The 71,681-nt window shown below is 34.6% G+C and overlaps 6 protein-coding genes and 2 long non-coding RNA genes across 18 annotated transcripts in view; 2 read left to right on the top strand and 6 right to left on the bottom strand.

The window, feature by feature from the left end:
• Positions 1-16,815: 16,815 nt before the first annotated feature.
• LOC103871292 lies at positions 16,816-31,104 on the bottom strand. The gene is made up of 2 exons (XR_633525.2): positions 28,100-31,104; positions 16,816-28,024 (listed from the first exon to the last, which is right to left on the bottom strand). It is a non-coding gene; the product is annotated as an uncharacterized LOC103871292 (long non-coding RNA).
• Positions 31,105-35,905: 4,801 nt separating this feature from the next.
• On the bottom strand, positions 35,906-37,318 carry LOC103871377. The gene is made up of 6 exons (XM_009149622.1): positions 37,002-37,318; positions 36,803-36,929; positions 36,606-36,708; positions 36,373-36,572; positions 36,101-36,313; positions 35,906-36,013 (listed from the first exon to the last, which is right to left on the bottom strand). Exons 1-6 carry the CDS (start codon positions 37,316-37,318, stop codon positions 35,906-35,908), a joined length of 1,068 nt encoding a protein of 355 aa, XP_009147870.1.
• Positions 37,319-38,085: 767 nt separating this feature from the next.
• LOC103871315 (choline-phosphate cytidylyltransferase 2) lies at positions 38,086-42,123 on the bottom strand. 4 transcript variants are annotated; one of them, XM_009149556.3, is made up of 9 exons: positions 41,897-42,123; positions 41,682-41,795; positions 41,503-41,598; positions 41,365-41,407; positions 41,134-41,289; positions 40,966-41,034; positions 40,671-40,781; positions 38,880-40,570; positions 38,086-38,799 (listed from the first exon to the last, which is right to left on the bottom strand). In XM_009149556.3, the coding sequence occupies exons 1-8, from the start codon at positions 42,022-42,024 to the stop codon at positions 40,367-40,369; spliced, it is 921 nt and encodes a 306-aa protein (XP_009147804.2). In that variant the 5' UTR covers positions 42,025-42,123; the 3' UTR covers positions 38,086-38,799; positions 38,880-40,366. The 4 variants fall into 4 exon arrangements, with proteins under 4 accessions (XP_009147804.2, XP_033147035.1, XP_033147037.1 ...); XM_033291144.1 differs by having other exon boundaries at positions 41,134-41,407; XM_033291146.1 differs by having other exon boundaries at positions 41,134-41,407; positions 41,682-41,808; positions 41,897-42,034.
• Positions 42,124-42,163: 40 nt separating this feature from the next.
• Positions 42,164-45,987, bottom strand: LOC103871325 (extradiol ring-cleavage dioxygenase). Its single transcript, XM_009149568.3, has 3 exons — positions 45,170-45,987; positions 44,660-45,039; positions 42,164-44,571 (listed from the first exon to the last, which is right to left on the bottom strand). The coding sequence occupies exons 1-3, from the start codon at positions 45,404-45,406 to the stop codon at positions 44,382-44,384; spliced, it is 807 nt and encodes a 268-aa protein (XP_009147816.1). The 5' UTR covers positions 45,407-45,987; the 3' UTR covers positions 42,164-44,381.
• LOC117133941 lies at positions 44,108-46,443 on the top strand. The gene is made up of 2 exons (XR_004458013.1): positions 44,108-44,241; positions 44,319-46,443. It is a non-coding gene; the product is annotated as an uncharacterized LOC117133941 (long non-coding RNA).
• On the bottom strand, positions 46,235-47,848 carry LOC103871335 (extradiol ring-cleavage dioxygenase). Its single transcript, XM_009149578.2, has 3 exons — positions 47,311-47,848; positions 46,712-47,091; positions 46,235-46,611 (listed from the first exon to the last, which is right to left on the bottom strand). The coding sequence occupies exons 1-3, from the start codon at positions 47,545-47,547 to the stop codon at positions 46,419-46,421; spliced, it is 810 nt and encodes a 269-aa protein (XP_009147826.1). The 5' UTR covers positions 47,548-47,848; the 3' UTR covers positions 46,235-46,418.
• A 2,618-nt stretch (positions 47,849-50,466) lies between these two features.
• LOC103871343 (protein FAR-RED IMPAIRED RESPONSE 1) lies at positions 50,467-55,086 on the bottom strand. Of its 2 annotated transcripts, XM_009149590.3 has the most exons (8): positions 53,964-55,078; positions 51,600-53,792; positions 51,477-51,530; positions 51,318-51,386; positions 51,174-51,236; positions 50,977-51,045; positions 50,836-50,883; positions 50,467-50,742 (listed from the first exon to the last, which is right to left on the bottom strand). In XM_009149590.3, exons 2-8 carry the CDS (start codon positions 53,724-53,726, stop codon positions 50,689-50,691), a joined length of 2,484 nt encoding a protein of 827 aa, XP_009147838.1. In that variant the 5' UTR covers positions 53,727-53,792; positions 53,964-55,078; the 3' UTR covers positions 50,467-50,688. The 2 variants fall into 2 exon arrangements, with proteins under 2 accessions (XP_009147838.1, XP_018510636.1); XM_018655120.2 differs by lacking the exon at positions 51,174-51,236 and having other exon boundaries at positions 53,964-55,086.
• A 12,173-nt stretch (positions 55,087-67,259) lies between these two features.
• LOC103871364 overlaps positions 67,260-71,681 on the top strand; it is a 16,873-nt gene continuing 12,451 nt past the window's right edge. For 2 of the 7 annotated variants that reach the window (XR_004458010.1, XM_033291102.1), the window contains exons 1-4: positions 67,274-68,743; positions 68,846-68,923; positions 69,213-69,364; positions 69,627-71,681. The exon at positions 69,627-71,681 is cut by the window's right edge. The gene's annotated coding sequence lies outside the window, so the exon portion shown is untranslated. Of the gene's footprint in view, positions 68,744-68,845; positions 68,924-69,212; positions 69,365-69,464 lie in introns of all 7 variants that reach the window. The other 5 variants (XM_033291106.1, XM_033291105.1, XM_033291107.1 and 2 more) reach the window with 5 other exon arrangements.

Genomic DNA, 71,681 nt, shown 5'->3' with positions numbered 1-71,681 from the left:
TAAGAATTAGATTTAAGTTTAATTATTTTTTATTTAGAGTTTAAATTTAAAGTTATGAGTTTAGAATAGAGGTTGAGTATATGGTTAAAGGTTTAGGGTATTGATATTTGCAATTAATTTTTAAAAAGAAATAACTTTAATTTTATATTTAATATTTTAAGTTAAATTTAAGATTTAATGTTAGAATATTAGAGTTTAAAGTTTGTGTTTAGATTTTGGGGTTTAAAAATTCGTTTTAGGGATTTAAAAAGACAAACATAGCGTTTTTAATTTTGTGCTATTAAAAATATGCTATCATAGCGTTTTTAAATATATCATCTTTTCATAGCGTTTCAAAATATATAAACGCTATCTAAAACTAAAGGGTATGTCAACCATAGCAGAAAGGCAAAAAACGCTATCCTCTACTGCTATCAAAACCCATATTTCTTGTAGTGAAAAGATGAAATCTGTAATGCGAAATAAATTCTATGTTATATAATGTAATAGTATAGGGCGATTGATGTCACTTTGCGGCATAGAACTATATTATTACATTGAAAACTATATGGCTAAAAAAACATTGTGGCTTTTTCACTTGTAAATGGATGTGACGTGAAATAACGTATTTACATTCCATGTATAGGATGGAAGAGTTGGGGTATGCCGGAGCAGTTGTATCAGAAAGGGTTCAAACTATCTATTCTATACTATATTTTTTATAGTTTAGAATGGGGTCAACAATTTCAAAACATGATGGATGCAGAGGTTTCTTATGTATCGCCAATGGAAGATTGTAATTACGTCCCTCCATGTGTGTTTATATGGTATAGTTCAATGTGTTTGCAGCTTTGCTATATTGTCTTCATTGTGTCGCACGTTCATGTACATTGTTGCATTACGCTGTATATGTATATTCCAGTTACATCTTCATGTTATGTTCTTGCACGAGGAAAACTTAAGATTCAATTACATAGTATCCATTTGTGAAATAACATCACTGTTGTCGGACCGTCACCCTCCTCCCCTCCCTCCCTCCCTCTTTCGATTGTATTTGTGTACAAATGCCGTACTAGTACCGATGATGTCACGTTGTGCTGGTGTTGTAACTTGACCAGACCATTCCATATGATAGCTTGTACATTATATAATACTTGCAGCCGTGTTTTTGAAAACGGCTGTATTATCTAGTGCATGATTCCTATTATTAAGGTTCATCTATGGCATACATCTACCTTTTATAACCTCCAAGTGTACAACTTGGGTCGAATATTTGATTTACTTGTTATTTCTTTTAGTCCATACCCAACGGATACGTCCTATACTATTTTAAATATTGTATAGTATCAGGTTTGATATTGTGTAAGCTACTGATGTCTGTGCATATACCTTTAATTGAATATATACTATATCGTTTGTAGTTTAGAATGGGGTCAACAGTCTCCAAACACGATGGATGCAAAGGTTTCTTATACATCACCAATAGAGAATGCCTAACTTTAATCCTTGCCATGGGCGAAACGCGCGGCCTCCTTTGACTATGTTATATGGTATACAGTATAGTATATTTTAATCATGTTCACTACATAATGTGACGCGTTTATACTCACGCGCACATAAGTAAAAGGAAAAAAATATCAACATTTGGCTCTAATTGTCACATCAACTATTTAATGGCTATATTTTTAATTTTTTGAGCTCTTATGAATATTGAGCAAAATCATTCTATTTTTATTGTGACAAAATTATAAATGAAAATGATGATGGATAATTTTGAGCTCTTATGAATAGATTTAAGCATTTAATGTCTTTCCAAAATTTAAATAATAGATTTCCTTTATCAAATCATAACCAAAATAAATTTCCTAATATATTCCATATTAACATATTCAATATTTTTAATATTTATAAGTAATAAATAAAAAAAATAAAAAAATCACACATCATAATTAATTTATATAACATCTAAATAAAATATAAAATAGTTTATTCATATATTAGTATAATGATTTCATAATATAAGTCTAATTAGTTATAAATATTGGATTTGTTTATATGATACATTGTGATAGGCCTGGGCATTCGGGGTCCCAATCGGATTTCGGTTTTATCCAATCGGGTTTTGGTTTTTCGGGTTTATCAAAATCAGCCTCATTCGGATTATATGAAAATTCGGTTTGGGACCGGTTCGGGTTCTATCGGGTTCGGGTCGGTGTTAGTAAATCTTCAAAGAACCGGTACAACCCAATATATTTTCGGGTTCGGGTCCCAATCGGTTTTTCGGTTTAAAAATACCTGATTTTTACCTATTTTATAACCAAAACATGAGTAAAATCGGTTCTTCTGTTTTAAAATACCTGATTTGTACCTATTTTGTAACCAAAACTTAAGTAAAATCTATTCAAAAATAAGGAACATCAACCGTGATCATTCAAAATCAAACGAAAAATAAAACATATTTACTGATCAAAAGAAAACAAAATAAATAAAAGCATAAAACGAAAACCAAGTTCTCATGAAATGAGAAACATTGTTTAACGAAAACAAAATCTAAATCTAAATACTTCAAGATTCAACGGCCATCTTCAACCATCAACCTTCATGTAATAGAACCACTAACCTTTATGTAATAGAACCACCAACCTTCATGTAATAGATAAGTATTTTAGATGTTCAATATTACTTAGTGTATTTTGGATAAATATTAGGAATTGAGATCATGTTTGGTACAAGATCTTTTCGAGGTTTTGAATGTTTCGGGTTCTATCGGATATCCATTTAGATTCGGGTTCGGTTCGGATAATACCCATAACCCGAAATACCACAAAACAAGATCCATTCGGTATTTATGTCGGGTTCGGATCGGTTCGGATTCATTTTTATCGGATCGGATTCGGTTCGGGTTTTCGGGTTCGGTTTATTTGCCCAGTCCTACATTGTGATATAATAGACGATTAAAATCACAAAATATAATTATTCAAAGTAATAAATAAAATTGTTATGTTTAAAAATGTTATATTAACAATTATGCAATATATTTTAATTTACATATATATATATATATTATACCATTAGTACAAAGAAAAAAATTAAAGTGAAAGCAAATATTTATAGGGTCACGGGTCAAGCTCTAGAAATAAATAACAACAGCAAGATTATTTTTCTTTAACAAAATTATTTTAATTGAAACAATAGTTCCAAATATGTTTATATATTTTATGTATTTATAGATTTATTTTCTTTGTCTTTAAGGAAGCTTAGATTATGAAATTGGAAAAAATATGCCACCTCTATATTATTTTAATTAGGAAATTTAAAATTTATATCAGAATGTTTTATTAAATTTTTAATTTTTATTTTTATTATAACTGCAAAGATTAATTTTCAATATAAATTTATGTTTTAATATTACAAATGCATCATTTAATATAAACAAAAAAATTAAAAACATAAAATAAATACCCGTCCGGTCAGACGGATCAAAGTCTAGTTAATATTAAAACTAAAGTCAGCTCTTACAGTCCAATCATTCACCCTCGTAATATAATGGCTAGGGTCGTGACAACTGATGAAAGAAGTTGTCTTTATTATTTGACTTACTTAGGAGACACCTCTGAATTTTATAAAACCAAAGAGTAGAGATTTATCCGCTTCTCTTGCTCAATTGGATGACTGGATCCATTTCTTTATCAGGATTTCAGGCATTGTAACTGATTTTATAAACTAGTAAGAATAACTATTTCTATGTGTTTGGCTAAATTAAGTGAAATATAATGATTTTTTTATTCAGTAAAATAATTATATGGTGTGAAAAATTAAGTGACAATAAATATAATACAATTTATTATATTGATTTAAGTTATTATTTTATTCACAAAAATATGTCTATGTGTTTCAGGCATTGTAACTGATTTTATAAACTAGTAAGAATAACTATTTCTATGTGTTTGGCTAAATTAAATGAAATATAATGATTTTTTTATTTAGTAAAATAATTATATGGAGTGAAAAATTAAGTGATAATAAATGTAATACAATTTATTATATTGATTTAAGTTATTATTTTATTCAAAAAAATATGTCTTTGAATTATGCTTTTGGTAACGTAGTTTTCCACCGATTGAAACTAAAATAAATAAATAAAATTTAGTAAAACAAACTAAATTGATCGTTTAACCATATGCAAAATCCGGTATTTAGTAATTTTTTATTTTATAAATTGCACAAAGTTAATGTTGATTAACTAATAAATATATTATTATTATTATGATAATATAAGTAATGATGTGATATATTGTTAAGATAATATAATTAATGAAATTGTTAAACTGAGTGAAATATGGAAAGACAATTAATATAATTATATTAATAAATTCTTAAACTAAAATTATCATTCATGTTTCCAAATTTTTTTTATTTATATTGCTATTCATATTTTTAAATAATACAAAAATACTTCACTTTTAATAATATAGATGTAAAAGATGAATCACAATTCACATGTATGGATATCTGCATGTGAACGCACCCTCATTAATTTGTGCTGAAACCAAGGGCCAGAGTATAAGTTTTATTAATAAAATCCGAATCCCCAAATTGTCGGGATTACTTCATTTTTAAAATTGTCAAGTCTCTTCCCATGCAAATTTCAATTAAAATAGGCGTGTTTTCCATTTTTTGACGTAAAACTTAATATTTCTCGGTGAAAATGTTGACTAATTATGAATGAGTGGCGACAAGAACCACAGTTCTTGACAGAGTAAACGTTTATATTTTAATCTTGTATGATGATCAAAGAAGCTCAAATCGTTTACCCCCATTTCATAATAAATGATGTTATTCCTTAGTGTATAAAGATTAAGAAATTTACTTTTTTTTAAAAAGTAGTTTAAAAATATAATTTAAAAATAATCTAACTAATTACAGGAAATGATTACAACATCTAATTGGTTACAAAAATTTTAATAAAGTTAAAAATAACACAAAAATATCAAAACATCATCTATTTTAAAACAACAAAAATCTTCTAAAACATCATCTATTATGAAACAGAGAGTATATTTTAACGTGACATAGGTCGTGGATGCCAGCTAGGTATTTGAGAAATGGAGAAAATGGTATATATTAGTATATACATTTCGAAACTGACAACATGAACCTTTTTTGGTGTATGCGACAAAGAGGTTTAATGCCATTAAATTCTTTTTGCTCAACTGAATATTCACGTACCAATATCATTGGATGAAGGACGACTTGAAACTATATATATCCAGCTTGGAGCAAACTGAAGTTTACATGCACACCGAATTGAACACAATAACAAATTTTTTAGTCATTTCAAAACCACCGATATTTGAATGTAAAGTTTGACGTAGTATCCTAATTTCTAATGCTCCAACATGGGCGATTAATCTAGAAGTTGATTTTACCGGGTGCAAAAATGTATTAATAGGTATAAATTTTAGTATATATACTATATAGTTAAGAACTGCATTAACTATGGGTGCATGTGCACCCTGTGTCTTGTTACTAGCTTCGCTCGTGCTCCCAAATGAACCAAATATGTTAATAGTCACATGGGTTCAAAGTGTTGCACCGACGTGCGGTGTTTCTTGTAATCATCAGATTGGTATACATAAAATAATTAATTCAATATCCATATAAGGAAAACTGGAAACGTGCGTAGAGGAAAAGTCAAATAGCTCTAAGTCTAATCGTCTTAGTCTAAATATATTATCAAAGCACCTTTAACTTACTGGTTAAAATTTAAAAACATATATACTTGTTGGGGTCAAAATCGGTCACGACGGAATCAATGTCTAAAAGTCCGTAAAAATCAGCATTAACATTTTTACGAAAAAGTAATCTTCGTAAAGATATCTTTACAAAGAGCCTTGCGGTAAAATCTTGTTCAAATCTCAATCGAACCACTAAATACCGATTGTCCGAAGGAAACAGACATGTATCCAATTCGGCCACGGACAAGCTCGAGTACGACAATCGGACCACGGACAAGCCAAGCTCGATCGATACGCGGCGACCAAGCATGCACACAGCCCGGTCGCTACGTAGCGAGCGAGCGTCCGTCCCGCTCGGTCGCTACGTAGCGACCGAGCTCGAGCCAAAGCTCGGTCGCTACGTAGCGACCGAGCGATCGTCCCGCTCGGTCGCCACGTAGCGACCGAGCTCGGCCAAGCTCGGTCGCTACGTAGCGACCGAGCCCAAGCCAATGCTCGGTCGCTACGTAGCGACCGAGCGCTCGTCCCGCTCGGTCGCTACGAAGCGACCGGGCTCGAGCCAAAATTCGGTCGCTGTGTAGCGATTTAACCTTTCCGAACATCGATACGACACCAGTTCTTGCATTCTCGTCAAACCTTCGAACGCTATCTCCCGAAGACCGTAGCAAGCTCAGTCCATGTTTCCCGCCATTCTAATTCATCGATCAAACTTAGCGGATTAGAAACCGCGGAAAACTCGTAGTAAACGTGTCGAGTCGGAAGACGGCCCAAAGGGACCTAAAACACGACTCGAGGCCCATCCTATGATTTTCCTAACCAAAAGCCCGTAATCCACAGCATGGTTTACGCTTGGCCCACAAGGAAGGATAAATGTCAAATTTCCGCGGATAAATACGGAAGTTTTGAAGATAATTGTGAAGATCGGGAAAATAGAATATCTCCATTTTTATGCTATGACGGCTTAAGGGCAGAAGAGTAAAAGCGTAAACCGACCTTGGAGCTAGTATATAAGGAGTCCTAGGCGAGGAGCAAGAAGAGAGAGAGAACTTTTTAGACTCAGAATTCTTTGCACTTAGAAACTTTAAGCTTTATTCTCGACAAGTTCGGTTTCTATGACTGGCACTCAATTACTAGACGAACTCGCCCAGGCAGTTCGATCTCTTGTCCAGCTCTATCAATTGAACTACGTTCGACTTGATCCTCGAAAGGGGTACGTAGGCAGCCTTTAACAAGGTTCAGTCCGAAATCAATCAAAAACCTTTTCTTTATCTATTTCGTCTTTCGTTATCGAGCTGCGACTCAACTAGGTTTGAGCTATTAAGCCGCTAGAACTAAGTAACTCGCTGACAGCCTTTGCGGCCAAAGCTTTCATGATCGCTTGTAACGATCGCAACGCTCTTACGCAGACTCGAAATAAGATCAGTTGTTTTCTCTAAACTCGTTTGTTATCTTTTCATAATTTACGCATATATTTGGTCACTTGCCGTTGGCTCTCGCAGAGATCCGGGACCTCTGGGAAATTAGGGTTTTCCTAGTTTCCTTATTTAAACGGAAATCGACAGTGCGAATTTTGGTTCCCACAGTTTGGCGCTAGAAGGAGGGGGGTTACGGATTACTCTTACTCATGGCCACAAAACGCTTGATCGAAATTATGTCTGGATATATGAAAGACAAACTCGCAGCACTGACTGCTCCTATGGCCAACGCTTACGCAAACGCCGTAGTTTTCAACAAAATCGAAAACTTAGTCGCGACCTTCCGCCACAGGAAGAGCACTAAAACAAGCTCGCGATTTCTCCCTGTAAACAAGAAGGGAAACGATAAATCTTATCAAAACCCCGTAAAAAAATCTCGATGCGTAAGGGTTTTACCAAAACACGTTTTCCGAAAACATTTCGGAAGGATAAAACTTGTTCTCCCAAAAAAACCGCTGAAAAACCCCTACGTTAATCGCAGAAAAAGGAAACACAACAAAACGCTGCTCGGTCGCTACGTAGCGACCGAGCACACACGCTGCTCGGTCGCTACATAGCGACCGAGCACACACGCTGCTCGGTCGCTACGTAGCGACCGAGCACACACGCTGCTCGGTCGCTATGTAGCGACCGAGCACGCACGCTGCTCGGTCGCTTTGTAGCGACCGAGCACGCACACGCTGCTCGGTCGCTACGTAGCGACCGAGCACACACGCTGCTCGGTCGCTACGTAGCGACCGAGCACACACGCTGCTCGGTCGCTACGTAGCGACCGAGCACACACGCTGCTCGGTCGCTATGTAGCGACCGAGCACGCACGCTGCTCGGTCGCTTTGTAGCGACCGAGCACACACACGCTGCTCGGTCGCTACGTAGCGACCGAGCACGCACACTGCTCGGTCGCTACGTAGTGACCGAGCTCAAGCCAACTCTCCACTCGCTACATACCGACCTGTAAGGCCTCAGAAAGGTCCTCCTTTGGGTTCTCTTTTGAATCCTCATCGAAACGCTTTTCGTTTCGTCTCAATCGGAATTTCCGTTGAGATTTTACGACGAAAACAAGTAGGACGCTTCTCGGCTTGCTTCCATTCGCTATATAGCGACCTGTCAGACTGTCAGTCGCTACGTAGCGACCTGTAAGGCCTCAGAAAGGTCCTCCTTTGGGTTCTCTTTTGAATCCTCGTCGAAACACTTTTCGTTTCGTGTCAATCGGAGTTTCCGTTGAGATTTTACGACGAAAACAAGTGGGACTCATCTCGGCTTGCTTCCACTCGCTACGTAGCGACCTGTCAGACTGTCAGTCGCTATGTAGCGACCTGTAAGGCCTCAGAAAGGTCCTCCTTTGGGTTCTCTTTTGAATCCTCGTCGAAACGCTTTTCGTTTCGTCTCAATCGGAGTTTCCGTTGAGATTTTATGACGAAAACAAGTGGGACTCGTCTCGGCTTGCTTCCACTCGCTACGTAGCGACCTGTCAGACTGTCAGTCGCTACGTAGCGACCTGTAAGGCCTCAGAAAGGTCCTCCTTTGGGTTTTCTTTTGAATCCTCGTCGAAACGCTTTTCGTTTCGTCTCAATCGGAGTTTCCGTTGAGATTTTACGACGAAAACAAGTAGGACTCTTCTCGGCTTGCTTCCACTCGCTACGTAGCGACCTGTCAGACTGTCAGTCGCTACGTAGCGACCTGTAAGGCCTCAGAAAGGTCCTTCTTTGGGTTCTTTTGAATCCTCGTCGAAACGCTTTTCGTTTCGTCTCAATCGGAGTTTCCGTTGAGATTTTACGACGAAAACAAGTGGGACTCGTCTCGGCTTGCTTCCACTCGCTACGTAGCGACCTGTCAGACTGTCAGTCGCTACGTAGCGACCTGTCAGGCCTCAGAAAGGTCCTCCTTTGGTTCTCTTTGAATCCTCATCGAAACGCTTTTCGTTTCGTCTCAATCGGAGTTTCCGTTGAGATTTTACGATAAAAATAAGTAAACCTCATCTTAAACTCCTTGGCTTGTTTCTGCTCACCCGACCTCCATCTTTGCATTCACTTTCGAATCTCGATCGAAACGTCTCTTGTTTCGCCTCGATTGAAGTTACCATTGAGACTTTACGATATAAAAAAAATCGCAAAGACCTATTTTCTCGCATGGATTCAGATTAATCGTATAAAACGGCAATGGTTAACTTAACACCTTAGCCGCCTTAACTATACGATTACGTTGAACCTTTTTACAAAAATCGACGTCTTATCTAAGGAGAAGATAACGGTCAAGTTCGGAAGATAAATGTCAAGTTTCAAAGGATAAACACCAATATCGGAAATGGCGAACATACACGAGAATAGGAAACGAAAATGAGCACGCAAACTGAGAAGGGACAAAACTGCATCTTCGAGAGAACTAAATCATTTCCGACTTGAAATTTTTGAAATCAGACTTGGAATTTTCGTAGGAAATTACTTTGAGGCTGCCATAGAACTTTAGGGAACGTAAAACCTAGGCGGATAGTCTAGCGAACTAAGTTTTAAGCGATTTTTCCTGTCTCGATATATTGTTCCATAATTGTTCATCCAGATCTTGCAAACCGATCTAAACTCTCCGAAAGTCGAGAAACGATCGCCACGCATATCAAGCTCGCTTCCTAAAGAGAGAAAAAGTTAGAGACATGAACGTCGTCTTAAAACCGATTCGTTTCTGGCAATTTTCTCGGAACCGACATATCCCAAGTCGTCAACGTGGAAACAACCAAATCACAGTCCAAGCGTCGTCTATAAATCGTCCCGAATTATCGATCATTCCAAACATCAGGAGAGGAAACGTACACAACCCTTCAAAGTATCGGTTCAACCGTTTTTCTTTCGTAAAAAAAAAGGGGAGTAGGTACGTATACTATACTCGTATACTCCCAAACTTCAAAAAACTTCTGCAAATCGTCAAGAATAGGCAAACGACAATCTTAATATTCGTCTAAACGCTAGCAACATATCCAGACGATCATGAACATAATCTCAAAAACTATACATCATTTCTTGTCGCAATCATGCGTACAGAAAACTTGTACCAATATCAAACTGAAACTCGACGATTAGCCAAAGTATTGAAGCCTTTTCCGGCTTCAGAAAGCCAGTTTCGTTTTAAAAATTTCTACGAGAAATCTTCAATCACCAAAGCATTTCTTTCAGTTTCCGTTGTACCAAGTAAGTCACGGAAAAGCATCGAAAACATTTGCGACGAAGAAAACTCGAGAATATATGTAGCATCGTGCACATTAAAAGGAGCATTTTCCTCCCGATGGTTAGCTAGAACCACTTCTGGTTGACCAATTCGTTCAAGAAACGAATGTGTCATGAGAATCCTCTCGAAAAACCTATGAAAAGCGTTCCGCGACTAGATCGTATTGAAATAAACTTCGGTAATACTCCATGGGTAACTCCAAGGAACTTTCATCTAAGATCAAAATCACAGCGGGAACGTTTCTCGTAGAACCCGCAGAAACAATGCTACTTTGACATATGTTTACATATCACTGATTTACAAACTTCGTAAAATCGGTTATATGATATGATAAATTATCGTGTACCCCACAGTCGGAAATCATATGATAAATTCTTCGTAACGAAACTAAGTCCTAACAACCAAACGGTTAACGGAAAATCTAAACTTTTCGAAAATTGACCAAGTTCAATACGCTCCACAATTCACTTTAAGCCCGCAACGTTTTAACCATAATACGCGGCATGTAAGGAAAAATTCGTAACAAAGCTTCTAGAGCTATACGAAACATCCTAAAAAATGCACGAAATACATCTCGGAAGGCCAACTCTTCACAAAGAACCATGAAGGAAAACGCTTGTTCCCATGGACAAATTTACACGACACCTCAGTCATAATTCCTCGATCGCAAATAAAGCTATTAGCATCCGAGCAGGAACAACAATTTTTGGCTGCGAACATTCATAGTCAAACCAGAACGTTTTTCAAACACATGGCTAATACTAAACCCTCGCAACATCGCGAAATATCTTCAAAGCCCGCGAACATTTCAAGCACGAAACGTGGCATACGAAAGAATAACAAATCTTCAGCATCGCGAGACGTCGCGGACGCCTGAAGATTAGTTCTTCGACGAAATTTCCTTCCTCGATAAAAACACCTTCATGGAAGACCAGACAGTCATACGCACTAACATCCTCTCAAAACATATTCTTCGCGAAGACTCAAAATAGTAATTTTTACCATTAAGTTTGTTGCTGATCACAACAAACTCTTAAACGTCCTTAACAGACTTAGCCATCTCGTAGAAGATGACTCTCTTACATCCGACACAAGGATAATAGCGCTATAAAAGAAATCCGAAATTTTGGTCTAGCACTTCCGGTTTCCGGAGAGATGCTCGATTCGTATCAAACAAGTCGTATAAGCCGAGAACCTATCGCGGACTTTAAATCGATACGAATCAGGAAGAAATCGCAACAGGAAAAACGATAGCCGGCCAGTCACAGCACAATCCTTAAACCGAAAGTAAACCTAGGTCTTGCCCTAAACCCAGCGCACTGGTCTCTAACATCTCTAGGCATAGTATCAAACACCCTGATACGAGATCCCAAAATTTGTCTCTTTGCTAATATTCGAACGTCTTCAGAAAAATTCCGCAAGTTTACACACTGCGGAAAACTCTCGAAACAGATTATGGATATGGCAATACACACAGAGTTAGATTACGAGACGACAACTCGTAGTCTTCCCTCTACACCCATACAAAATGCCATCGGCAGCAACACGCCTTATAACCGCTACATAAAAACTAGACCATAAAGGTCCTACTGGAAAACTAGTTAAAGAACCTTAAACTCCAAGACGAACTACGAAAGGCTTGATCCCTTCAACAAGGGTACGTAGGCAGCCGTCATAAGGCGCAGCCCCGATCTTATCGCGTTCTATTTTTAGAAGAGCGAGAAGACCATTTACCACTGACCTTTTCAACCATTAATTCCGCCTAACTCACTTGCCTAACTTGCCAGGCCACTCGCTAGAACCTCACGCTGTAAACTCATGGTTCTAACGAGCTGGGGGGCTAACTGTTGGGGTCAAAATCGGTCACGACGGAATCAATGTCTAAAAGTCCGTAAAAATCAGCATTAACATTTTTACGAAAAAGTAATCTTCGTAAAGATATCTTTACAAAGAGCCTTGCGGTAAAATCTTGTTCAAATCTCAATCGAACCACTAAATACCGATTGTCCGAAGGAAACAGACATGTATCCAATTCGGCCACAGACAAGCTCGAGTACGACAATCGGACCACGGACAAGCCAAGCTCGATCGATACGCGGCGACCAAGCATGCACACAGCCCGGTCACTACGTAGCGAGCGAGCGTCCGTCCCGCTCGGTCGCTACGTAGCGACCGAGCTCGAGCCAAGCTCGGTCGCTACGTAGCGACCGAGCTCGAACCAGGCCAAGCTCGGTCGCTACGTAGCGACCGAGCTCGAGCCAAAGCTCGGTCGCTACGTAGCGACCGAGCGATCGTCCCGCTCGGTCGCTACGTAGCGACCGAGCTCGAGCCAAAGCTTGGTCGCTACGTAGCGACCGAGCGATCGTCCCGCTCGGTCGCTACATAGCGACCGAGCTCGGCCAAGCTCGGTCGCTACGTAGCGACCGAGCGCTCGTCCCGCTCGGTCGCTACGTAGCGACCGAGCGCTCGTCCCGCTCGGTCGCTACGAAGTGACCGGGCTCGAGCCAAAATTCGGTCGCTGTGTAGCGATTGAACCTTTCCGAACATCGATACAACACCAGTTCTTGCATTTTCGTCAAACCTTCGAACGCTATCTCCCGAAGACCGTAGCAAGCTCAGTCCATGTTTCCCGCCATTCTAATTCATCGATCAAACTTAGCGGATTAGAAACCGCGGAAAACTCGTAGTAAACGTGTCGAGTCGGAAGACGGCCCAAAGGGACCTAAAACACGACTCGAGGCCCATCCTATGATTTTCCTAACCAAAAGCCCGTAAACCACAGCATGGTTTACGCTTGGCCCACAAGGAAGGATAAATGTCAAGTTTCCGCGGATAAATACGGAAGTTTTGAAGATAATTGTGAAGATCGGGAAAAATGGAATATCTCCATTTTTATGTTATGACGGCTTAAGGGCAGAAGAGTAAAAGCGTAAACCGACCTTGGAGCTAGTATATAAGGAGTCCTAGGCGAGGAGCAAGAAGAGAGAGAGAACTTTTTAGACTCAGAATTCTTTGCACTTAGAAACTTTAGGCTTTATTCTCGACAAGTTCGGTTTCTATGACTGGCACTCAATTACTAGACGAACTCGCCCAGGCAGTTCGATCTCTTGTCCAGCTCTATCAATTGAACTACGTTCGACTTGATCCTCGAAAGGGGTACGTAGGCAGCCTTTAACAAGGTTCAGTCCGAAATCAATCAAAAACCTTTTCTTTATCTATTTCGTCTTTCATTATCGAGCTGCGACTCAACTAGGTTTGAGCTATTAGGCCGCTAGAACTAAGTAACTCGCTGACAGCCTTTGCGGCCAAAGCTTTTATGATCGCTTGTAACGATCGCAACGCTCTTACGCAGACTCGAAATAAGATCAGCTGTTTTCTCTAAACTCGTTTGTTATCTTTTCATAATTTCCGCATATATTTGGTCACTTGCCGTTGGCTCTCGCAGAGATCCGGGACCTCTGGGAAATTAGGGTTTTCCTAGTTTCCTTATTTAAACAGAAATCGACAGTGCGAATTTCGGTTCCCACAATACTTAGATCTGGGATCTAAATTCCAACTTATACAACTTATTGCAGATTACATGATGCAAATATTATCTGAGGTTTTATAGATAAACAGAACCATTCGTTATGATTGTTTGCTGCAAAGAGAACCTATCCATAAAAAATGACATACATACATACAGAACCATCCGTTGACCCAAGTGTTTCGGAGAGAATTTTATCGTAGAATCATTATCCGTGAAATTATTAATTAATATTGCATATATTACACATAGTTGATCATCATATGTAATAGAATTAAAATTATATGGTGATGTAATGTATTTTATCCAGTCTTAAAGAAAGTCTTAACTTATTATTCGGGATTTCTCAAACTGAATTTTCACAAATATCACTATACATTATGTTAGTATTTAATTTATGAATTTCTAAAAAAAAATTAAAAATTCATGTCAAATATATTAATATAAATTATAAGAATTCTAATTTGAAAAACTTTGACGTGGAAAAACACGTGAAAAACAAAAACTATCTCTAAGAAGCGAATATAAAGGTGATTTCGTTGTTCCGAGTTCGGTCTTCGCTCCGTTATCGGACAAGTCTCTTCCTCCCTCCCTCTTTTCATCCGCTCTCCTTCCTCATCTTTCTGTTTACAGCGATATGTCTGACGCTCTGGTAGAGGCTTTTGTGCTGGAACCCTAGATCTGCTCCGAAGAGAGCTAGGTCCGGTGTTTTAAGGTCCTTTTATGTAGTTTTCAACGAGTTATCAAGGGTTGTGTGACGGAAAAAGTCGGCTTTTAGGGTTTGGACCTCGACGGATCTCATTTTCTGTTTGTAGATCTGGTTGGAGTTCTTGTGGTGACACCACATGAGGGTTGGAGATGGGCTCTCTCCTCTGTTCTTCATATGTGATGTTAGCAAAGACTGTCCTCATTGTGGAGTGGATTGTTGGCTGTCTATGTGTTGAGGCTTGGTGTCTAGTCTCGACTCAGGTTTTTGCTTGCGTTCAAAGGAGGTGTTAGATGCTTTCGATCGGCGCGTACTCAAAGGCTCCACTGGTCATGCGGCTCCGTCTTCTCTAAAGTTTGTGCGTTTATAACTCAGATGTTGCGGTTTGCTCTGTCGTGTATGGCAGTTTTGGCCATTTGTTCAGTGGTTACCCTCCTTTTCGATGTCCTCCTCGCTATCTAGCTCAAGTGTCGCTAATGACGGTTCATGTGTGGTCTCTATGTTCCTTCTTCTCTGATTTCTCAGGTCCTCGTTGTGTCTACATCATCGTTTGATCTTGCGCAAGCGCAGAGTAAACGGATCGGGTTCTCTGATTTGGACCAAGACGTCGTTTGTAGCTTTAATTGATTCAGTCGGGTTGCATTCGGCGAGGAGACATGGTTGGGATTTGTCATCCCAATGCTGCGAGGGCTCCTCGGTTGTCTCGGCATATTTATCTTCTTTTTTTTTGCAGGAACAGAAAAACTTTATTCTAGTTTCTATCTTCACCACAGTTCGATTACACCTCAAGGTATTTGTTCCTCAGGTTTGGTTCTCGATCCCTTGCTGATGCCATTGAAAGCTTCAATGTACGTGGTATTTTCTTGGTGGAGGAGAAAGTGAATGCTTCGGCTTTGCAACCGGATTAACCGAACTTGGCGTTGAGGAATCTACCAGAGACTGAATGGCATGTAAGTTCCATGTTCTCAAAGTTGCATTGATGAGAGAGTCCATTGTATGGTCATGGTAAAGATATGTTGATTTTTGTTTGCTGGTCCCAGGTGGGTGGGTGGGAGTCAATGATCATTCCATACTTAGATAGATAATCTTGATCTCATCCTTTTGATTAGTCCTTGCTAACCAAATATCTAGCAGAAACAATACTATGCCAACCATATGACGGTGAGTACGATCTTATCGGTTCTAGGGGTGATGTATTCCTGAAATACCGTCTTTTGAAAACTCGGGAAAATAAGGTTGTCGGTTTCTCTATCAACCGCCATAACTGCTTGCCCAATATAGTTGTATTAAAGTCTATGAGATCTTTAAAACCTAAGCCTCCTTCGTCCTAAGGAGTACATATTTTATCCCATGATTTTCGGTGCATTCCTTTAGTATTACCCCTTGAGCTCGACCAAAATTGTGCCATTGCGCTCGTTAGCTTCTTCGTTACCGTTTTTGGTATGCAAAAACAAGACATCACATGATTTGGCATAGCCGTCACCATAGTTTTATAATCACTTGGTTGAGCTGATAAGACCACAGCTAAGAAAGACTCAAGAGCGTCTGTGGCTAGCATTCCTCGGGGGCGAATTAAACGTCAACGTTTTTAGAATTCTTTCTCCTACACACCTTTGCCCTCTTTCACCGAAGAGGAAAGAAGACTCTTTCAAGCCATTCTGACTGAAACTAGGGGTGGGTCTTTACCAACTCAAAAATATTCGAATTTTGGGAAGACAAAAAACACTTTCCTCCCTTGGTGAAAAAGTTAAAAATCCATCCATTTTACTCTGTTACTAGGATAAGACCTGCGCCTTGCGCAGGGTAAATTTATATGAAAATTGTTTAAAAAATATTGTATAGAAAAATAAAATTTATATTCTTGATCGAATAAATATTTTTGGCTTTTAAGCAATTTTTTAAAGAAATTTTTTGTTAATTACATAATTTATATTTTGATGAGTTGATCCAATTTTTTAAAATATTTTAGGTCAAAAAAATCACTTATCGCATAAGAACCTAACGTTTAGGCCGAAAAATCTCAGGCCTACTATTTGGTTACAATGAAACTATGGTAGCTCGATTTTGTATCATGATTTAAAAATATAAAAGTTAATTATGGTTATAAGAAGTTTACGTTCACATGCCAATCTTATCTATCTTTAATATTTTTCTCATTTTTATATCACTTTTTTCATTTTGGTTATTACTCGATATAAATATTGATTTTTGAGTTTATTCTAATTTTGTTATTTTGTTTTGATCTGAGATTTCGAAAATATTTAAGATTTAAAATTATTAAAGAGATACATACTTAAGTTAAGATCAGCGCCTTGATCAGAATAAATATTTTATATTTATTAATTATTTTATTTTTTTCTGCATATTATGAAATAATAAAATAATAATTATATATTAAATAACTAAAAAATCAGTTACAATTAGGTATTAAATTGGCGTACGCATATAAATCAAACGACCGCTATTGTTTATTCGCAATCATTTTATGGTAAATAAATCAAATTAATCAATCTTATTTATCGTTTATGATATATAATTAAATTTAAATGATATTAACATAGATATATATAGTATACTTTTTAATATGGATATTAATGAGGTTTCTACTCATATTATTTTATGATTATTTGCATATTTGTGTAACAAAATTTTACACCAACGATTTTTTTTTTAATGTAGAATGTTTAATGGTTTCAATAGTTTATAATTATTAAAGAACAATTTATATTTCAAAATTAAAATATTATCTTTTCACTTGATTAGCAACTAAAAAATTCAATTCTTCTAGTAATCGTCATTAACTGCAACTAAAGGGATTAATTGTATTTTTCCTTAACTACCGAAAATATCATATCAACTTATGGCTTGGTCCCAAAGTTTATAATGTAGTAAATACAATATTTCTAAACTTAATTAAGCCGAACTTGTGTATCAAGCAATTATATTCGATATATAAGCACTTATATTAGGTTACCTTAACTAACTAAAATATCATATCAACCTATGCCTTGCTCCCAAATTTTTCAAAGTAGTAAATACTATATTTCCATATTAATTAGTCGACCTACAGAAGTTATTCGATGCGCGCCTAAGATAACTTTGGTCTTATACCAATTTTATTATTTAATTGTTTATAGTACGGTTCAATTGAAATCAAAATGCAAAATGGAACTATGATTTACAATAAAAAGAAGTTAAACTTTTTCGGTTTTTCAGTTAAGTTCAATATGACCAGCTTGTGATTTGGTTACGTTTGGCTGTCAATTGATACAGAAGCTATAAGACCATTGCTACACATTGTAATGCTATACGACTAAATACACAATTTCTAAAAAATTTCATAGAAATTAACATGTTCAGCAATAGTCTTTGTATAATTTACTCACATTCGTCAATACTCATACTACAAATATATGATGCTATGTATGATGATGTTGAATTTTAAAAAATTGCTGCTAATACTAAGATAACCAAGGAGAAGTAGAACAAACTATTAGTTTTGCATACAGAGTAACTTGATGGAATAATTGACTGACACAATGCGTTACTTTTTTGACATATTGTAAGACACTATGTTTAGTACAATTTAATTTATCTCCAGGTCCTGGTTGTTCTTATTGTTAGAGGTCCCCAACAGCAAACAAAGCTCCAAAAAAAAATCTATATACACGATGAAGTTTATTACTCGATGATTTTAGGTGGACAATCATATTACACAACATATCAAAACGACATACGATGGGTCCTTTTTTAACATACTCGGATTTTTTTAAAACTCCTTTAAAACGACAGCCCATTTAAAAACGATAGACCAATATTCATGTTACTGTCGCATAATGTATTTCTCTAGGGAGTTTAATTTTAAACTATGTTATTCCTAAATGCTTTATAATTCTGACACGTCAGCCTTTAAGAAGCTTAAAACACTGCCAAATAGGATGGGGTCATTTTTTAATTATTACAAACTTAAGGTTATAACTATTTAAAAGATCCTCAATTAATATATAAGGGATTTATAAGATAGTATACAAAACCAAAAACTTGTGTTTTTGATCCTCCCAAATTATCAGGCATTCTAATATATGATCACATTCCTCCTAAATTTTGTATCCCTAAAATATCTCATAGTTCATATCTGATGGGTTCCTCAATCTTATGACCAAATTGAATCGGAGATTTTTAAAAATTTATCTGCTGACCCGACACCCCCTCATATTCCTTCAAAATCCTGAGAATTTTTTGGAATTCCTGTTTTTGTGCTCTACAAAAGAAGAGACTATCATCTGGAAAGAGTAGATAAAAAATTGAGGGACAAGTCATTGCAACCTTCATATCCCGCTAAATGTTTCTCTTTCTCAGCTTTATAAATATTCGCAATAAGTGCTTCTGTGCACATAATAAACAAATAACGAGACAAAGGATCACCCTATCGTAGGATCCCATGTGGAATTATGTCTCCCCATGGTTAGTCATTCAATAAACCTCTAAATTATACCAAGGAAATATATTCCATCATTAGTTGGATCCAACGATGGTCAAATCTGTTGTGGCAACGCAAGCTGAGGTTCCTCTAGTTCGCAAAGGTCCTACAACCAGGTCAGGTTCGGGGGTCATAAGATATGTTCTCACCAAGGATGTCCAAGAAATGATAGATCAAGACAAGACCGGCTTCAAGCAGCTGCTGATTCAGAAATGGCCGAGTTAAAGATTGAAGAACAAGCCGGTCCAATAGAGGTTCAAGATCCGTACGGTACGATCCAGTTCTCATCCATCACCCAGAACCAAGCCCGTCTAATCATCTCCACATTAAATCTCGGTTCGGCCTCAAGTCCAATTGCATCTGGTTTAGAGACTTAGCCGCCTGATCCAAATAAGGTAAGCATGTAAGGATTCAATCATGATTTCTAACCGGTTTATTTTTTTTTGGTTTGTGTTTGGTTGATTTATTTTCGATTTCATTAAGACACAATGGGCAAACTTGTACCCTTTTATTTCCAATTTGAGTCCAATAATTGAAGGCCTTTGTTACCCTTCGCTTTAGTAGTCCAAGTAGAGTCGGCCCATTATGTTTTGGCCTTGTTGTTTTAGAGTCCAAGAGAGTCCATGTTGTTTTTGCTTCAAGTCCCCTAGAAGGGCAAAGCAATCGGGTATTTAATCTCCACTTTAAACAGCCGTGTATTTTTTTACCTAAGCTAATATATGAGTCAGTTTTCCCCTAGAAAAACCCTAAAATCTTTCCAGTTCGTATGAAGCCAACTTGAGAGCAAATCCTTGACATATCAAAGAGCCGTCCATTGTTCTTTGTGGAGTCCATCGATCCATCTTCATCCCTCGTCCGATCTTGAGAGAGACACACATACAAAAAGAACTGGATCCATCTCTTTTCATCATTCCATCCACTGATTTTGTTGAGAGAGACATATGTCCAGCAACAAGATCCCATCCTCCATCAATCCTATCTCTTTTCTTTGTTATTTCCATATTGCATATCGCCCATTGATCAACTCGTCCATCATCATTCATATTATATTCATCATTTTAGTTATCTAGTTGGTTTCTGTTTCTTCATAAAAATCCATAAAAAAAACTAATAAAACTTACACTTTTGTTTTGGTTACAAATCGGCTTCCAAAAGTCCTTTCTGGCCTTTTGCCCATACCGTCTTGCTGTTGGATCCAGAATCTCAGTCGATCCAACAGGATTGGCCGGACCCGTGCCTACAACATTTTGGTATCAGAGCCGAAGCTGGTTCCTTCGGTTATCTATTTCTCTTAGTTGCATTCTTTTACTTATGCATCATCTTAAAAAAAAAATTGCATATTTAGGTTTCTGTTCTTTTGTGTTCATCATTACATTCAAATTGAAAATACAAAAAAACAATATTAGATCTTTAGCTCGGTTAGAAAGCTGGTCGGATATTTTCTTACCAATTTTCTCGACCGGTTTCCATTTTCGGGTCGACCGCAATAACTTAGTTTCCATAATTTTTGTATTCCAAATTGATTAGGTTCTCTTTCCTTTTCCTTGCTGATTCGATTTTCATTAGCTTGATTTGAGTCCAATAATTCAAGGCCTTTGTTAGCCTTTGCTTTAGTAGTCCAAGTAGAGTCGGTCCATTATGTTTTGGCCTTGTCGCTTTACAGTCCAAGAGAGTCAGAGTCCATGTTGTTTTTGCTTCAAGTCTTCTAGAAAGGCAAAACTGCCGGGTATTTAATACCCACTATAAGCAGCCGTGTATTTTTTTACCTAAGATAATATATGAGTCAGTTTTCCTCTAGCAAAATCCTAAACTCTTTCCAGTTTGCGTGAAGCCAACTTGACAGAAAATCGTTGACATATCAAAGAGCCGTCCATTGTTCTTTGTGGAGTCCATCGATCCATCTTCATCCCTCGTCTGTTCTTGAGAGCGATACACATCCAGCACTAACCGGATCCATCATTCCATCCACTGATATTGTTGAGAGTGACATACGTCCAGCAAAAAGATTCCATCCTCCAACGATCCTATCTCTTTTCTTTGTTATTTCCATATTGCATATCATCTATCGCCCATTGATCAACTCGTCCATCATCATTCATATTCTATTCATAATATTAGTTATCTTATTTGTTTATGTTTCATTCATAAACATCCATAAGAAAACTCATAAAAACTTACACTTTTGTTTCAGGTTACAAATCGGCTTCCAAAAGTCCATTCCGGCCGTTCGCCCATACCGTCTTGCTGTCGGATCCGAAACCTCAGTTGATCCAACAGGATTGGCCGGACCCGTGCCTACAACAAAATCCCATCTTGTGAAGTAGTGCCTGAATAAAGGTCCATTCAATCCTCTCATATTCTTTACTCACACTACAAAAAAAAGTGATATTGATAGCACATTATGATACCGTGTTTTCTGAACTGCTATCAAAAATTATTTTTTTTAGGTTTATATTAATAGCAGTGTAGTAATGCTGTTGTGTAAAACTAGTAAGCGGGAAGAGAAAATCACTAATACCGCTAATATTTAGGTGAAAATTAGACATGCGCCTAGACATAATATTTTTTTTTTCTATAACACATTATGATAGCATTGTTTTCAGAACTGCAATGAAAAATCAATTTCTAATCTTTGAAATTTTAAACCCTAAACATGTATTAAACGTTAAACTCTAAACATAAACCTTAAAACTCAAATCTTTTCATACAATAACCTGAAATCATAAACTTAACCTCAAAATTATCCCTTTTAATCTTAATGTTTAAATTCCAAACCACAAACCTTAAATCCTTAATTAAACTATATATCCTAAACTCTATATATAAACATTATACTCCAAGTTATAAATATCAACACTAACATATTGTATTCAACACCCCTACTGTTCATATTTAGTTCCAATTCTTAAAATAAAATTTAAAATTTAGTTATTTTTAATCTTAAAATCTTAAAACCAAACCTTAACATTACACTTCAAACCCTAAAACCCTACATCCAAATCATAATATAAATATTAATCTTATATTTTTGAAACTTAAACACCAAACCTTAATATAAACTATCAATTTATTATTTTCAAAAAACAAACTCAAATCTTACCCTAACTCCCCCATATATTTAAATTCATAAATTAAACTTCAAATCTAATATTCTCTACTTAAATCTCTAAAATCTTAAAAAATTATCTCTACACTCAAAATTTTAAAATAATACAAATCTTAAACCAAACCCCAAATTTTTACTCAAAACACTCAAACATAAATAATAATCTTAAAACTTTATTCAATAATCTAATTTTACTCTAAATCTCAAACCCCATACTCCATACCTTATATCATAACACTAAAATGTAATTAATTATAAACTCAAATACATAAATTTTATATGCTAAAACTAACCTTAACACAATACTTCAATCCCTAAACCCTAAATTTATACTCTATATCCAACGCATAATCTTAATATAAATCTGATGTTTTCAAACTTAAACACCAAAACTATATTTCTTAAACCCTTAACTTCATTTTTTAACTCTGAATTTTAATTTCAAATTTTAAACTTAAACCCTATGTTATATATCATAAACCATAAACTCTATTTTATACCCAAATATCAATCACAAAGTTTAACTTTTAAAATTATAAATTTTCTATTGTGAATTATAAAATTTTGATGTTTTCTCAATATATTTTTTTGTTTACGAAAATATATTAAAAATATTATATATATTAAAGCACAAAATAGTGTAGAAAACAATAGTATTTAAAAAAAATAGCTTTAAAAATCTGATTGGTAAACATAAAGTGGCCAATCACATACAAGGGTGATGATAACTAATATTGACCATTGATTTTATTTTTTGAAAGGTCTAGATTGATGGAAAATTGCCAAAAATGTCACATTCATAGTACTACTTTTCATGTTTACACTAACCACTATTACTCTCATTTTTAATGAAGGGTAAAAGATATTCATAACCCTAGGATTAACTAATCTAGACTTAGAGTTTAGTGTTGAGGGGTGGATAGAGGTTTTGGAATGTGAAATTTATGATTCTAATAAATATACAAATAAATACTTAAAAATATATAAAAATATAAAAAATATTTCAAAAATAATTTTCGATTTTCAAATTTTTTTTTGAAAAAAACATAATGCTTCTCCACCTTAAACCTACACCATAGAGTATAATCCATAATGCTTATACTCTATATCCAAAGCAAACATAGGAAGAGGAAAGGCTCATGCATGATGTCTTTTCTTTTTATAGATTTGGTTTAGTGTAAATCGATTTGGGCATCTGTGTTGGTTTAATTATTTTTTAATTCTTTTTTAACATTGTAAACCAAAATTTATTTGTAATTCTATTTTAATTTATAAATAAATAAATTTATTTATTTTTAATTTATAAATCAGTTTTTGGATTAATTTTTATTTTTATTTAATTATGATGTTACCCAATAACAACAAACTATGAGAAATGCTATTATATAGTTTGGAGACAATAGCATTTTATAAAACTGCTATGATATAGGGGAGGCCTATTATAGTTTGGGTAGACATAGCGGTTTCAATAACGTTAAGAATAACATGTCATAGCTTTTTAATTACGCAAAGAAAAAACGTTTTTGTAGTGACATCTCATGAGCAATGAGATATTGTCAGAGATCAATCTTCCAGCCACAAAAGCCGATTGTGTTTCCGAGATAAGTGTGGGAAGACAAGCCTTCAAGTTCAACCTCTGACATAATACCTTAGATGTAATCTTGTATCCTACATTACAGAAACTTATAAGCCTGAGCTCTGTTATCCTTGTGGACCGCTTCATTTTAGGAATCAAACAATATTTGTAATATTTAACCTTGTATCTAGTTTCCCTGTAGTAAAAAATAATTAACCATATCCAGAATGTCTTTTTTTTTTTTATTATATGTCAAGAGTGTTGAAAAAATAGAGTTGTCATTTCATCCGGTCCAAATGCTTTCTCTGGATGCGTAGTAAACATAGCTCGTCGTACTTCATCCCCTGTTGCAATCCTGAATAACCTTTGATTCATCTGTGCAGTGATGCTAGGCGTAATCTCATCCAGAAATTTTGGAATTCTGAAGGTGAAGTGGTACTAAACATGCCATCAAAGTAATCCACTGCAACCTTTTCTACCTTTTTGTCCTCTATTATCCAGTTTCCATCATATTCGTAGAGACCTACAATCCTATTACGAGCACGACGTTGTTTCGTTAGGGCATGATAAAATTTAGTATTAAGATCCCCTGATATATACCACATATTATGACTCTTTTGTTGCCAGAACTCCTCCTCATCCATATACGCTTCCTGTAAATTCCCAGATACTTCCAGTATATCCTCTTGAGTTCTGTTGTTTTCTGTTTGTACTTCTTCCAGAACTTTTTGAAGTTCACTGATTTTCTCCTTGCCATATGTTGGATTATTCTTTTGCCAAAGAGCAATCTCATGACGACAATTAATAATTTTTGATACAAAAATCCCCCATATTCCCCTATGTTGAATGACCCGAGCTTCTACCAATGGATTCCAATAAGCCGTCCTGTCCATTCATCTTTTATCAAATCGAAATTGTCCCCACCGCCTGGGTACTTCATCCTCAAGATAAGTAACTACTGGTGGATTGTCAGAGCCTATCATCCCTAAATATTCTGTGTAAGAACATGAAAAAACGCGTGTCAGTCCTCATTTGGTAAAGCTCGGTCCAAACAACACCGAATCATCGTTTTCCTTCTTCTTCATTGCCTGGACATTTGATTCCCCCTAGCCGGAAATTTCAAAAGTCCGCTTTTCCAAATCATATTATTGAAGGATAAGAACGATCTTGCATATCTCAAAGAACCACCTTGTTTTTTCATGGTTTCCAGTGATCTCATTCAATCTCCAATGATAAACCACATGCCAGATCTTTCCAGGCTATATCTTGTATGTTTCCATACTTGATCTCTTAATTTTTGAACCGGGTCTCCGTATGCAAATTTCATGAAGACTGATATTCCAAGAGCTACTGCTTCCATATCTATCATTTTGTTACTTGTGTACAAGACTTTAACCTGATACTCATTATTGAAGTATAAAGCTGATCCAGGGTGATTGAAGTCCTTGAATGAAAGCAAAATCTTGCTTTATTTCCGATTAAGACAAAAAAAATTAGGTTTATGTTTATGCCATATCTCTCTAAGATAATTTATTGTCTATTTGCTTCACATACCCCTACAATTCCAGCTGAGAACTTTTATAATATATTTTTTTATTTGCTCCTTTGAGCTAAGCAACCAGGTGCAAAGAAACCCTACGTGCCCAGATAACCTATGATGTTGCATTGATATTCTGATTACCAAGGCAGGCAAAAGTGATTGCTTGTTCTCCGCATGCAGCCGTGATACCATATTTTTCCAAATGTCTGTTGTTTGTTTCTGTACCCACCTCATAAGATTATACTATGTGAAGAAGCAATGTGCACCACCAAAACAAAAACACCCGTTAACCAAAATAAATAGTATATCCTTATTGTGTAGTAACCTCTGACTCATATATAACCATAACCATACACAAAACAAAATCGTCAAGAATAAATACTGATCGATAATTTATGTTGAATCATGTGTAACCCAAATAAACACAAAGCAATATAACTATAGAGCCATTAAATAGGAACCAATGTGTACATCATGTGTAACCCAAATAAACACAAAGCAATATAACTATAGAGCCATTAACTAGGAACCAATGTGTAATTGGTATTCCATAACTCATTCCTAGCCTGGCACTGCTTTATAGTTGACCATTGTACTCTCAATCCATTACCATTGTATCCCATATCACCAAACCCTCGTGCTTGTTGTCGGGTTAGACCAGTAAACCTGTCCAGCACATCTATAAGGCATCTAGTTCGTAGCTGCATACGGTTTAATGAGACCAAACGTATTTTCCCGTCAAAACCGAACATTTTTTCCGCCAAAACCGAAAAAAAAAATTTTCCACTAAAACCCAAAAACGTATTTTCCCGCCAAAACCAAAAAACGTATTTTCCTACCAAAATCGGAAAAATGCATTTTTTCGCCGAAACCGGAAAAACACGTTTTCCCGCCGAAACCGGAAAACACACATTTTTCCGCCGAAACCGAAAAAACGTATTTCCCGCCGAAACCGGAAAAACGTATATTCCCGCCGAAACCGGAAAAACACATTTTTTTGCCGAAACCGGAAAAACGCATTTTTCGCCGAAACCGGAAAAACGCATTTCCCGCCAAAACCGGAAAAAACACATTTTCCCGCTAAAACCAAAAAACGTATTTTTCCGCCAAAACCAAAAAAACGTATTTTCCCGCAAGAACCAGAAAAACTCATTTTCCCGTCAAAAACCGCAAAAAATATTTTTCGTCAAAAACGCAAAAATGCATTTTCCCGTCAAAAACGCAAAAATGCACTTTTCCCGCCAAAATTACGAAAAAAACTTTTCCCGTCAAACCCGCAAAACACACTTTTTCGTCAAAAACACATTTTCCGCCAAAACCGCAAAACGTACTTTTACCGCCAAACCGCAAAAACGTATTTTCCGCCAAAACCCATAAAAACGTATTTTCCGCCAAACCCGTAAAAATGTTATTTTTCCGTCGAAACATAAAAAAAAATATTTTAGTCATTTTATTAACAAGTCCACCTGGATGCAGATGCAAGTTAAAAAAACGAACATAGCTGCATTCAGATGATTCATCTGGATGTATGAACAAAATGAAAAAACGAACAACACTCAAATAAAGCATCTGGATAAGACATTTAGATGGACCATCTAGATGCATCTTCCAGATTCCAGATGTACAAACGAACAGGGCCATTATAAATAGATCTTACCAACAACCAAATCCTCAATAAAAAAAAACAGGAATTCACGAAACCTCAACAATAAAACAAGATAAAATGCTCATGGAGCTTATTAGAACAATTAAAATACTGAAACCATAAACCAAAAGCTGCTCGCATAACTTCTCAACTGGACTGACTTGATCCATAAACACTATTAAGGTTTTGGTAGACCAGGTTTTGGGTTTGATATACCCTTATCCTCCACCTGTTTAGAGTTGTCTCCTTGGAGGGTGCCTGTTTTGGCAACATTACGCTTGCGTGGAGAAATCAGCGCCTGATACATTCTCATCTTAGTTGATCCTCCTGTGATAGTGGATGGTTTAAACAACCACTTTCGGGCCCCCTGCTTCATCACCGTATCACCAGCAACCAGAGTCTTTGCCTCTGCATCGTCACTTTGTTTTTCCTCGACATTAACAACCCCATCTTCCTGAAACTTAACATCATCCTCAATCTCCTAATCAGAGAGACTATGAAATTCATCCTCAACATTCTCATTATTCCCATTCGTTAACAAGCTATTATGAAACTCATCCAAGTCCATCCCATCAACACCTAACAAATTATCACGCTCCTATAGAGTATCTTTGACCAAATCTAAGCCATTTTCCTCACCTAAAGTTTTCCGTATTACCTTTGTTGGTGCAGCATGAGTTTTGATCAGTTCAGCTTGAAACTCTAAGATGCCTGGGTCAACTCCTTCTCTTCCTACTGGGTGTTCCTCACCTCCTGGTTCAGATTATTTCCCTCGTCGCGTACTTCCTCTCTTACATCATTTTATGGGCTTCGTTCTCTTCTTATACCACGATTGTACCTGACATGATCGTCTTGAGAATGAACTCTTAACGGCTCCCAGCTGTGTTCCTATGACGAGAACCTTCTTCATCTCCACGGTTGTTACATTGATTAATGTGGGGTCTTTTGTTCTTTCTTTCTGCCACGTTTACCCACTTGGAATCAGGTTCCTCAATCATCTTGCCCTTACCCTTCCCGCGTTTTTATTTTTCCCTGTTCTGCTGACCCACATTGCCATTAATAATAACTCAAAGGAGTCTTTTATTTCCATTGAAGGAAAACAGAATTTTTACTTTGGAAAGTGCTCTTCACGGGCTTCTACGCATGCATCAAGACTAAATCACGATCACGTGTCGATGGACGTCGTGATCGTGGGAAATCAAGATCTCATTGGAGATTTTGATTTGGAGCCACCGTTTCCTATAAATCTCCAGATCGCCACATGATGACTCGGGAGCAGAGCGGTATATGATCAGATTTTGATTTGGAGAGGTATATGATCAGATATGGAAACGTTGTGGAGAAGATATCGAGATTGCTTGAAGTGAAGAGTGAGATGGTCACTACCAGACGACAATGATTGCTGTGGAAAAGATATTTTTTTTTTCAAATATAGACCTTAAAAATAAAAGAAAAATTATCAAAATAGAATTAAAAATTGGGTTAATTTGCCAAATAGCTAAATTTGGAGGCAAAATGAAGAATATAGCTATGATTTTGACATTATTAAGTCACTAACAATTTTTTCCAAGTTTCATCCGGTTTTATCCTTTTTCATAACAAGTTGCAGGTGAAAGAAGAAATAAGTGGTGACGTTGATGGTGAAAAATATGTGGACCTAAAATATCAAGACTGTAATTGGTAAGAAAATCAACAGTGCTTAGAAAATGGATGGTGGTGGTTACCGCAATGGCAATGGATGGAAGATGTGGTGGTGATGGTTACAACGACGATGTGAAAACTACGGTGGTAGTGGCTATGGAGAATGAAGCGGTCGTGGATACATGAAAAAAGATGATCTTTCATGATAAGGATTACTGTGGTTGTGGTGGTGCTTCTGGTAATCACCGACATAATTAATGTGGTTGAAGAAAGAGATATTATAAATAGAATGGAACATATCAAATAGTCTAGTACACATTGTTCAAATTTTGAAATGTATATGATTGCAATGAAAGAAGTAATGCTTACCCCAACATTAACTCAAACCTTCCATAAACTAAACCCAAAACACTAATCACTAAAACCTAAAAGGAAATATAAACCCTAACCCAAATATCAAAATATGCACATAGTACATAATATGAAGTAGTATCAAAATAGAATAGTAACAAACAAAATAGCATAGTTCATATTGTTCAAATTTTAAAATGTCTATGATTACATGGAAAAAAATAATGTTTATCCCAATGTCAACCCAAACCTCTCATAAACTAAACCTAAAACACTAATCATTAAACCCTAAAAAAAAATATAAACCCTAACCCAAATAGCATAGTACATATTAACGTCAACCCAAACTTTTCATATAAACTAAATCCAAAACACTAATCACTAAACCATAAAAGGAAATATAAACTCTAACCAAAATATCAAAATATGCACATAGTACATAATATGAAACATTATCATATAGAATAGTAACAAACAAAATAGCATATTACATATTTTTCAAATTTTGAAATGTTTATGATTGCAGGAATGAGGTAATGCTTACCCCAACGTCAATCTAAACCTTACATAAACTAAACCCAAAACACCAATCACCAAACCCCAAAAGAAAATATAAACCCTAACCCAAATATCAAAACATGCATGTACTACATAATATGAAGCATATTAAATAAAATAGTAACAAACGAAATGACATAGTACATATTGTCAAAATAGCATAGTACAATCAAAAACTTAGGATTCAAATAAGGGCGCCTCGACCGTAACGCCGTCGTGATCTGTAGATTTCATGGCTATGGTGATGGTGGTTCAGTGATGAATGTGAATATGAATGAGGTGAGAATAATTATGAAAAAGGAATACTGATTATAGAAAAAAAAAATCTTTAAAGAGACGATAAACACAAAACACAATGGAGAATTAGTGATGATCGTATTGTAATGGCGTCGGAGGACAAAGTGGTGGAGATGAAAGCAGATTGATGGTAATTGTTAATCGAAGATGAAGAAGAAGAAGAAGAGATATTTTTATCTTTCATTAACCGGTTGTTAAGGGTATTATAGTATATATTACATAAATAATGGAGGTACTTTTTTTTTTGGCTAGATATTTAATTATGTTTTGTTTTGTAGCTATGCAGCCCAATTTCCCTTAAAAATTTTATCAAAAGAAGCAAATATATAATTATATCCCTATAGTTAATTAATCTAAACCCATTAGGGTTTAGAGTTAAGTAGTGGAATTTAGGGTTTGGTCTAGAGTTTAGGGTTTAGGGTTGAGAAGTGGGATTTGGAGAGTAAAATTTCAAATTAGTAAAAAAGTTAAAAATTTTCAAAATAAAATAAGCTATTTTGATCATTTTAGTTTTTGAAGTTTTTTTTGTAACAAAAACTTAAAAAGATTTATTTGAGAAAATTACCCTATATTCAAGTTTTTATGAAGGTTAAAAAATGATTAAATGCATAAAATAATTTATCATGCTGCTTTTTAAATTTATAATACTAGGTCCCTACGTACGGTTAAAGAATTTCTTTTTTTAAAATATGTATTTTTTTTTGTTAAAATATATAAACAGTTACATAAATTGTTTTTCCATTATTGTTGAATGACAAAATATACATAAGAGTGTTAATTTGAATTTGCAAAGCCATATATTATAGAAAATATATCTAGAAAATTACAAAAACTTAAGTCAACAATAAGCTATATATATCTATATTAAGGTTCTGAATGGTGAAAACATTTCAAACAGGACAGATCAAGCGGATCATGCAGATCAAGGAGAACAAATGCAGATCAAGTGGATCATACAGAAGATATGAAGATCAAGCAGATTATGCAGACAGATTAAACATATCATGTAGGAGAAATGCATATCAAACGGGAAAGATACATTTTTGAATATTAAAAACGATTCAAATAAATAGATTATATTTAAATAATAAAAAAGTATTAAAATCCAAAACACAAAAGATATAAAGACAATACATGTATATAATACAAATTTTTATTTTTATCATATTATGTGTTTACATACACAATTATTTATAAGAAAAGTTCAAGTTTAATTTTAAATTATTTAGAAAAAATTTAAAAGTTATTTATTCTTTCATAATTATTATTATATAAAGGGAAATTGCCACAAATAACACATTCATAGTATCACTTTTCATCTTTACACTAACCACTTTTATCCTCACTTTTAATGAATGGTAAAAGACAATTATACCTTTAGGGTTAACTAATCTAGACTTAGGGTTTAGAGTTGAGGGGTGGGGTAGGGTTTTTGGAATGTGAAATTTAGGATTCTAATAAATATATAAATAAATATTTAAAAAATATATAAAAAATTGTTAAAAATAGTTTCAAACATAATTTTCGTTTCGCAAAAAGAAATTTGAAAAAAAAATAAAAATTTCAAAAAAAAAAATTTATAAAAAAGTTTGAATTTGAAAAATTATAATTCGAAAACATAAAACAAAATTTTACTTTTTTTAATTTTTTAATTTTTAATTTTTTAATTTTTTAATTTAAATAATGATTTATTATATATATAATAACAAGGGCATAAGAGTCTTTTGCCACTTAATGAAGAATGTATTTTTGAAAATGTCTCTTTAGTGGTTCTAAAAATGAAAAGTGGTACCATGAAAGTGGTAAACATGTGATTTGCTCTTTTATTATATACTATTACGGTAACATTAATATAAAGAGTATTAAGCTTTGGTGTTATGGATGATTTACCTCTTTACCTTTGATGTTATCTCAAGTTTGAGCGATGCTTCATCAAGTCTTGAGATGGTGAGCGGAGTTGCAGGTTTTTGTTATCTTCTTTTACATTTGATCTCTCCATCTATTATAGCAAATATGTATAGAATATTTTAAAACCTAATTGGCAAAAAACATTCAGAAAAATTGATATCTATAAATTAATAAGCCATACATTACGTAGTTGTGCTTATGGGTTGCACATGGTGATGCAGCAGCATCCTAGAACTTAAGGGCAACTTTCCTGTTTTAGTATTTCCTTTTTACTTATGGCTTTGTGTTTTGCCTTTTACTATTAGGTTAAGGATTTTAATGACGGTTTAAGAGTTCTATATAAAGAACTTTCTTATGGCTTTTGTAAGATACACTTTTGATAATTAATAAACTAGCTTTGAGCTTTATACCTTGATAGAGATTTGATTCAATTCATCTTGTTCGAGAAGCCTTGAAAGAGATTAGATTAAATTCATCTTCTTCAAGAAGCAGGTCTCTAGTGATTTCAAATCGAAATCCCTAGATTGAGCTGATATCATCAGTTCTTACCCGCCATCACATGGGCAGTAAATCTTAACGTAAACGTTATATTATTATTGCACGACAATGAAACACTTACTTCTTCTTTTTGATAAGGTGATGTAGCTCCTTAGTCCAACCACAAATGAAAAGTATAGAGGAAAAAAATTTGAAGGTAAGATGTATTAAATTTTGTTTGTCATAGAGAAGAAAGTAGAGATGATTTGCAAGTTATATAGGAGATGAAGAAACAATTTCTGAATATTTGAGTTAACGGGGTTAAAACTTTTGAGAAAAATTAGGAATATAGGGAATTGTTGATTTAGATTGCATAAGAAATAGGAGATGTAAAGAGAAATTCTAGATTGCATAAGAAATAGGAGATGTAAAGAGAAATTCAATTTTTTTTTAATTGTTCTTAAAAAAAATTTCCACATGACGGTTTCTGATTTGCCAGACAACTTGCAGTTTAGTATATAGGAGATGTACTGATAAGTATTCGTAAGATAATTATATCCGTGTGCGCGAGAAAAAACACCTAGTATCAAATAATTATAACCTGTAATAATCAAGATTGCTGTTAGTGGATTTAGCACTTAGCAGAATAACGGTATAACATGAATAAATAGTATTAACAATGTTGGATTCGGTAGTGGCGCACTACATGATTCCTGCGCCGATCGCAGTATTAGTGTTCCAACGGTAACTTTTCATACATGAAGTCAATTTATGTTATCCAACCACTAGAAGACACGTCCACAATATGACCCAGCGGTCGTCTTTCTTTTTTCTTGTCCTTCGCCTAAACTATAAGAAGAATGACTCAACCCAATGTATCCAAGAAAAGCAAGAAAGATCAGAAACAACAAAAGCTAAGAAAGTAAACAAAAATGGTGAAGCAAATAAGTCTAGAAGAAGAGAAGGAGAACTGTCCTCTTATAACAACAAAAATAGTTGAATACTTGCAACCTGTAATGTGTCAAGAGCTACTCTGCAAGTTTCCAGACAACTCTGCATTCGGATTCGACTACACGCAGAGCTCTCTCTGGTCTCCTTTCTTGCCTCGAAACTACGCAAGCCCTTCCGATCTGAACTCAGACAGTTGCGTTTGTCGTAACCTTGAACTCGGAGAGTTTCAAGAAGGCAAGAAGATGATCAAGATTTCAATGAACAAGAAAATGAAGAAGAGTAAGTTAGTGAAACTAGACATGTCTTTGATAAAGAATGAAGATTCTCCTAATAGCGGCTGTTTTCCTTTTCATACTAAGGTAAATACATTGATGATGATCTTCTTTTTCTCTGTTATTTTTGTTCTCAGTGTGATTTATATTCTATAATATATGTGAAGATTGTAGGGATGGGATGGTGTGTTAAAGGCAGCTTCAAAACACTTCAAGAAGTCAAAAAAGAAGAGAGATCCAATCGCTGATGTCAAGCTTCTCAACTTCTGCAATTGCTGAAATTATATATATCCCACTTCAATTTTAATTTTATGTCTCTGGTTCTTGTTTTATATTTTATGTAACAATACTACGAGATCATCTACAAGAAAACATGAACGTAACGACGATCATTTTCGTGGTTATTTCGTCGTAACTAACCCTTTACGAGAAAATAACCACGAAAGTCAATTCGTCGTGAGACGTTTGTCGTAAGGCGCATTTCCTCGCTAATTCGTCGTAAGGTTACGAGAAAAACTTTCGTCGTAAAGAAGAGTTGAATATTTCGTCGTAAAAGACACGTAAGCGTTTCCTTGTAAAGTCCACGTTTCGTCGTAAAAGACTTGTAACATGTTCCTCGTAAAGTCCACGCTCCATTTCATCGTGAAAGACACATACATTTTACGACGAATCTGCATGTCTTTCGAAATAAATATCAAGTAAAACTTAACGAGGAATCTGCAAGTCTTTCCTCGTTAAAGCGACTTAAATTTATCCACGAATTTACTTTGATTCTTATTTTTTCTACATTAAAAATTATAATCAAATGAATAAATAAAATTATTTAAAATATATTAAAATTTTAAATAATAAAACAAAAACGAAAATATTTTATAATAAATATTTAAGTTTTATAATACAATAAAAAGAAAAGAAAAAAGTAGCTAGGGGTTATTCTGGAACTCATGGAAGAAGTCTTGACTCCTTCTATCGATCTCTTCCTCCTCCTCCTGTGCGCGGCGGCGTGGCTGTGGAATGCTAAATTGTACCCGTCTCGTGTGCAACATGCTCTCCAATTGCGGATTCCAGCTGCTAAAACGTCCAGAAAACCCTCGAGTGAACCCAAATGAGCTTGCGTCATGCTCAAATCAGAACGCGTCGCGTTCAACTCTGAACGCAGCAGAGTGATATCACTCAAATTATCCTAAGGAGTGATTTACTCTACCAAGTAAGAGGTAGAGTTGTAGCACTTAGGGATTGAATTCAAAGGGAGCTAAGGCACACAATATATCTATATAGTTATGTAGTTAAGTTAGAAAAATAGGTTTAAAGCAGTAAATAGCACGGGTGAACAAGTAATTGTTCGATTGATTGATTGTGGTTTTTAAAACATATATGGAAAGCGTTAGATTTAGGGTTTCTATTCAGACAATCAGAATTATAGAGATATAAATACTAAGTATATAATGGATATTCTAGAACTCAAACAATAAAAATAGTCGATCAACTTTCGTATTTTTAGACTATCTATCGCCGGATCTAGGACCTCAGCTGTCGCTTGTCGGTCCTGAGAAAGTGTCGATCGATTCCAACAACAAGGTTTCGATCGATACACCTTTCAGCCCGTCGATCGATACAGCTAATGAGTTGTCGATCGATGAACCTTCCTGGGAGCGTTAACGCACGGGTTTCACGAGTTTAGTAGGCTTAACTAAATCAGCTTCCGCCTATTTCTAGCAATCCTATCACAATCTATACTAATTCAGACAGAGAACCAAGCTTCCGCTTGCACCCTAATATCTATAGGCAAGGTCCTAGTTAGTTATTCTAGAACACATGCATTAAGAACAGTTTAATTGATTTATATCCTAACACTTAGAAATTCTATATTTTTGGCCAATCCCTCATGAATATTTGAACCCTAAATCTAATAGAGAGAACTACTCAGACATAGCTAAGTAATTCATAACAATAAGATATGAAAATTGCATAAATAGAATAGAGTAGAAAACCTGGAGTTCCAATCATAAATATCTGAAGGAGTTTTTGGATCTTCTCTCCAAATCTAAGACTCTAAGTATTTTTAAGAAAGCGTGTGTTGCCTAGAACAATGGCAGAGCACATAAATATTAGGTTAAAACTCGTCAGGGGTAATCTGGTAATTCTTGTGGGGCTTGGGTTTCAAGCCAGCTGGAACCCAATCTGGCTTCCGCGCGCTTCGCTGTTGATCGACAACACAGAGTGTGTGTCGATCGATACACAGAGTGTGTGTCGATCGATTATTGCCTTCGCCCATCGATCGATAGTCTGGTAGATGGTCAGCTACGGGTCTTTATCATTTTATCTCCAAAATGCACCAAAATCACCACTTTCCTCCAAATCACTCCAAAACCTGACAACATACTAAAAAGACTCCAAAACAACTATAATGTATTTAAAAAAACTTATATACCATGGACTAAAATGGATAAAATCCATGGTATATCACTGAGGAGTCTCATCTCCCCGTCTCTGACCATAAGACGATGTCGCTCTTGGGACATTGTTAATGGAACCGATCCCCAACGTATGTCCCTTTTTCTTAGGGATGACCTTTTAAAAAAAAAAAATAATGTTAGTTAATGATAAAAAGTTATGTTAAATGAATAATAATAATTATGATTATAATAAAAAATTTACCTTCTCGTAAATCTTATCTACTTCAGGTGTGGACAATGTGACGGGTATTCCATCGGGGGACTGCTGGGTCAGCTGGGTTTGGCGCTCTTCAATCCGAGAAACCACGTCGTTGTAGATCTGCTCAGACCTGAGATCTACAAATTTCCCAGCCTTGCTCTTGTGGGTCCTCTCGTAAAGGTTCTTAAGAGATGGTAGAAATCCCCTCTCTTTGGCCTAAAAATATTTAGGAAAGTTATAATATATTAAAAAATAATAATAATTAAAATATTTACCATCTCTAGACGGATACCGGCATGGGGTTTTTGACCCGTAGAGTGAATCATCGGCAAGTTGACATGCTCATCTTTCGTTAGACAGGAAGCAGAGCAACTGTTGGAGGCTCTAATCAATGATGGCATGTTCCAATAACGGATGAGGCCATCCCACACATCCTGAGTGATCTCAGCGGGTTTCCCGTGCTCATAACCCTTCACTATCCAATCATCCTTCTAGTTTGAGACTGTACCCAACAATCGAGCTTTCTCCTTCGAGATAAACGCTTTCTTCGCCTTTGAGATAAACGCTTTCTTCACCTTCTCGTTCACCCCTATGGACCAATGCAATTTTTGCTGTAACAGGAAAATATTAGGTTAATTATTAGTTCAAAAATAACAAAAAGTCTTAATAATAAAAAATATAAGTATATTAATTAGTGTAACTTACAACGAACATTTTGAACCACGTCTTTCTGATGTAGTCCGGCGTCATTTTCCAGTTTGGATGTGGCTCGGAGAAGTAGCCTTTGATCGCCTCGGTTACGGTCCGAGCGACACAACCGTCAACCCCAAACCTGAAAAAAACAAATTATAAGTATAAATTATTTAATGTTGTTATAAAAAAAACTTTTAAAAATGTAACATACCAGAAAGTATTTTCAGGTCGGTCGGGGCCTAAGACTGGTAAACCTTCTCTGTCTGGCTGAGCGAGAAGGTCCTCGACGGTGTAAATAGTGTAAGGCGCACTCGGCGGCACCAACAAATCGGGATGAATCCCGGCTGCAGGAGCAGGAGGCACCTCCTCTGGAACATGATCATGATGCACATGTGGTGAAGCAAACGGAGGAACCAGTGGTACAACAAAAGGAGGCGACTGGGAGACTCTCTGAGAGGACTGAGAGTCGGGGACAGTATCCGGAAGAACCGGGAGCTGAAGAAGATGATACGCATGTACGACAACCATGCACACCAAACATGTCTCTGTAATGAGCTGTAAGCTTGTTCTTTCTAACCATCTGAAAAAAAAAATTAATTATATTATTAACCATCTGAAAATAAAAAAATATATATTACTAAAATTTTAAAATCATCATCCTATATTATCAACAAATTCCATTTATTTATCTAAAAATTGCCTACACTAACCCTAATCACTCTAAACTAAGCATCACTCTAAACTAACCACCTAAGCTAATCTAGAGAGGAAGTAGAGAGGAGTACCTTGAGAATGAGAGAAGTAGCTACAAAATGAGAAATGAGATGGCTCGGGTATATATAGGGATTTTGGTTTCCTCGTAAAATCCTCACTAATTTACGAGGAATTAACAAGGCCCGTGTTTTCATTTTTACTTTTCGTCGTAAATATCTCGTGAAATTATGAGGAATTAACCAGGCCCGTGTTTTTTTTTTACGAGGAATTAATTAGGCCCGCATTTTTTAACCACGACTACTTTACGAAGAAATGGCTTACGTGGAAAAAACGAGGTCCGCATTTTCTTTTACGAGTACTTCACGACGAACCTTAAAACCGTATTTCTCTTTTACGAGGAATTAACGAGAATTTATTCTAAATCTCCTAAAACCCAAAACCCGAAACCCCAAGTTCCTTAACTTATAAACTCAATCTCTACTTACTAAACCCTCAATCCACAAATCCCTAAACTGATTTTTCCTAACCCAAAATCAATTTATTAATTTTATTTTCATAATTAAACAAACTAAACACATGCATTAAATCTGAAAGTCAATCTTATTAAAAAAAATACATCAACATTCGGATACATCATTGACATTCTCGTTGTCACTAGAAACATCATCATTTTCATTAAACTCGTCTTCAACAGCTTCGTCCATGGTATCTTCGGGAAGATCTTCGTATTCACGATTATGTGGATCAATGAGAAGTAATGTCATCAATTTGTTGTTCAGGTTCCTTGACTTCATTGATGTGCTCTTCTTGTAAAGGTGGTTCTTCTCCACCGATTATTCATCCACAAGGTGTAACTTTGATAACAGCTAACCAATTTATTCCCGACTCTTTAATCCGAGGGTATGAATGAAGCTAACTTGGTCTGCTTGCAAAGCTAATATGAAAGGCTTGAATTTGTTGTAGCTTCGTCCAGCATTGACATCAACTACACCGAATTTGTTAAACCGAACACCTCTGTTAACGACGAGATCGAACCAGTCACATTTGAAGAGGACGCATTTCAGCCTCAATAACCCTGGAAATTTCACTTCAATAATCTCCTGCAAGATCCCGTAGAAATCTGTTTTGCCTTTCCCACATATTCCATAATTACTTGTCACCCGCCGTCTACCATATTCATATGTATGAAAAGTAAAGCCTTGTGTGAAATACATCGGTGATGTGGTAATCTTTGCAAGTGGACCTTGAACTAATTCGTGAAACCATGTGGGGTAATTTTGATCGTCATAATCAACCTGCAAAATTAAAGAGAACGTTGAAATTAATCATACTAACGGCGAATAGAGATGTATGCCATAAAATTTTGAATTAATACCTGACTCCTCAACCACTTAATAAAGTGTTGATCTTTCCTTCTGTCTACCTCACTTGTGGATATATCTGGGATTGTTTCTTCGACTTGAATAACAAATAGGCTGTAAAATCATCTCCCCAGTAGATCATACAATTGTCAATGCAAACGTCTATCATCTTCGAAAGCAACCCAAGATTATAAACCAGTTTCTGAATCTCATAAAAAGAATCAGCATACACATTGTCTTCCAGCAAATACTCTTTAAAAAAGTCTGCCCATGCATTCATGCAACTTTCAGGTAGATTGTGCTCAGTTTTAATATTCATCATTCTAGCAGCCAATAACAATTTAGAGAGACCTTCTCTACAACCACTATAAATTGGCTGATTCGCAACATCTAACATTTCATAAAACTTTTTTGCATCTATGTTAGGTTCTTCAACTTCATAATGAGCTACAAATGCATCAGCTACCATATCATGAACCCTATCATAATCGACCATCTGCTCCTTCTGATGGTAACTATTTTCATTATGCAAATGATCAACCGGTTCATCCTGAAAATTGCTATTACTACTACTATCTTCATTCCCACAATTATAATCTTCTCCATGTTAAAACCAAATATAGTAATGTGGCGTGATTAAATGCTTCCATGCATTTTCACAAGGTGCCAATTTTGAATTGTTGCATTTCAGACAAGGATAGAACATCTTACCGCTTTCATGCGCGAACGGTGTAGAATCTGCTTGATGCATACATGTCTCCAGCCCGTCAAAAAATTATTTTGTCACTCTTCCGTTAGCATCTCTGTGCGTATACATCCACATCCGCAACTTGAGAATATTCCATCACCGGACATCTTTTTTCTTTCTCGTTTTCAGTTTTTTTTTTCCTTTTTGGTGTGTTTCAAATGAAACACAAACGACATATTTATAGGAAATTTTTTAAATTGGTAGGTGAAATTGTACTAGGAATTTACAAAGAAACACAGTTGGTTACCTGAAACCAAAAATACATTTACAACTAAAAAATTGGTGTACTCGATATTTCGTCGCTACAAAGACGTAAGATATTTCGTCGTAAAGTACACCCTAAATTTAAGTCTTCTTTACCACGTTAAATTGCTTTGTTTTTACGACAAAAATCTTATTGTTGTTACTTTACGATGAACTTACGTTGAGATTCACTTTCCTCGTAAACTAGACTTAAATTTACGAGGTCTCATTTTTCCTTTATTTTTCGTAGTTAGGATTGTGTTTTCTTGTAGTGCATTGACGGATAGATATGTTGATTTCATTTTGTTTATTTTTATTCGCTTATATATTTTTAAATGTAAGGTCTCCACCATGTTATCATTTTTGAGTGTTTTGATCATATATTCTATATCAGTGACAGCTTTAACTTCTGCTGCATGGGAGTCTTAGAAAGTAACAACAAGTTGAACATAATACAAGCAATACTAATGCCATAGATGTGGAAATTCTTGAATCATTAGCCAAGATCTCTCATTTCTTTACTATCTTATTCTTTTTGTTGCTCTCATTTAAGGAACCTTCATGATCATTATGATAGTTTTCATCTCCTTTTGCAAACCCAGCGTCATCAAAAATCTGTTCCTCCTTGGCATTTGACAGGCCGTTCAAGCGCCGGTTCTCTTCTGACTCTTGCCTCAATAGCTTTTGCTGGATCCCATCTCTGATGGCTGTTCCCTGAAAAACATTCAACCAGAGACATCAGTTGACATATATGGAAACACTTTGAAATCTCCAAAGCTGAGAGAAACAAATCCATTCTGATGCTTTGGCTTACCATTTTATGACAACCTTCCTCAAACATTTCAAGAAATCCAACAACCCAACGATCAGCGTTTTCAACCCATTCGTCATGGTGAGACCCAGCAGTTTTTGCTACGGTTTGTATCTGCCCAAGAAAAATAAAAGATCCAGGATTCAGTAGCCATATAAGTGGTCACCAATAATATAACCTCTAGATGTAAGAATCAAAATGGAGGGATGACGCCCTCTGAAGATCATTCAACTACAAGTTCTCTGGATTCACTAAAGGAAGCATGATCATTAAAGAATAAAGATTCACCAACTCCAACCTTCTCTTGCTGTTCTTTCACTTTCTCTTGTAGTTTCTTCAGTTTAACGTTCACTCTAAGCCTCTTTTCCTGTTTGTAGCAAACAAAGTCCATAAGATTGTTAGTGCATCATGTTGGATATACAATTAAAACATAAGGAAAATTAAAAGAGAAAAATGGAGAGCTTGCCTTAACGAAGCTGACACCGAGTTCTTCTCTTGAATATCCTCGGTCCAAATTACGCAACACATACTGGTTGTAATCTTTAACTATTCTCATGATTATGTCTGATGTCGATATCCCCTCTGTTCGTTTCGTTTCTTTAAACTTCCCGATCGACTTCACCTGCAAGAAACCAAAGCCCAAAACCGCTAAGAAACACCATGAGTCAGAAGAGATAACCAAAGGGAAGAAACTTACAAACTCATAAACATCGTTTCCAGCTCCACTAGCATCCGCATAGCTTGCACAACAAGAAACCAACAACAAATACAGTTAAAAGCTAAGACAAAACACAAAGTATTAACCTTTTTGCAATTGTTATTTGTGGAATCTTACGGAAGAGCATCGTGAGCTACGTAGTCGATCTTATGCTTATCGAGAAACTCTATGGTGAGAACCCATGGTGCATCTGGAATCACTTCATCGACCCACCTTGTTGACAACAACAACACCATATGAATATTACCAACACACAATATATAAGCAACATATATAATCTATAGGGTTAACATTACTTGCAATGTCGGAGAGATTCATAACGCTCGGACTCCGTCATGACGGTCTTGCCTTTGAACTTGTTGGTAATCTTGTCGTTACAACATCCTACCAGCAGATATGTGTTCGGAAACCTAATTTGTTTTGCTTATATGATTTAAGTTATATTTGATCAAATTATCGATGGAAAAAACCATAAACATTAGGGAGGGATTGAATGAAAGGTGGTACATACGATTTTTTGGCCTGTTCGATGGCGCGAGCATGACCGAAGTGGAACAAATCGAAGATGCCATCAGCGTAGACTCTAACAGGCTGATCTGAAGCTGTTTCTGAAACTTTGTCGTCACCGTTAATGGCCATTGAATTTTTTTGTCGGAATTCTCTCTTTTTTCTTTTTGGATTGGCTTCTTCTTCTTTAAATGTGTGTTTATTCCTATTTTTCTTAGTGGCTTTCCCTCCAATCGCGCAATTTTCTAAATTGGCTTCTTCTTTTTTTCTCCGTTTATATATTCTATGACTTTTCAATTTTGCATTTGTTTTGAATTTGCATTAAAATAAATAATAACGTGGGAGATCCATTGATTATAAAATTTAATTAGCGACTCATTAATAGTTTTAGCACAAAAAAAAGGAGATTTGGAACTTGCTGCTCATCATGAAGCGCATTTTCCAAACTTGCATATAATATGCACTTTGGAATGAAAGAAATGCCAGGCTCCACAGCACAGCTAGTAGATCTTATGCAACTTTCCCAATGAATCTCACTCTGATTTTTGATAGATAGAATTAGGGTTGATGGTAGATGTTTGATTTAAATGGTTTGACGGTTTGTTTGAAGGGTAAGGTGTCGTCAAGCTAACTAGCTATAATTCCTCTCACTTGGATAAATGGATTGATTGGTCACACTAAACTTACGTAATTGCCTTAGATTCACCTCTCTCGTTCTGGATATGACACACCAGTCAATTTGAAACTTTGTTGATTATTTTAGATTCACACATCTCTGTAATCAAGTTGTTCATAAAACAAATGAATCACAAAATTTGAAAGGAAAGAAGTTTTGATAAATATGATGATTGAAGTTTCTGAAACAAATTTGAAAATACTAAATAGAAAAAACAAACTTGCTGTATGAACATCATAAAAAATGTAAAATAGACAAAGTGATAAACAGTTAGGTGGTGGTTGAAGTAGTTGAGAAAGTGGAGTAAATGAAGGTGGTTTAAGTGATTGTGGTTTGGCCAAATATTTCTTATTCACTTTCTAGATTTTGAATAAGACCAACAATCTTCTCAATTAGCTTTTTGGACTTAGATTTTGTAATAGGCCCATCAGAGATTGCAAATGAGTCTTCTTTATGAACACTGAAATAATGCATCCACTCAGGTTCATCCACAGAGTTGCATACACGAGGTTGCATCCACTAAGGTTCATCCATAGAGTTGTATCAACGGGGTTGCATCCAAAACCAGTAGCCTTACTCTCGGTTCAAAACTTTGTGAATGAGCATGTAGCCTTTGTGAATGAGCATGTAGCCTTTTTCTCGGTCCAGAACTTCGTGAATGAGCCCAATAAGATTCAGAATAAATCTCATCGTCCAAACAACATCTCTTCTCCCCTCTGATCCAAACCAAGAGATCATCACTAGTACAAAAAACATCATACCCACGGTACTTTTTCGTAGCTATAGTCCAAATTTCGTAGCTATATGAGTTTTTGCTACGGAAATGCTACGAAAAAAATGTGGGTATACGATCGTAGCAAAAATAAATCGTAGCAAAAATCGAAGCAAAAAGCTACAATCTTGACACGATGGATTCGTAGCAAATAAGCTACATTTTGCCACGAAATATTTTGTAGTTGGTTTTGCTACGAATGAAACTGTTGCTTATTCCGTGGCTTTTAAAAATATTATTAAAAAAAAAATAAATCAAAATTTAAAACAAAATAAATGAATAATTTTCGTAAAAAATAAATACAATTAATATTAAAACGGGAATTGATGTACAAATTAAATCGCTTTACATTTACAAATTAAAATTGGTTTAAAAAACCAAAAGAAAAATTAAACCTAATGGCCGTCCAAGGTCAGTGGATTGACCAGGCGATCATCCGGCTAGACCATCGGTTAGACCTATCGAGTCTAAGGCTATGGGCGATTGGTTATATTCCTTTCTCCCTTTGTTTTCTTGATTTATATTCTTCTTCTTCTGTACATGCGATCTAAGTAGTGGTTGGGATGGGTTAGAAGAACCAAGGCTAAGGCCGGTTCATACAATCGTAGTCCATAACCCACGGGTGGGACGTACGCATGGCCGATCGGCCAAGTGTTGATCCGGTTGGATCAGGCGGTTACTAAGTAACCGATTGTACCTTTTCCCTTAACCATTGCGACGGTTTGAGGCTTAGGCCGAATGTATCAATCGTGATCCAAGGCCAACAGGCCGGATGCACGCCAAGGTCTGATCTACCGAGACATGATCAATTGGACCGGACGGCTAAAAGACAACACGGTGGTGTTCTGTTACTAAATGGTTTCATGTGCCAAGGCTTGGGCATGAGCTTTGGTTAGTTGTGGTAAGTATTTTGATACATGACTGATATGGATAATTATTATTTTTTGTTCAAACCATAACTGATATGGATAATTAAAGAGAAGAGAAATACAAAAAAAGCTTATTAAGAGAAGAGACACAACAACAAGTGAATGAAGTGTTTCAGAGGGAAGAAGTGAATCTATAAGAAGAATAAGACAAAGTACTTGTCCAGCTTGTGTGGATTTGCTCTGCCTTTGCATCATCACCTGCCGCACCCATTGCAACGTGCAACGGGTACAAATGCTCAGGCCATGGATGCGCCATTCTAGGGTTCGGAGCTTTCTCTTCCCAATCATTCACATCTCCATATCTGGAACAAACGTAAGAAAATCAATGATTCTTGTAACATTAACCACCAATAAGAAAAGATGTTTGTTATTTGTAGCAATCGTTTCAACCTTCCTTGAAGGAGAGAGTCTCTGAGCCAAAGATCAAACTCTAAAGCCCAAGAAACCGAAGAGTCAGTAAAGACGTTATAGCCACGCTTGCTCAAGTTATGAGTAGCACTTCCAGAGCCAATGATAAGAACACCTTCCGCTTTCAGTGGAGCCAATGACTTGCCCATGTTGTAATGGTAACTCCCATTTTGAGATGATTGAACAGAGAGCTGGCAAACGGGTATATCCGCCTCTGGATACATCAACATAAGAGGAATCCAAGCTCCATGATCAAGTCCTCTGTTTGTATCTTCATCAACACGCTTCATTCCTCCTCCTACCATTAGCAGTTCTTTAACCCTCTTTCCCAGTTCAATAGCTCCTGGTGCTTCGTACTTCAGCTGCAGACCACAAATATTGAAAACTGATGCGTTTCTTTTCTTAAACGATCTGCTATATCTGGTTAGGGTTTAGGACAAGCCCTAAGATTGTGAGAGTGTCGGTGAGAAAGGGGAATAGAGAGATAGAGACCTTGTACATGGGCTCAGGGAAACCATTGAAGTCGTGGATGGTTGTATTACGGAGAACAGTGTTGACGGATGGGAACTCGGTGTCCCAGTGTGCAGAGATGACTAGAATAGATTTGGGTTTGTGTTGAAAAACTTTGTGAGACCATGATTTGAAGAAGTCTCTGGCCTCCAAGCTATCGTCTATGCTCAACCTGGGAGTTCCGTGAGATAAGAAGAATGTTTGGTTCATTTTCTCCATTGAGTCTCCCTCTCTCTCTTACTATGTGTGTGTTCTTGTCTTCTTGATGATTCTTGCCTCTTTTTCACCTGAGTATTCTCTGCCTTTCTATTATTATGTGGGGAAGAAAGATAGGGAGGGGCCACACCCACCAGACCCAACTGAGTATACTTTACACAATTACACATGTGCTTTTCTGAAGTGGCACATAAATCATCAAAAAGAAAGAGAGAGAGTGAAGAAATGTTTTCGTATGAGAACTTTTAAAGAAACCATAAAGAAAATGGCATTTACAAAGGCGCAGGACATGCAAAAGGAAATGTTGTTTCATCACCGTTGGAAGCGGAATATAATGCACTTATAGTAGCTATGAAACAATGTTGGATACGTGGCTACAGAAAGGTGATCTCTGAAGGTAATAACAAGAAAATGTTTGATAATTTACAGTCAAGAAAATTGCAATTTGGATTGTACAATTCGGTTAGAGAAGCAAGATGGTGGAGCAGAAAATTTCAGGAGGTTGAATTCCAATGGATCAAAAGAACCGGAAATGAAGTGTTGGACAAAATGGCCAAGCTGGATATACCGGAAGAGGGTTTATTTGAATTTTATTACTATGTTCCTAGACCCTTATCATCTATGTTACATAACGATTATGTAAACTCAATTTAAGATAATGCAATTGTTGAAAAAAAAATAAACAATAAAGAAAATTATCATTTTATGATTGAAATCACTTTTTAATTAAAACTTAAATATAAGTTAATTATATTAAGAAACTAATACTGTTTTGTTTGAGAACTTTAAAGTTTAAAGCAATGGATGTGCTCCATTTTTTCATACATCAAAGGCAATCCAATATAATGTATATATAAACCAATTACAGACTTGTTTTCTTCTTGTCATTCACAAAGTAGATTTTGTATTTGCATACAAGGAAAGATCTGGATTATTGTAAATAGATGAAATACACAAAGCGTATATTAAAAGTAGAGACGGAACAAAGTGAAGGAGATAGACATGAAATATTAATTCAAAGGGAAGAAGTGAAGCTGTAAGATGAATAAGACAGAGTACCAAGCTGCCAGCTTGTGTGAATTTGCTCTGCCTTTGCATCACCACCTGCTGCACCCATTGCAACGTGTAGCGGGTAAAAATGCTCAGGCCATGGATGCGCCATTTTCGCATTTGGGGCTTTCTCTTCCCACTCATTCACATCTCCATATCTATAACACACATAATACGTACAATCAATGATTCTTGTAAAGCTAACCAAGAAATATATATATATATATATATATATAAATTTGTAACTGTAGTTTATACCTTCCTTGAAGAAGAGAATCTCGGAGCCAATGATCAAACGCCAAAGCCCAAGGAACAGCTGAGCCATTAGTTATATTAAAGTCAAGCTTCCTCAAGTTGTGAGTAGCACTTCCTGATCCAATGATAAGAACACCTTCGTCTTTAAGTGGAGCCAATGCTTTGCCCATGTTGTAATGGTAAGTCCCACTTTGAGATGATTGAACAGAGAGCTGGCAAACAGGTATGTCCGCCTCTGGATACATCAACATAAGAGGAACCCAAGCTCCATGATCCAGTCCTCTGTTTTTATCTTCATCAACACGTTTCATTCCTTCTTCTCCCATTAACAATTCTTTTACCCTCTTCCCCAATTCAATAGCTCCAGGTGCTTCATATTTCAGCTGCAAGTTTCAAAAATGACCCTCCTTATGTATAAACTTGAAACGTTTGATATAATTGACATAATAGATTGAAACTTTTTTGATATAATTGACCACAGATTGAAAATTGATGTGTTTCTTCAACGGTGGGTAGGGCTTAGGATAAAACCTAGTTCATCTAGATTCTGGGTGAGACAAAAGTTAGGGTTCTGGTAAGAAAAAAGAGGAAGAGAGAGAGACCTTGTACATGGGATCAGGGAAGCCATAGAAGTCGTGGATGGTGGAATTGCGGAGAACAGTGTTGACGGTTGGAACTTTTGTGTCCCAATGTGCGGAGATGACCAAGATCGATTTGGGTTTCTGTGGCAGAACTTTGTTGGTCCATGATTTGAAGAACTGTCTCGCTTCCAAGCTATCGTCAATGCTCAATGTAGGAGAGCCATGAGATAAGAAGAACGTTTGATTCACTTTCTCCATTGAATCTCTCTCTGCTCTTGGTCAAATCTTGATTCTTGCTCTCTGTTTCACCAACCAACTCTAAAGGGTTCATTTCTTTTGTCCCTCCAGTTTTTCTTTTAACCTACGGCCCCACCCCACCAAACCCAAATTCGTGTTTTTATATATATAGAATATCCGGTTAGAAACTCTGACACGGCATTGTCCCACCAAGCTCATCATTTTCTGACCAGATACATCAATACATCATCATCATCGTCATCATCCTATACATCCTGTTTTAGTTTCTAGAACCGATCCTTATATTAATTTCCTTAGCAAATCAACTAACCAAACTTAGCAGGAAACGTGGATGTGTTTTGCTGTAGCATTAGAGCATCTCAAAAAAAAAAAAAAAATTTCTATTTTAAAGTTTTCAAAATTCTATATTTGAAGTTTATACGTGTTTTTCTCCAAAAACAAAATTTCAAATTTAACTTCAAAACTATTATATTTCATAATAATCTTTGTATTTGTCATAACTAATTTGAATTCATAAAACTTTTATAAATAACTAGCACATATATAAACATATCACAACAATATTAATTAATGAAATATTCTATTAAAATATAAAAATTTAAATAAAAATAACTTAATTAACATTAAATTTCAAACAAAATACCATATTATTTCATAAATGATTTTCGTAATGCATATATGATCTATTAGTGCATTTCGAAGTAAAAATGGTTCTCCTTATTTTTACTTTGTTGAAATCGAGTGATGTTGATACTTGTAAATATATTAGATCAGAACAAGAAAATAAAAGAGAAATCTAAAATATTGCTAAAATACTAATTTTTTTTTATGATATTAATACTCATAAATATATTTGATAAAAACAAAAAAAAATTGTACGAAAAAGACATCAAAAACAACAACAACAACAACAACAACCATCTTCATCTTCAGTTACACAAAAAAATGTGGACAATATTTGAAAATTTTGAAGGTTCCGGATCAAACTTATCTTGAGTACTAGTGTTGTTGTAATATTTAAATTTGTGTAATAGTTATGTTTTCATGTAATTTTTATAAATATTTTTTGTTAAGTTTCTTTTGTATATTATTGTTTTCCTAGTTAAAAATTAAAATTCTGTAAACAAAATTTAAAATATTTATGAGATATAATTTTTTTAAGGATTAAAACAATAAAAAAAATTATGGATCATAAAGGTGATGTGTGATTGTAGGGACTAAAATGCAAATATAAATATGAAATTTCAAATTTGAAGTTTGAGTAGTGAAACTTTACATAGAGTTTCACTCCTCAAAATTTCAAATTTGAAGTTTTTAAATTTTTTTTTGTAGAGCAAAAAACTTCATATTTGAAGTTATAAAGTGTATTTTGGAAATGCTCTAATATAATAATTACTTTGTTGTAATGAAACTAGTTGTCTCGGATTAACAGACTCTATACGAAAATCTATACTTCAAAAAAAAATTAGTAAAACTTACACTTAGTTTTGCCGAACGACAAAACAATGGCCACACTCGGAAAACTATCATTACTATTGACACAAAATATACCAACTCAATATAATACAAAAAAATAAAATATATTTACAAAAGGAATACAACAAATAAATAATAAAAAGTAGACAATATGCGTGTATCACGGACACACCACTAATATTCTTAGAAACAAAAGAAATCTACATCAAAACTATAATAGTATTGATCATTACGAGACCTATCAATTAAAATGCATAAAATAAAAACAATGCATTTGCTTTATACAACAAATCAAATAGTTTATTTACTTTTATGTACTATTATAAAATATACAAGAAATTTAATCAATAAAAAAAAGTATAATATTTTCTATAATGATCAGCTCAACGGTGTCAGTTCACAGGTTAATGGCGAGTTTTTGGGCTTTAGGATTTTTAATTAATAGGGTTTCATAAAATCTAAATTTTGTGTAAAAATATAAGTTGGTAGAACCTTTGATAAAATGTTACATGAGGAACATAAGGTAATTCAGATTATATACGACCATTGGACTTACCGGTTCGCCTCAAGGTATGGATATAAAAACATTGCTTATATCTTAATTTGTTTATGAACAATATATACACCCCACTAAAAAGAGTTAAAATAATTTATAAAAATAGAATACTTTCTTCGCACCATTTAATTGTAGACATACTATTAGTCCTCATCAATCATTTTCAGTTCGGGTATTTTGGTTTTTGGTGTTTTGGTTCTAGAAATTTAGGAACCGTTCATGTACTTACATAGTTTGGTTTTATTTCAGTTTGGTTATTTTGTATTTTGGTTTGGTTCAGTAGCAAAATTGGAAACCGACAAATATGCAAACAAATTTTTGGGTCCAATTCAGTTTCAGTTCGATTCTAGTTTTTTGAGTAATTATGGATTTATAGATAAAAATATAATTTGGGGTTTCAGTTTAACTATCGGGTAATTTGGATTGTTCAAATAAAAACATCGGATATTTCGAGTAATTTTTAATATTTTGAATAAAAAATATTCGGTTTAGTCGGCTATTAAGGTAATTTGGTTTATAAATAGCATTTTAGGATATTTGGTTATTTAGAAATTAAATATAATTAATATTTGTAAGTATATAATTTGTATTTTAAAAATTCAGATACCTATTTGGTTCTTGGTTCGGTCTCAAGTTTTTTGGTTCTAGATATGTGATCTACTCGGTTATTTAAAAAAGTTCAATTCAATTTTAGTTTTGGTCCTTTCGGTTTAGTATGATTTGGTTGGTGGTTTCCAGATAAATTACTGAAACTTATACACTAATTTATATAAAAATTCATTAAAAACTGCACTAAAACATAAAGAGAGGGTTTGGCTTGCATCTGTTTGGACAACTGTATTTTTCTTTCTAACAACAAACGGTTTATCTATTACTTAAAATTCAGGTGGTCTGAAAACCATATTGGAATAGAACAACGGACAATGTTGTTAAAAGATGCCCTTCTATTTAATGACATAAAACCAAAATGCTAGGTCGGATACACAACATTTCAGCCATATAATATTCATACATGGTAAGGGATCACATAATATACATAAACCAAACCAAAAGATTTTATTTGTTCTTGTCAATTGCAACTCAGGTCCAATGGAAGATCTGTTGAGTTTCTATAGCTGTCTTGATGAATTACCAGGCAACTGGGCAGATCTCAAATGCTCATCCTGAAAGAAAAGGAAAAAAAACCAAGTGGGTTAAACCACAAAAATAAAAAATTATCATTCCAAGTAAAGCAGCAACTTTCATGGAGCTGAAACCTGTAAATTGTAAGCGAAGTTGGGAGGAGGCCTGAAATCCATTTGACCCTGTAGCAGGAAAAGTAAGAGATCACTCATAAACATTACATGGTTCTAAAATAAATTAAGAGGAGTTTATAAAGTATGGAAGCACAAATGTACCAGCCCTGGCATGGCTTGCTGATTCGTGAAGAAGCTATCCTGCACTGGTGCTATGGAGTTCAGTTGTCCCTGAAATCATAAGAACATAAACATGACAATCTCATTTCACATGAATTTATACTTAGCACATATAGGTAAGGCATCATAGGTGGTGTTTTTCTGATTTCAAGCATTTATGTGTATATATATAAACCCACCAGGCCTTGTATGGTTCGTTGATTTACATAGTAGCCTTCGTGAGGTGGCTCCATTAAATTTAACTATATCCACAGTTATAAACAGGTTTAGTATTAGATGTTGAATTGCTTAGCCAGGTTAAGTAATAATAATAATCAACATACCAATCCTTGAACGTTCTGTTGAGGACCATAGTAACCACTGATGCTCATTCCCTCTGAACTTATATTTTCCTGCACAAAACAATCACAAGAACCAGCAGCAGACTATATGTAAGGCCATCTCCAAGAATGAATAGGAGAAGATCCAGAGAAAGCACAAACCATTGGTTGCAAGCTCGGTTGAGATTCAAGCATTTGGCCAGCCTCTGGTTGTCCCTGCACAAGATCAATTTGAGTATCAAATAACAGGGTTTAGATTTGCAGACAAGTCAATAACAAACCAACCTTTCTTTTCCTAACAACAGTCTTCTTTTTTGTTGCTTTTACACCGGCCAATACATGGTTTTCTTCTTCGTGAGCACCATTATTAAGCTGGCTATTAGACTCAGCGAAGTTGTTTCTAGCATGGTTTAGGTCGACACAATTTTTCAGGGTCTCAACAAGTGTGCGCAATACTATGTTGTAGTTTTCTTCTGAGACACAACCTTCCTCGCTCAATTCAATGGCTCGACAACACAAATCATTATACCGCTGAACTCTGGTCTGTACCTGGTCTGCTCCTCCACTCTTGGCATCTTTTGTCCACCTTTTCAAAATATACCGAGGCGGAACGCTAGCAAAGCCACACATCTGCAGAATCATCAAAGCATGCCGACAGAGAAACCCTTTGTATTCAAACATATGGCAGAAACAGCAGAGTTCTGACTGAGTTTTGCTCCACGTCACAAGGAACTCGTCGTCTTTTTCACAGTCTTGAACTCTGAACGTCACCATGTTTTCGTCTTCTTTTTCCTTTCTAGGATGGCAAGCGACAACCCCCAAGACCTCGACTTGGAATTTCTTGAATATCGTGTGGGTGTAAGTTGCTGCCATTTGCTTCTCCCAGGGAGAGGGAGACTTCAGCGCAGGTTGCTTGTGGCAAGTATCGAAATCCGCAACGGATTCCTCCTCGTACCTATTCTGCAGCATCACACCGTACTGCCTCAAGAACTCTTTCAGCGTTATTTTCTTATGAACGTACTTATCGAAGAAAGAGTTGACACTTTCTGCACGCTGAGATGTCGACATTCCCGCTAGAAACACCTCGCTCATAAAAGTGGGCACCCACTTCTGGCGGTGTTCGTGCAACCACAGCAGCCATTCATCATTCTCAAGTCCGAACTGGCTCACCATTTTCCACCATCTCATATCGAACTGATCACTCGTCCACGATCTGAAGATGCACTTATTGAATTTCCGCAAGAAGTTCTCGTGCCGTTTCATCACATGGGAGAAGTATTCAGGAAGCTTTTCCAACACGTGCCACAACGCAAAGCAATGACGAGTGTTTGGTAACAGCTCCGAAACCGCAGCCATCAAGAGTTTATCTTGGTCAGTGAGAATAACTTTAGGAGCTCGACCACCCATTGCTCGAAGCCATGTTTTTATCAGCCACGCAAATGTCTCCTTAGACTCATCAGCAACCAATCCACAGCCAAGCAGCATAGGCTGGGAATGATGGTTCACCCCAATAAATAAAGCTAGAGGCAACTTATCGTTAAACTTGACATAAGTAGTATCAAAGGATACAACATCATTAAAACTCATGTAGTCATCTCTGCTCTTAGCATCAGCCCAAAACAAATTTCTTAAACGTTGCTCCTCGTTTAAGTCTATGGCATAGAAGAATCTGGGGTTCTCTTTCTTAATACGCTTAAAGTACTCAAGCAGTAGTTGAGAATCTCCTTCTTCCAAAGCCAAACACCGACGACCCTTATCAACCTGACTGGTCTGAAGAAGAAGAAGCCCCTTGTTGTTCTTATTATATCCCCCAGATTGTCTCGACATCTCAACATACATTTTCCTGGTCCGTTCACTAACGGCGTGCAAGATGTCGATATTGTTCTTCTCAGCTAACTTGATGTTCCTCTGAATCCGGAAATGATAGGCAAGAGCAGGTAGAAGCTCGTGGTTGTGTTCTTTTATAAACTCATGAATGATCCATCTCCCATCCGATTTTCTCTTCACGTGCATACTTGCCTTACAATCTGTTTTCTTCACACTCGACCTTCGACCACTGCTACTACCACTCTCAGACTCGGGAGTGGAACCGTATCTAGAACAAGCGAACTTGGCGTCGATGAAATCTTTAGTCTTCTTGGACCGCCTGCTGTTTTTAATGGAGGTAGTAAAGCCCATGGATTTGGCGTAGTCTTGGTAAAACGTATAAGCTGCCTCGTGTGTGTCGAAGTCAATACCATCCGGTGGCTCAACACCAAGATGTCCTCCTGTTCTGAGATCATCAACAACAACTCCTCCTCCTACATCTCCGTTGTTATTATTATGAGATTCAACCATATTTGCATCACTCATCTGATTGTTATCACTCTCTTGCAAATCCATCTTCAACTTAGCCACATCTGGATTCACCATAAACCCCCACCCATGAAACAACTAGAGAATCCTCCTCCCAATAGATAACTTTTACATAATTAGCACCTGGAAATGTAAGAACCGAACTTCATAAGTATTTTAAGCATAAAAGATACATACTTTCCTTTAGCTAACACACACACATAGCAATAGGAAAGTGAACAACTTTCAGTAGTAACATGCTCCTTCTAGTAATAAATAGACAAGTTCTAGTCCATAAGACAAAAAAAAGCTTACTTTCATTGGTATTAAGCACAAAAGATACAGACTTTAAGGCAAGAAGAATCCACGAAATTTCAGGAATTTTTTAAGACTTCCATTTTCTCGGCCACCCAGACGGCGACAAAGGGAGGGAGACACAGAGAGAAGAGAAGAGAGCAAAGAAGGCGAGTGGGGAGGCAAAGAAGGCGAGTGAGGAACACAAGGAGCTCGCGTGAAGGAAGAGAGAATTTAGGGTTTCTTTTTGGAATTTTTAGGGATCTCGGGAATGTTTCGTTTCTTACAATCGCCTTTTCCTCACTCCACCCAGCGTTTGTTTCCAACGCGTCTTTTTTTTTTTTTCATTTCAGGCCCACGCGTCTGGCGTTTTGAGCGCGTCCCTGCGTTTGGATTTTGATGCTCTTCTTTTTCAATCGTCAAGTTGACTTTGACAGTCAACTCAAAAGGTTTTTTTTTTTTTTTGTGACAAAGATTCAAAAGTCCAAAACTACTTCATAGTTAGTTATCTGTTTTTAGCGGTTCCATTTTCATTTGTTTTTTTTTTTTGACATCAAAAGGCCATTCTATTACTCAAACTTGAGGTGGTCTGGATAACCAAACCGGAATAGAACAACCAACAAAATGTAGTTCCCTATGGAACGATCTAGCAGTCTTAACCAAAAAATCAGCAATCTGATTATGTGCCCGTGGAACGTGAGTGATGTTGAAAGCCGGGAAGCATATCTGTAGCGTCTCTATCTTCTCCAATTCCGTCGAAAAGCTTGGCCACGCCTGAGAGTCCTTTATCATTTCAATTAGTTCCTTACAGTCTGTCCCAAAGCTCTGGCAGGTCGAATGTTGCAGCATATTCTCCATCGCCCACCGCAACACTTCTACTTCTGAGTGCAAGGATGATTCGCGTCGGGGGAAATTTCTTGTCCCCATAAGTTGAGTGTTCCCAGAACTATCCATCCATGCCCATCCGCTTCCACTAAAGTTAGCAGAAGATGTCCAAGATCCATCTATCAAGCAAATATTTCCCAAGCTTACGACTTGGGGATCCTCATTTGTATTATCTTGTGCCACTGTTTGTACCACTTCATTAGCATCCTACCAGGCTTGGCATTCACTCTCTGCATGTCTAACTAGTTCCAAAGGATCTCTATCTATTCCCCTGAAGAGTTTTTCATTCCTAGCCTTCCAAATGTACCAAATTATCCAAGGATAAGGATCCCTATCTTGCTCTGGCCCAATGTTCCATTTTCACTTGTTTACACTTATCAAATAAGCGACTCCATTTTCAAAGAAAAAAAACGAAAAATTGAATAGATATGTTGTAGTTTTGCTCGTAACCTTTGTTTGTTTGTTTTTGTCATCTAGACTCAACTAAGACTCCGCAAACCAACTTGGTAATTCTGCATCCATATGAACGACGAAAGACGTTTGCCTCCAAGTACTGTGTGCCGGCTGTTAACCCTTGTGTTCTTCGTTTTTGGTACATGAATAATCATGGAGTGATTAAAGCTCTCTCTCGGGATCCAGATATCTTCTAAATAACTTTCGTATGTTGGCCATTCTGCAGGTTCATAAACCATCTTCACCATTTGGCAACAGTCCGTTGCAAACGTCACATGAAATTATCATAGATTCTTCATACTTTCCAAAGCCCAGATGAAAGCCTTCAACTCAGTATGTAATCGAGAAAGGCTAGCCCTTGTATTTCTCACCCCATCAAAACCTTCTAAAAGGCTATATCATCCTTGTCCTGAAAAATATCATGGACTTTCCATGATTCATCTGTGAAACACATCGTCCATGAATCAAAGGCAATGATTATACACATTGTCCCTGTCAAAAATGTTTCCTCATGTTGTGTAATTTATTGTGAGAGTGATGCATGTGCCTCCAACCATGTTGCAGCTTCCGTTTCTGCAAGTTTAATAATATCTTTAGGATCCACATCTATGTTATCGAAAACCATGCTATTTCTAGATTTTCCAATATACCATATAATCCATTTAAATTAATGATTATCCATATTTGATACAACTCTCCAAAACAAGTGATCCATATTTGCGAAAATGGATTGAAGTGGAACAACTTGCGGGTTCGAAGGAATACTCGAGAGAGCCCAAACTTGGATTGACGAAGGACATTCAAAGAATACATGATTCACTGATTCTTCCTCTGATCCACAACGTGCGTATTGTAAATCTCCTTGTATCTCTCATGACCGTAAATTCTTCTTTACCGATATGCACCCTGAAACAATTTTCCACAAAAAAATGCTTGAACTTTGGTGGGTACCATATTTTCCAACACTGAGCTTTCAAAGTTATTACAGTCGGTCCAAACATGATGGAGACTAGGGGTGGGCGTTCGGGTACCCGTTTGGGTTCGGGTAAGATATTTCGGATTTTCGGGTATTTCGGTATAGAGGTTTAGAACCCGTTCGGATATTTCTGTATTTCGGGTCGGGTTCGGGTATTTTTAGTTCAGATTCGGTTATTTCGGATCGGGTTCGGATATTTAGATTTTGAAAAAAAAATTAAATTTTCATTTCTCAAGTTTGTTGTATTTAAAAATATAACTTTCAGTTAACTAATTTTTTTATTTTCAATAGATTGAATGGTTAATAGATTTAGACATAACATTTTAAAACTAAAAAGGCATTAATTTAGTTACTTTTTTTTTTAATTTTGGATGTAACTTTTTGTTAATTTTTGAAATAAAAAGCTTAACATGCATTTTAAGTGAGTAGCAAATCATTTTTTCCGTAATTGTATGTATATCATATGAACTTAAAGTAAGTATAGTATCAATATAAATATTTTATATAAAATGAGAGATATAAACGAGAAATATAAGGTTAATTATACATATGTTCGGTTATCTTCGGATATCCATTTGGGTTTGGGTATTATCCGTTCGGGTTCGGGTATCCAATCTCTCATTATTCAATACCCGTTCGGGTATTTTGCTACTTCGGTTCGGATTTCGGTTCGAGTTTTTCGGATCGGGTTCGGGTGCCACTTCGGATATCGGGTAAAGTGCCCACCCCTAATGGAGACTGTTCCTATATCTGGATAAGTTCTTTCCACCTGATAACCTGATTTGACCGAATATTTACCATTAATTCTGAAATGTCATCCATGTTTATCTGAAATGGGGTGTCGACTTAGAGGTATACTCTCTATAATGTTTGCATCGTCTGGGTCTATCAGTGCTCTAATAGCCTGGGAATTCCATGTTCTTGCATTTGTATTGCTGAGTGAATCCACTATAAGGTTCGGTTGAAGAATTTGGTGATTACTATTTGCTAGTCTCGGGCGAGTGGATAGAAGCCAGGGAACATTCCACACTAAAATGGAAGATCATGTTCCCACCCTTTTGATTAGTCATTTGTTAACCAGAGATCTAGCTGAGAATGTATTTCGCCATCCATAGGATGGTGAGTATGATCTTATCGGTTCCAGGGGTGATGTGTTCCGGAATTACTGACCTTTAAAAACACTAGAAAATAAAGTATTCGGTTTCTCGATTGAACGCCATAACTATTTTCCCAACATAGCTGTATTAAAAATCCATTAAACCATAAACATCCCTCATCCTTTTGGAGACAAACCTTATCCCATGATTGTCAATGCATACCTTGACCCCATACCTCCAATATTCCGGATTCCTAATATGTCCGTTAATTCTTGACGATTCGATGCTTTAATCTTATGGCCAATTTGTATTGAGGATTTCTGAAAGTTTATCAGTTGGCCAGAGACTGCTTCATATTCCTTCATGATCTACACGATAGTCTGACATTCTTCGCTTTGTGCCTTGCAGAAGAAAAGGCCGTCGTTCGCAAACAGAAGGTGGGATATTGACGAACATGCTCGTGCCATTTTTATCCCCATCAGTCGATGTTTTTTTTAGGCTTTGTGGATGTTCGCAATTAAAGCTTTCGTATACAAAATAAATAAATAAGGAGAAACTTTTATTATATGGTTAATGTGGTTGTTTAATTTATTTTAATAATTTAAAATTAAAAAAATGATAGAGGATACACTAACTTTCATCAAATTTTTATTATTCAAAATCATTAATTGTCATATATATTTTAGACACATTATGCAATTTCGTAATTTTTATTTAAAGAAAGAACGAAGAACGTTGATAATTAATTTATAATTAATTTAATAAAAAGTTTATTATATATTTAGATGGACCAGCTTATTTTTCTATGGATTCTAAGAATAATAGTGGTGATGACACATGACTACCTCAAATGTACATGACTACCTCAAATGTTGTAATGTTTCTCAAATAATATATAATGGATATGATGCCTCTCAACTCTTTTCCTACGTGCAGTAAACCACCTGACCATCATCATCTGTATGAATATAATCAGATCAATTATAGGTGATCATTCTTGGACAATCCCTTTTTAGAAAACCTTGAATTCATGTGCACAATACATGCATCATGATTCGATGGGTAAACATGTTTCACAACATTTGTTATTGACAAAGCACACTGTAAAACTATTTCCAATTTTGATGAATCAGCTAAAATTCTCTACACCTTTTGTAAAAACCATGTCAAGAAATCATCATCCTCGCTAGGCCGGGGCATTCGGGGTCCCAATCGGGTTTCGGTTTTATCCAATCGGGTTTTAGTTTTTCGGGTTTATCAAAATCAGCCCCATTCGGATTATATGAAAGTTCGGTTCGGGACCGGTTCGGATTCTATCGGGTTCGGGTCGGGGTTAGTAAATTTTCAAAGAACCGGTACAACCCAATATACTTTCGGAGTCGGGTCCCAATCGGTTTTTCGGTTTAAAAGTACCTGATTTTTACATATTTTATAACCAAAACATGAGTAAAATCGATTTTTCAGTTTTAAAATACCTGATTTGTACTTATTTTGTAACCAAAACTTAAGTAAAATCGATTCAAAAATAAGGAACATCAAGTCATCAACCATGATCATTCAAAATCAAACAAAAAGTAAACATATTTACTGATAAAAAGAAAACCAAATAAATAAAAGCATAAAACGAAAACCAAGTTCTCAAGAAATGAGAAACATTGTTTAACGAAAACAAAATCTAAATCTAAATATTTCGAGATTCAATGGCCATCTTTAACCATCAACCTTCATGTAATAGAACCACCGACCTTCATGTAATAGATAAGTATTTTAGATGATGTTCAATATTTCTTAGTGTATTTTGGATGCATATTAGGAATTGAGATCATGTTTGGTACAAGAGGTTTTGAATGTTTCGGGTTCTATCGGATATCCATTTAGATTCGGGTTCGGTTCGGATAATACCCATAACCCGAAATACCACAAAACAAGACCCATTCGGTATTTACGTCGGGTTCGGATCGGTTCGGATTCATTTTTATCGGATCGGATTCGGTTTGGGTTTTCGGGTTCGGTTTATTTGCCCAGCCCTAATCCTCGCTGTCCACAATGGCATAAACAAGTGACAAACCTATAATTGGTATCATGTCCACTAGAAGTCAACTGCACACCTTTGTCTTTCCCATTTAGGTGTGTTCCATCAACCACCAATACATGTCACAGTTTCTTAAAACCATCAATAGGAGCACCAAATGACATAAACGGATACATGAATTGTTTAGCCCCGCTGCCATATGTCTCCATCTCTAAATCAGCAACAGTTTCTCGATTTTCAAGCTTTAACATGTACATATACTTTGGAAGCTTTATGTAGGATTCCTATTTTGTACCCCGTATATTGTCCAATGGTTGGTCAATTATATGTTAACACTTCATATATGAAGCAGATAGCCTAAAATCTTCAAGTACAAGTCTTTGCAGATCTCTTAATTTTGCCGTATTCAAAGGTTCAACAAACTTAGACTTATAACCAGCAGCGACGCGATGTCGCTTTTCCTTTGAATCAGTCTATGGTTTTAATAGGACAACAATGTTCCAGTTGAGCTTTCTGAATCTAATAATATCCAAACTCCATCATCTAGTGTGCGGTTCACCATTTGTTTGAACTAAAATTAGTTTTTATAACATAAATAAGTAGAGATATTTGGCAATCTTCTTTACTCCAAAACACATTTCCAACGTAAAATTTCTCATTCCCTTCATCAACATTAAGGTTTAGAATCTCATCACACTTATATGTTGTGTCATCGAACAAAGAGGTAATGTTAAACTCTCCTCATCCACCTACTCAATTGTTCGCGTTTCGCTAGCTCCAGCGGCATCTACACTATCGCTTCCACAATTAAGCATCCATGAATGTTCATCAGTGTTACATTCAGATTTTATCTTCCAATTTACTCAACTTGATTCGCCAATGTCCACATATTTTCAAAAGACCTGTTGGTTGTACATCCATATTGTTTAGGCATCATTTCCTCCTCGTTGAAAATAAAATATACGGAGTTTGAGCCACCACAATCATCTCTTATAATAGGAGCCCATAACTCCTTGTGATAGCTTTAGGTCTTGACATCTCTCTCATCCACCTCATCAGTCACACTCCCAATTCTATCAAAACCTACATTGGCCTACCTATCTTTGCTTCTAATGTTATATATCACCCATAATTCTCTCTTCTACCTTCTCCCCCTATATGGCCAATTCAGCTTTATCAAAATTCACTACATTGACTCTAGACCCGACACTGGATACATACGCTCCCTTAGCTGATTCTCAACCATCATCAAACATTGCCCTCCTTAATGTATGTGTAGTGTACCAAACACATCACCATCATATTCTTTGGCATTATCATTGCTACCTCTAGATGCATGCTCAGTCTCACTTTCTGCTGTCACCCCACATCTATTCTCCACATATAGCCTTGCAATATTCTCTCATCGCAAACCAGCACCTTCAACACAAATACGGACAAAAAGCTGTTTGCTGGCTTCACCAAAGCTAATGTAAAGAAAAAATGAGAAAAAAATAAAGAGATGGAGGAAACCTTACCTCGACAACCATTAACAAAATCTGCTTTTTTCCTATCTAGAAAAAAATAAATTTTCATTTACTCCAAATCATCATGCCTTTTGTTTTTTTGAAACAAGTTATATCGTTAATATCATCGATTAGAAAAACTTATTGTATCACTAATTTGACGATGACAGTGAAGTCAAATAATCCATAAACTTAACATCTACAATATACAATCATGTCACTAATTAGCTTGCTATAATCCAAGGAAATATGCCAATCCATCGCTTTTCTAAAGAATATTTTGTTCAAGAAAAAACAGCACCAAAGTTAAAGTACACCTAATCTTCAGATTAACACAATATATTAAAATGCAACTCAATATGAAGTGCTCTCTTTTATAATAGAGATTTATTTTTTTCCTTAGATCAATATAACTAAGTCTCTTTTATTTAGATAAATAACTTGTGATATTGGAATAAGATATCATTCATTAACGATAAATAACTTTGTAATTATATGTATATACATTTTTTATGTAGGAAATTTTTGTTCTACGCTAATGTCTAAAGTAACCTTCAAAAAAGTACATAGGAAACCGATGAAATCATTGTCTTTATCTCTTCCATTTTTTCTTCTTGGTTTTATAGTTAAATTGACCAACTATAAAAGTGTTGAAATAGATAGATATAAAACGGTGGTGAAAGACGGCTAATAATCAGGCAATTGACACAAGTTCTCACTAGCTTTGCCATGTCTATTAAAGGATTTTTAAAAAGAGTCTCTAAAGTGGGTGTATGTGCATATAAATTCACGAAGATGTCTTGCACATCTTAAAAACCTTCTTAGATATACATATAAGTTACATTCATGAAGTCTATTTACACATTTGTGAATGCATTTCTGAATCTAGAGAAAAATATTAAAATTTAGGAAAATATCATATATGTTGATGAAGGTCTTTTTAACATTTTTAAAGAAAAAATGTTTCCGAAAAAATGTTTGAAACAAATTTCTAAATAAATTTTTTGGAAAAATGAAAATAAAATTACATTTTTTTCTAAAACGAAAGTATTTTATTTAAATATTTATTTATTTTTATGTATTTTATAAAAGAGATATAATTTCATTTATATGATTTGATCAATTTGATTTTTATATGTTAATTTTGGAAGAAATATTTGTTGTATGGCTTCTTAGACTGTTTCTCTATGACCCTTTTGTTGATTTGAAGTGTTTATATCTCAACCACACATATTTTTATTATCTTTTGTCATCTGTTATTTCTTTGGCTTTATAGTTATAGTTACGTTTTAACTACGCATTTTTTTAGGTAAATAAATACTTACGTAATGCACTCTTGATTAACATTACTAGTATTAGATGAGTCTCCGCGTAGATACGCGGATTTTTATTTTAAAACTTACTAGGTGACCGGCCCGCACCCTGTGCGAACCTAACAAAATTCAAAATATAGAATAAATAGTGTATAGTTTTAGAAGTAACGGAGTTTACATTTTAATACCACCATCTTTACGAGAAAGCATCAGTCATGGAGAAAAACTGGTACTCAATATTTGACATGGACGAGAGGGAACAAAGTAACTTCAGTATCAAGAGGCAGTTATTGTGTATATGTATAATTGCAACGTCCTAAAATAATTTGTGTGTTTAAGAAGGAAATTTTAAGAGAGATTTTATATTGTAATAAGGTAAGTCATTACAAACGAATTAAGAATTTAGAAACATTAAGGTAAATTGGCATTTAAAATTTTAATAAATGTGATAATAACTTGGGTAAGAAATGTTTAAAATAAATAAGGTAACTTACATTTAAACTATTCATAAGTTACTTTGCAACTTACACATGTCAAATCAGAAAACAACATGTGCAATAGAAAAAGAGCTGAAGAAAAAAAAAAGATGATATAGCTCACATTCCCAAAGAACATATAGAACCTCTTATTATAATTGAAAACATATGATAAGCCAATATAAATAATTTTATAAATTTATTTATAATTTAATAAATGATTTATAAAGCATTCATGAAATTTATTAGACATTAATAGTTATTATGATACTTTATATACAAATATAAGGCTTTCTATACGTATATAAAATCATTATATCAATTCAAATAAACATTTTTGTTTCTTATTTTATGCAATTTATAAATATAAAAAATTTGATCACATTATTACTATTTCATAGTTTCAACAATTAGTTGCCATAAATAATTATTTCTAAAATTATGTAGATTATTTGGAAAGTGGTAATTGAATTATCCTTTCCTTTTAGATATAATTATAATAAATAAAATCTTCAAATCATCTGCCAATCAAATTATAACAATTTGAAGAGTTCATTTATGATCGACACATAATAAAAAAATCACTTATATGACTTCTCAATCAATATGTAGTAGGTTTATACTTTTAAAAATTATTTATATCATTTTATAAATTATTTTAAAATTCTGATAAATTTATTCTTTAAACAACGATAAATAATTTAAAAATAATATTAATAGACATGTTTGGATTTTGTTATATTTAAAATAGTTCTTATATAACTATATTCGAATACAATTCATCAAGTAGAGTATAAAACTATTATAATTATCTTATATAAAATTTAGTTCATTATATTTTATAAATTATAAATATTGAAAGTAATAAATAAAACATTATTAATCTTTCTATAATTTAGAGAGTTAGTTTCCATAAATTGTTATTTGTAATATTCTTTAGATTATATGGCAAGTGATGTTAAATGATTTTAGACTTACCTTAAACTTGTAGATCTATATTAAATAAATAAAAATTAAGAACAATCGACCAATCAAATTATAACAATTAAATTGAAACTTCACCTATGAGCGACACGTCACCAGAAATCAGTAAAGTGACTTCTTTTTCAAAATATAGAATAAATAGTGCATAGTTTTAGAAGTAACAGATTTTATATTATCATTAATTAGAATTTTATTGTATATGTGTTGTAATTCTTTATTTTAGGTGAATAATATTTTTTTTACATAAATAATATTAAATTGATATACCGGGTATATCCGCAAATACTTCTCCGGAACTTCACTCGAAAATTCATCATCTGTTCCAACAAAATTTGTTTGAAAGAAGCCAATTTTGTACGGATGCGCGGTTGTCCGATAATCACCAATAGCATCGTACAATTTGAATAATTGGACGACCTTCGCATCGCCCTCGATTAATTTCCCTTCGAATTGTTTGATGAGCTGTTCACCAACTGAAGCATGAATTCTGGTCCCCTACACGAAGATGAGATAAAGTTATATGAGTTGGATTGAGAACAAAAGACTAAAGACGATTATGAGTTGTAAAAAATGTAGTAATCTACTTACTTCTTTATCAACGAAAACCATTTGGATGGTGTTTCCGGAATCTTTGTTGTAATTTCTCCACAAGTGAAGAATTCTAACCTCAATACGTCATGTATCTTTACATGGTTTTAATTGCCTGATAAAAGACACTCGGTTTTTGGGAGCTTGAACTATTACAATACTGTTTTTAAAAATTTGATATCTTCACAACACTGTATTGTATGTAAGACCTAGATTAAAGAAAGATATTAACTCTACATTGTCATAAGCTAGTTTGCATTTAATATATATAAGAATTTGCGCAAGTAATGAATATTTAAAACAAGGTAAGTCATTAAAATGAATTAACAATTTAGAAAGATTTAAAAGTCGAATTATGTGATACTAACTTGCGCAAAAAAAATGCTTATTCTCAATAAGGCAACTTTATATTGTCGACCTTTCAAAAATAAATGACGTTGCTATATTTATTTTTTATAATAAATATTGAAATAGATTAAAGAAAGTTATCCCCCTATTAACTATTTCACTGGGAATTTTATATTGTAATAAGGTAAGTCATTACAAACGAATTAAGAATTTAGAAACATTAAGGTAAATTGGCATTTAAAATTTTAATAAATGTGATAATAATTTGGGCAAGAAATGTTTAAAATAAATAAGGTAACTTACATTTAAACTATTCATAAGTTACTTTGCAACTTGCGCAAGAAAACAAAATTATTCATAAGTTACTTTGCAAAATAAATAAGGTAACTTACATTTAAACTATTCATAAGTTATTTTAAAATTCTGATAAATTTATTCTTTAAACAACGATAAAAAATTTAAAAATAATATTAATAAACATGTTTGGATTTTGTTATATTTAAAATAGTTATAATATAAATATATTCGAATACAATTCATCAAGTAGAACATAAAACTATTATAATTATCTTATATAAAATTTCGTTCATTATATTTTATAGTTTATAAATATTGAAAGTGATAAATAAAACATTATTAATCTTTCTATAATTTCGAGAATTAGTTTCCATAAATTGTTATTTGTAATATTCTTTAGATTATATGGCAAGTGGTATTAAATGATTTTAGACTTACCTTAAATTTTTAGGCAACTTTATATTGTCGACCTTTCAAAAATAAATGACGTTGCTATATTTATTTTTCACAATAAATATTGAAATAGATTAAAGAAAGTTATCCCCCTATTAACTATTTCACCGGGAATTTTATATTGTAATAAGATAAGTCATTACAAACGAATTAAGAATTTAGAAACATTAAGGTAAATTGGCATTTAAAATTTTAATAAATGTGATAATAGCTTGGGCAAGAAATGTTTAAAATAAATAAGCTAACTTACATTTAAACTATTCATAAGTTACTTTGCAATTTGCGCAAGAAAAAAAATTATTCATAAGTTACTTTGCAAAATAAATAAGGTAACTTACATTTAAACTATTCATAAGTTATTTTAAAATTCTGATAAATTTATTCTTTAAACAACGATAAATGATTTAAAAATAATATTAATAAACATGTTTGGATTTTGTTATATTTTAAATAATTATTATATAATTATATTCGAATACAATTCATCAAATAAAACTATGATAATTATCTTATATAAAATTTCGTTCATTATATTTTATATTTTATAAATATTGAAAGTGATAAATAAAACATTATTAATCTTTCTATAATTTCGAGAATTAGTTTTCATAAATTGTTATCTGTAATATTTTTTAGATTATATGGAAAGTAGTGTTAAATGATTTTAGACTTACCTTAATTTTTTAGGCAACTTTATATTGTGGACCTTTCAAAAATAAATGACGTTGCTATATTTATTTTTCACAATAAATATTGAAATAGATTAAAGAAAGTTATCCACCTATTAACTATTTCACTGGGAATTTTATATTATAATAAGGTAAGTCATTACAAACGAATTAATAATTTAGAAATATTAAGGTAAATTGTCATTTAAAATTTTAATAAATGTGATAATAGCTTGGGCAAGAAATGTTTAAAATAAATAAGGTAACTTACATTTAAACTATTCATAAGTTACTTTGCAATTTGCGCAAGAAAAAAAATTATTCATAAGTTACTTTGCAAAATAAATAAGGTAACTTACATTTAAACTATTCATAAGTTATTTTAAAATTCTGATAAATTTATTCTTTAAACAACGATAAATAATTTAAAAATAATATTAATAAACATGTTTGGATTTTGTTATATTTAAAATAATTATTATATAATTATATTCGAATACAATTCATCAAGTAGAGTATAAAACTATTATAATTATTTTATATAAAATTTCGTTCATTATATTTTATAGTGTATAAATATTGAAAGTGATAAATAAAACATTATTAATCTTTCTATAATTTCGAGAATTAGTTTCCATAAATTGTTATTTGTAATATTCTTTAGATTATATGACAAGTGGTGTTAAATGATTTTAGACTTACCTTAAATTTTTAGATCTAAATTAAATAAATAAAAATTAAGAACAATCGACCAATCAAATTATAACAATTAAATTGAAACTTAACCTATGAGCGACACGTCACCAGAAATCACTAAAGTGACTTCTCTTTTAATATATAGGGGGATGTCAAGTTTTTTATTTAAAAAATTAACAAAAAGTTACATCCGAAATTTAAAAAAAATAACTAAATTAATGCCTTTTTAGTTTTAAAATGTTATGTCCAAATCTATTAAAAATAAAAAATTAGTTAACTGAAAGTTATATTTTTAAATATAAAAAACTTGAGAAATGAAAATTTTAATTTTTTTTTTCAAAATCTAAATATCCGAACTTGATCCGAAATAACCGAATCCGAACTAAAAATACCCGAACCCGACCCGAAGTACAGAAATACCCGAACGGGTTCTACACCTCTATACCGAAATACCCGAAAATCCGAAATACCCGATCCGAACCTGAACGGGTACCCAAGGCTAAACTAAATCGATAATTATTATCCCTTAGCTATATATGGGCTTAACGAAATCGAAAATAGTTTTGGGCTTGTCTACATAAGCGATTGATTAAAATAAATGAAAAAAAAAATTCAAAAAAACCAGCCAATAGAATTATAACGTTTTTCCTGAGAAGCTCTATATGAGTGCCACCTCAGCAGAAATCACTAAAGTAACTTCTCTTTTAATGTATAGGGGGATTTCTCCTAACTTTATCTCATCCCACGTTTATCTAACCATATCGACAGTTTATATATATTCTTAAAAATATAAGATCAATTTTGAGAACTGTTGGTTATAGTACTTACCTGAAACTATTGTTTTTTTCTATTTGATGTTAAACTAATTTTTTTCAGCGATGTTAAACTAAATAGTTATAAAAAAAAACTAAATAGTTATTTAATAAGGATAAGAAACCTAGTATTCTAATTTCCCCTACATTTTCTTTCATAATGAACCACTGCTTTTAGTTTAGTTAGCCAAAAAACAAAATTTATTCAGTTAAGTATCTTTATATATAAAGAAGGGTTTGTATCCCTCACATGAAGCCACATGGGATGACAGGTCAAAAATCGTTTCATGTCGTCGCGACACCTGTCCTGCATTCAAAACGAAACGCTTCATTAAGTAATGTATTCAGGTAGGCCTGGGATTTCGGGTATTCGGATCGGTTCCGGGTAAGATCCGTTCGGGTCCGGATATTCGGTTATTTACAAATTGTATCCAATGAGTACTTGGAACAGTTCGGTTCGGTTTCGGATCGGTTTTCGGTCGGTTCCGGGTCGGTTCCGGATATTAAATTATTAAACCAAAACTAATATTTTTATGTATTTTATATTTTCTATTTTTATTTTTATTTTTTTTTTAAAATAGTTTAATCCAAATCGGATATATATGTATAGTTTAAAAGTAACTACAACGAAATAGAAGTGGTGCAGTGGTAAAAGTTGATGTACTTTCAACTTTCCCACCCGGGTTCGAAACCCATGAGGCGCAAATTCATGTTTTTTAAACATTATTTCGGTTTAAACGGGTACCCGATCGGATCCGGATAAAAACCCGAACCGACCCGATACCCGTGGATATTCATAAACATTACCCATCGGTTAAATATGCCTTATCCGAAACCGATCCGAACCGGTCCATTTCGGGTCGGATCCGGTTCGGTATTCGGTTCCGGTTAAAAAGTCCCAGGCCTATATTCAGGTTATTTCGGCTTCTTCTTTACGCATACATTTCAATGTGTACTTGGGCTAAGAAATCAGAAGGGTCTGTATTTAAAAGTACATGCAGCCCGAAAGCCCAATAAAGTGTGCCCTAATTGTGTCGACAAGAAAAAATGGAAATTTTAGGATCGGCCTTTACTTTGTTCTATGGCGTCTTCTCATCTTCCTCACTATCTCTGAAACCGCACGAGTTATGTGATTAATCATATTAATTCAATCAACCAGGACGAGGTCTTGAATGTATGATTTACATCAGTGAGGCGGTGTATTGCGAGTATAAATAGGTCAGTATTCCTGCTCTCGAAATCATCATCTCTTCTATATCTCTTTTAGTACACTTATATTCCGTGATATGGCTAATTTGAGAGTTTTTCTCCGAATTGAAGCCGGCAGGTGTTCCTCTGTTGACGGTTGTCGAGGTTAGGTTGATGTGGTTCTGGAAGGCGTGGTGGGGAGATGTAAATGTAAGTTTATTCTTCAGATCTTGATTGTTGTGTATTCAAATAATTCCGGCGAGCTGCTTTCTGTTTATTGATACTGACTTCAATCGACCACCGTTTCAGGCTATTATTTTGCAAACCACCATTAAACTCTGACACTAAATGAATATCCGTAACTGAAGAATTTTTTTCTAGGTGTTAAACATCAGAGAGGAGATTAACAATATAGTTCGGATTAAGAGTTATCAAAATTTTGATTTATGCGTCTCCAAACTAATAATTTGATTAATAAACAAATGGTTCTGTTTTCCAGGGAGAATCGTGTCTCAAGAACATCTCTCTCTGATGGTCTTGATGGACTTGAGGAAGGCCACTTAAAGGCTTCCTCTTCGTATTCTCATGGTACAAGTGAATGGGCGATGATGAATCACTGGAGAGTCTGCAGGACAGAGTTTAATTTCTAAAGTGAGTATTCTCTTTTCATATCTACAAACATCGACATTAGGATCTATAAAAGTTTTATAATCTGTAATTCTTGATTATGAATTGGCTTCTGGTGTTAAAGGGTGGGAACGGATCTGAACTCTTAAGAGTATATCAACAAGGATTTGTATGTGTAACCCTTATTGAATCTTGAGCTATAGTCTCTTGCTTTCTGACAAGTCTAGCCATCAAGACAATACCATTTTGATGTTATTCTTTTCATACTCATGTATGATATCATCAGGTGACTGGAGACATACATGAAGAAGTTGAGAGTTATAACCGCTTGCTTGACAAAGTGGTAGACTGGTAGTTCACAATGGAAGAAGACTCACGAGCCTGCACAGAAAACTGCTGCCATTGTGACAACCCTATTGAAATTAGAGCCACATGTGTTCCCAAAACAATCATGGATGAGATGTGTTTAGTTGTTTCTCCATTTGGCTGAGTTTCCTCCCATTAAATATGTGCGGTAATTGATCTGAAATTATGTGAACTTTACAGGAACATTGGAGAAAACGAACGCTCTGGCTGATGTCATATAAGTTCCTGGAGGCACTTGCTGTTATTTTTAGAAAATATTTAATAAATTTGTTATGTAATATTGGAATCTTTTTATTGTTCCATTACTTATTTATCTAATCTATTAAAACAGGAGTACAAAATTAAACTTACCCTTACACTTGCACAATATTTACAATAACATGCCACTAAAATATTAAATAACCATAAATTTAAGCTATTAATGTGTTTTCCTAATTTAATTACTCTTTACCTAAATAATTATTCTATTTATTAAAAACACCACTCCACATATATCTCTCTTATTAAAAGCAACGATTCTATTGTTACAAAAATATTCATGTTTATTGAAAATCATAAAAGTGTAATTTGAAGAAACAAACAAAATTATAAACAAATTTGAATTAACCCTAAAATGATATCAATTGGTCAAATAAAATCTAAACTTAACTAATTAATCGAATATTCCTTCCATATATACTATCACAAAAAAACGAAACTAACGAAATCTTTTAGTTAATTCCAATTTCCATCAACAACAATATTCCATATTAGTTTATTAGGAACTAAGTCGTATATGGAAATAAAAATATATGAATATATATAGTTTAAACGATCGTAAAGTATTGTGACAAAATCAAATATCTAAGTTTAACTATGGATCTAACCGGTGATCATTAGAGGGACATTAAGAATGAGTAGGAAAAAAAATGTAGAGGAATAAAATTATATGAATGAAAAAAAAATTATTTCTCATCAATTTTGGGGAGGAACAAATTTGTTTTATATTCTTCTAGAATAAAAGGAATAAGAAGGAATAAAAAGGAAAAACTATTTCTTATTAATGGTAAAATAAAAAATGAATAACAAAGAATGTATTATTCTTTTTCATTCTTTGGTCACCAGTTATACCTTATGTACAATATGATATACTTTCGAAACCAGGTGTTTTGCCCGCTATCGCCGGCATAATCATTTTATTCTTATTTATAAACACATGCATTACAAATTCAAAAATAATTATGATAAAAAATTGTTTATATTCTCAAAATTTTAAACTCAATATAAAATTATTAAATAACAAAATTATTTATCAAAAATATATGTTTGTTATTACAAATACTTATTAGTTTATGTCTTATTAATACAATAAAAAATCAGTATGATATGTTATTATTTATTCTCTTTAAAATTTCAAATTAAACATCAAATTATTTATATATAAAAAATGTTTTTTATCTATAAAAAAAATATGCATATTATTGTGTTGAAATTTTAAAAACACTTATATATTAGAGATATTATAGAAAATTCATAAATCTTTCAAAATACGTTTTTATATTAGTATATTCTTATTCCAAAGTCTTGAAAAACATGTTTTTGATGTTAGTATGTTTATTTTTTAATAGCCTTAGCACAAGCTAACAATATATATTTATTCTATTAAAATTGAAGTAATAACCAATACTTGCCTACTTTAAAGTGATTTTTTACATTTCCTTCAATCTTTTTAACTAATTTAAACCTCTTATTTTATTGTATTTACCAAATAATCCGACTTCATTTATTACCCGATTACATTCATTTTTTACTCTTCCTAATTACTTCATTAATTATATTTAGGATAATAATTCGACAACATTTATTTTACGTGATAACCAAAATAATTTCACAAGTTTGAATGAAATTAATTCATTCATAACAAGAATTCAAAATGTTAATAATTTTTTTAATTTGTTTATAGAATCAGTTAGACATGGGAATCCAAGTACCCGTT

The sequence above is a fragment of the Brassica rapa genome, chromosome A05, assembly GCF_000309985.2.
Source record: "Brassica rapa cultivar Chiifu-401-42 chromosome A05, CAAS_Brap_v3.01, whole genome shotgun sequence".
Taxonomy (NCBI): domain Eukaryota; kingdom Viridiplantae; phylum Streptophyta; class Magnoliopsida; order Brassicales; family Brassicaceae; genus Brassica; species Brassica rapa.
This window is presented reverse-complemented; position numbering and strand designations above follow the sequence as displayed.

Bases quoted from the DNA above. Each gene is read 5' to 3' on its own strand.
- LOC103871377 (XM_009149622.1), bottom strand. From the start codon at position 37,318: ATGGTTGTCGTACATGCGTATCATCTTCTTCAGCTCCCGGTTCTTCCG. The intron at 36,930-37,001 runs GTATGTTACATT...TGTTTTTTTCAG, and splicing joins CGACCTGAAAATACTTTCTG to GTTTGGGGTTGACGGTTGTG. The intron at 36,014-36,100 runs GTAAATTTTTTA...TTTTTTTAAAAG, and splicing joins TAGATAAGATTTACGAGAAG to GTCATCCCTAAGAAAAAGGG.
- LOC103871335 (XM_009149578.2), bottom strand. From the start codon at position 47,547: ATGGAGAAAGTGAATCAAACGTTCTTCTTATCTCATGGCTCTCCTACA. The intron at 47,092-47,310 runs GTCTCTCTCTCT...TGAAACTTGCAG, and splicing joins TCCCTGATCCCATGTACAAG to CTGAAATATGAAGCACCTGG. The intron at 46,612-46,711 runs GTATAAACTACA...TGTGTGTTATAG, and splicing joins GATTCTCTTCTTCAAGGAAG to ATATGGAGATGTGAATGAGT.
- LOC103871343 (XM_009149590.3), bottom strand. From the start codon at position 53,726: ATGGTGAATCCAGATGTGGCTAAGTTGAAGATGGATTTGCAAGAGAGT. The intron at 51,531-51,599 runs GTTGGTTTGTTA...GATCTTGTGCAG, and splicing joins CTGTTGTTAGGAAAAGAAAG to GGACAACCAGAGGCTGGCCA. The intron at 51,046-51,173 runs GTGGGTTTATAT...TTATGATTTCAG, and splicing joins AACGAACCATACAAGGCCTG to GGACAACTGAACTCCATAGC.
- LOC103871325 (XM_009149568.3), bottom strand. From the start codon at position 45,406: ATGGAGAAAATGAACCAAACATTCTTCTTATCTCACGGAACTCCCAGG. The intron at 45,040-45,169 runs GTCTCTATCTCT...TGTGGTCTGCAG, and splicing joins TCCCTGAGCCCATGTACAAG to CTGAAGTACGAAGCACCAGG. The intron at 44,572-44,659 runs GTTGAAACGATT...CGTTTGTTCCAG, and splicing joins GACTCTCTCCTTCAAGGAAG to ATATGGAGATGTGAATGATT.
- LOC103871315 (XM_033291145.1), bottom strand. From the start codon at position 42,024: ATGGCCATTAACGGTGACGACAAAGTTTCAGAAACAGCTTCAGATCAG. The intron at 41,796-41,896 runs GTATGTACCACC...AAAACAAATTAG, and splicing joins ATCGAACAGGCCAAAAAATC to GTTTCCGAACACATATCTGC. The intron at 41,408-41,502 runs GTAAGATTCCAC...TTGTTGTGCAAG, and splicing joins GTAGCTCACGATGCTCTTCC to CTATGCGGATGCTAGTGGAG.